This window comes from Chelmon rostratus, chromosome 6 (genome assembly GCF_017976325.1).
Source record: "Chelmon rostratus isolate fCheRos1 chromosome 6, fCheRos1.pri, whole genome shotgun sequence".
In the NCBI taxonomy this organism is placed as follows: domain Eukaryota; kingdom Metazoa; phylum Chordata; class Actinopteri; order Chaetodontiformes; family Chaetodontidae; genus Chelmon; species Chelmon rostratus.
Window position 1 is genome coordinate 14,473,391 of NC_055663.1, and position 56,942 is coordinate 14,530,332.

Sequence of the window (56,942 nt, forward strand, 5' to 3'; positions counted from 1 at the left end):
TTGGGTGTATCTGTAAACTGGTATGTCTCTCATTGTAAATTACGAGCTAGCACGAGTTGCTTCCTGCATTTTTGTCCCCTGCAAGTACCAAACTGCCTCCACCTCAACACTCAGGCCTTGCTTATCAAGAAGACAGAGGTGTGATTTGACCCTTCAATGCTAACTAAATTTCACTGTGCTGCAGTTGCACCCATTGCTTGACATGCAGTATGTGTTAAACATGGGTAAGAATGTGAGTGGGACGGTGAGAGTCAGGTGGAGGGTATCCAGGATAATGCTTGTCACAGATGTGTTTTTCTGTCTGGCAGAACTATCAGTTAACCTGTTAACCTACACTATATCACTCTGACTGCTTTAAATGGCACTATCAGTGACCCATGTGCAACTGTTAATCCATCTGCAGATGTCAGTGAGTTTACGTTTCTTCCCAACTCTGATTAACAACCTTCAAGAGTCTTGTACATCACATTTAGACATATACCAGAGAAACACAAGTAAGCTGATATACTGAATGTGTAGATGTGTATGCACACACAAACACACAAGAATGTGGTAGTCTGGTAGGCAGTATCATAACCTTGGGAAAAAAAAGATAGCCTTAGCATTTTTCCCCAGCTGGGCCAAATGTATTATATCTTAAAGAAATAGTACAACATTTGGGGAAATATGCTTTTTAGCTTTCTTACCAAGCTAGATGAGAAGACTGATACATTATAATATTTGTCCATCATATGTGAAGCTACAGGCAGCAGCTAGTTATCATATTTTGCACCAAGACAAAAGCAGAAATAGCTAGCCTGGCTTTCCAGCTCCAAAGGTCACTTACTGACACATTTCAAATATATTTCGTTTGATTCACACATTGTGAATTGTGGTTTTACAAGGAGTTACGTTCTCCTCATTTCCAGCTGTTGTGTTAAGCCCCGCTAACTAGCTGCTTCATATTTACCATACAATCATTGAGCAACCCTTTCTTCTAGGAATTCTGTTTATATACAGCTAATTTGCATTCACAGTTACGTTGTGCTGACAAACGTAATCACAGGGAGGTGGTCAGGGTGGTTGGCAGTCTTACAAAGTGCAAGACTGTGACACCAAAATCCAGGGTTCATGTCCAGACTGTGGTTAGGTTTAGGCAACAACTTCAGTTAAGGTTAGGAAAATATTGCAATTTCAGTTGGTGTCAGCTTTCTGGATCAGCTGGAGAGTCTTTACGTACAGCCTGAGGCAGCCTGATAATAAAGAATTTAAAAAATTCAGCTTGGAGGTAACAAATGTGAGGTCTAGTTTTTCTGCATTATTTTGAGATAGGATGTGCTTGATTTTTGCAATCATAGGTAGATGAAAAAATTCAGTCATTTAAATTGTTTTATTTAAAGGACATATCCTGCTCAAAGAAGGCTTCAAGATCCCTATGGTGTTGCTGGAGGCAAGAACACTGCCATCCAGAGTAGCTTTATCACCAGATTGTGAGTTTCTAAGGTGTTCAGGGCCAAGTACTGTAACTTCAGTTTTGTCCAAGTTCAGTAACAGAAATTTGCAGGTCATCCAGGTTTTTATGTCCTTAATACAGACTTTGTGTGTATGTGTGTAGCTTAGTAATTGGTTCATCTAGCTTTATGGATAAATATAACTGAGTATCATCTGCATAGCAATGAAGATTTATGGCGTGTTTCTTGATAATATTGCCAAAAGAAAGCAAATACAGGGTGAATAGAATTGGTCCAAGCTCAGAACCTTGTTGAACTCTAACTTTGGCATGCATGGATCATCTTCATTATCTTCATTAACAAGTCATTTGTCTTGTGAAATTAGAAGGTAATTTGTAACTGTTGTCTCTGTGCTATGATGTACGACTTTTTGAGAAGAGTTTTGATTACAGCTAAAGTACTGTGGTACAGCCTGTTGATCAAGACAGATTGATGATATCTAGTAAAGAAATGGCAATTAAAGGCAACACTTCTCTAAGCAGCCTAGTTAGGATGGGGTCTAAGAGACAGGTTGATGGTTTAGATGAAGAAATCATTAAACAGACATAGTCTCCATTGGGTGCTGGGTGGGTAATACTCTAAACTCTAACGCAACAAAGCATGTAGTTCTTCAGCTCTACCTCCTGGTCTCAACTCAGGGTTGTCATGGTTTTGGATCACCAATAAACTCAGATTAAGTGAGATTTCTAGAAATAAGAATGGTTCTGACCAAAGTTGGATGAATGCAGTCTCTCCTAATCAGATCTTCCCCATAAAATCCACCAATTATCTAAAAAGCATCACGTCGACATGTGCCTAAGCATGTTGTCATTGGTCAGATTTGGCAGGAGCCCAGACAAAAACAACAGAATCTGACATTGACTTTGACACTGACACACTGATTCAACATTCATTTCAGTGACCTCCTTGTTACCGCTGATTTGGATAGTAATTTTACTGTATGCTTAAGAAATATGTAGTCAGTAGACATACATTCAGTATCCACATTTTTGCAACTTGCTAAGTGCATTAATTATTTAACACTTCCTAATTATTTTAATACAAAAAGTAATTCAGTTGGCGTGAGTCAAAATCAGATCGCATTTCTTGTTGGTAATTTGTTTTATATAAACATAATGTCAATGAGACAGGGGTCGACATTTCCTGTGATGTTGTACAAGCTAAACCTATTAATGAATTACAGTTTTAGACTGACGTCAATGTGGCTCTGTCCAGAGCAATGCCAGTAAGAGTGGTGTTGGTACTGTCTGATTGTTTCATGCCTCTGTAACCACCACTGCCTTTGTTTGCCAGTTCATGTGTCCATAATTACTGGACTAACAATGCCACAAAAACCATGGCAAGATCCACTTTGAGGGGAACTGGAGGTAAACACTTGGGTTTTCAAAGTCAAAAAACAGTCAACAGTCAAGACTTCATGTCAACTGACAAACACTTTTCCTGGAACAAAACACACTTGTTTTGGGTCATATATTTTGAGCCACCAGTGTGGCTCATCAGCATGGCATCGCACAACCAGCATGAACTGTGAACAGTAGACTATGCGGTGGCGGAGAAAATTTTTCCCTCGACCACTAATTGGATAACGTGGCAACAGCACCAGCCAGATGTGCTATTTTCACATGTTAACCACATGAAAGGGTTAGCCAATGGTTAAATTTAGACAAGAAAACACCTTGAATCTAACACCTGCAGTCAAAGCTTCAATTATCCTGCCATCCTGACAGCTATCAATAAATCAAAATCCTCTGAGAAAAAAAACCCAGTTTCTGAATGTCCAACAGCAAAGCTTTGTAGCCCAGTTAACTATTTTAAAGACTCACAACACCTGTATTTTAAAGACCAGACAAATATGTGTGCAGTGGCATGTCTGCTGTCACTGCATGTCACTATACTTGGGATTAATAAAATCTAAATCTATTAACCTGTCAGTGACATATGTACACATCCTTCTGGTCCTGCAGTGGCCAAAGCAACAGTTTTACTGGTAGTTGTACTGTATCAGTAGCGAGACTGAGCAAGCACACAAGTGTTTTGCATAAAACGTTTGGAATTCATTTGCAGAGTGCTAAAGGAATGAAACTTGAACACTGGCTGTCTTTTATGTACTCCTGTATGTCGCTTTTCCCTTTCCGGCCTGAAAGAAAAGCCTGCTTCAAGGCACTGGAAGCCATAAAGGAAATTATGAAAGTGCATTTCTCATTCTTGACACATTAGTACTGCTTTGTAAGCACATAAAGTTCTGTGTGCAGTAGATTCAGAAATGCAAATGTATGCTGACAAATCTTTGTTTTGCCACAGAATGGTTTTAATTACATCTCGACCGAGATAGCGTAACAGTGTTTTACATGAATGGTAAAGCGTTTGTTTGTGCACATTCTATGTGTGCCGTTCTATTCAATGGCTGAAATGTGTTGACAGAGATGAATTTGGGTGGTGACTGTTTAAGTTTTGTTAAGTCTTTCATTTATCATAAATTACATCAACAATTTTTTCCCATGGAGCATGGGGTCACACAAGGGAGGGAGCAGGAGGTTGGGATTTATTTGTGTATGTTTCCAAATTCTTCCAAACTTTTGGCAATTTTAAAAATTGGATTAAGTTTAGGAAAGTCTTTGCTCATGGTTACATTAACATACAGAACTCAAAGTCAACATTTCTAATACACTTTTGTTAGACTCTGCTTACAAATGCCAATCACTGATTCTTTGTCTTTGTAATATTCAGCAAGCACGTCTGAGCCGGACTGACACAGAGCTAAGCCTTCCACCGCTTGATGTGTTCCAGGACTTCCAGCCAGCCCTCGTTTAAGCAGATCTCAATCAGTTACAGATTACAAGTGTGGAAGGGAGCAGCCAAGCAACAAGTCAGACACACGGCAGGCGACCTAGACACTTTTCTCTGGATAAATTGACCTCTGCTCTTTGCCACACAGACCTTTGACCCATCTCAGTGTTTGCTAAGGTCGAGCCCGAGGCCTCATTCATCCATTGTCTGCTCCTATCTCATCAGCTTCCTTCAGGAACTTTTATGCTTCTGTTTTTCTTAAGCCTTTAGTCTCAGCAGCCTCTATCTGGAAGGCTTGGAGGACAATCAGCCATGTTTTCTTTAATGCCACCTCTCTTTTGTCCAATGACAGACTTTGCCAGAAACATCATAAAATGCATAAACGAAAATCGGAAACTTTTTTTCTTCCAGTGTCTTCAATGCAAACTCATCCACATTGTCCTCCATCCAGCTGACCAGGGCAGATAAACACTCACATTCTCATTCAGATTCACCCAGACTCCCATTCTTGCCAATGCTAATATTGGACTGCTGTACACATACACTGATTTACTGGTCTTATACATCATTGCCACTGGATAAACAATTCAAGGAGCTTACAAACAGACTTTCCAGGATTCATCATTCACAGTGAAGTTTATTCCAATGTAATTTTATGTTTATAAGTGAGTCAAGTGTGAGCTGGTAAAGGTGAAGAAAGAAAAAAAAAACTTTTCTTTTGCTTGCTTGGTCTGTAAGATGTTCAAAAACTGACTGAAGTGTCTGGTTGGAAAAAAAAAAACAATGACAACTGACAGATCATCTGATTAAAAAATAATGTATTTGTGAACTGTTAAAACTGTAGTAGTAACTCTTGAGATGACAGATGAGGGGTTTTAGCCCACAAATTACAGTGTAGTTTTGCTGTTTTTAAGGGAAACCACCACACTCAAGATCATATCCACAGCTATATTGTAAGTGACACTGAAATCATTGTTATATCTCATCATGTCTGGCTTAGTTGCCACAATTTATGTAAGGTTTAGATGTGTTTTGTGTGTGTATGCTCAGTGAATAATAACATGAAAATAATATAGTCAAATATCTGAATAAAAGAAAAAACTCTGAGTAAAACGTAAATAAAGAAGATTGCAGTCATTTGCCAACAAAGTTCATACCCAATCATGATACTATCACCTGTTACCAATGGACCTGTTTACCTGTGGAATGATCCAAACAGGTGTTTTTGGAGCGTTCCACAACTTTCCCAGTCTTTTGTTGTTCCTGTCGCAACTTGTTTAAAATGTGTTGCTGCATCAAATTCAGAATAAGCATACATTTACAAAAATAAGGTCAAACATTAAATATATTGTCTTGTCTACTGTTTTCACTTTAGTGTTTATAAAAAAAAATGATTAACAAAATATCTCATTCTATATATATGTTATATGTTTTGCACAAAGTTCCAGCTGTTTCGGAATTGTGGTTGTGTAAGTTATGATACTGTAGGCTATATTGTCATGTGTAGTGAAATAAATGTGAAGTCTATAATATCAATATGTTTGTTCCATGAGAGTAAGTAGACTATGTGCGTGTGCCCGACAAGAAAAACAGCATTTGAGCGGCTCTTTTCCACATAGGAAATGAGCTAAAGGTCTTGTCATACCACTAGTCTAAACCTCTCATGCCACGCTGTCACTCAAAGCAGAGAGGCACGCGAGGTTCCTGCCAGCTGTACAGCGCACCAGCAGCGCTACCACTGCCAAGCTGCCACAGCTAAATACACTGTCCTCTGCTTTACCCCAGGCGAGGGATGCGCCCCTGCATGCTAACACAACACTAACACGCTACCAAAGTCTGATGGAGAGCAGCACACACACATACACACACACACACACGAACCTGACCACGCTTCAAAGCATTATCCATCCATGATCTAGTGAGCCCCCCCCCGCTTCCAGCAAAATTAAGTTTTCCAGAAAATAACCCTCCTCACGCTCATGCTTGCATACACACACACTTCCACCGCCAGTATTGACTCTGTGACGCAGACAGGGACACTGCCAGAATCCTACAAGCTCTTGATAAGTGACAGCTGGAGGGGGAAAAAAAATAGATCATTACCTCACTCGCAGAGTGCTGTGATAGTGCCGCATTCTGCTATAAAGCTGCAGAACCCAGTTATGACATATGAATGTTATTTCTCGCCTGGCTAATGGGCTGGATGCTGTCAGGGGTCATTCTTCAGTTGAGTAAATGTCAGACATGTTGTGGCTGACTGGCTCGTTTTTGGCTGCTCTGAGGCTCTGAGGGTGATGCAACTCTCTCCACGTCTCCCAGCTGTGCGTGGCCAGTCCTCCTTTGAGAAAACAACTGTTGGGAGTAACCATGTCTGTGGATTGCATTATGATCCAAACATCAACAGCTACGTGGATGTATATGCGAAGAGCTTGGTGCTGAATCTTCTGCTTTTGGAATTTCCATCAGTCTTCCAGATAAACCAACATGTTGTCTCTCGCGGTGACCCAGAACAGACCAGCTGGAATGCACCAGTGATCTGTGCATGTCTGTGCACGTCTCCAGCCGAACCCTACTGGGCCTAGTGAAGCATCGGCAAAGTGTACTGTCACTAGTGTAAAATAAATGTCTGTATCTCTGCTCCATTTCACTTTTTCCAAGCCTCCTGATCGGGTGGGATCTACTGATGTCTCTTCCCCATAGCTGCAGTAAAGGATGCAGCTGCAGTAAAAGATGATGAGTGTCTGAGGGAAGGAGTGTAATGCGCTGTGTGTGTTCACTCAGCTGCGCGCCAGATGACTTCCAATCCACACCTTTCTTGTGAAGAGCCCATACCAGGGCAAGATTCACATTAAGAAACAGACGAGGTGAGTAATCACATGCAAGTTTCTTTGAAAGTCTTTTCCAAATATTTCCTTTTTACATGACATGCAATCTTGTAATTTTCTTTTATCCAACAATTTATTGTGGTGTTCACACATACCCACTGAGTGCACTGAGTCTACTCCAAACTCTTATGTGTTTCTAAGCGTATTATATGTCACAACCATAAACAGAGCTCCAAAAAGAAAGGCCCCTTGAATCAAATTGAAATGAACTGAATTGTAACATGTAATTGGGTAAAGATGTGTCTGTGATGAATGCAAGTCTCACCAAAAAGTCTGACACAAAACTGAAACAGCTTTACTGACTAATACACTCGGTGTGGAATGAAAACGGCGGCAAGGAGTTTCTTAACTTCGCCCTCATCTCTGTATTCTCGCTCCCCTACTCTGCCACTCATGTGTCAGTTTTTCCACTGGGTGTAGTGGTCCTTTGTGTGAGCATCAGGGAGGCCCTTCTCACTCATCCATGGCCTTGGCTAGGAGTCAAAGAGGGAGCTGCTATTTTCCATAAGGCAAAGTGGGATGTTGGAGCTGAACTGCATTGAAAGAGATCCTCCCTAGCCACCAGAGGGCAGTCATGATCTGTGTTACCAGTGTGACTGCTACACCAAAGAGCGATCCTGTCGAGGACCTTTGTGTATGGAGGCAGATGGGCAAAAGCTCTGAAAAGCTTTACTTTGCTCAGACCGTCTGATGACACAATCCAAGTATGTACTGTGTGCTGCTATTTTCCATCCATCCCCACCTCTCTGCTTCTGCTCAAGCAGTCTCTGCATTTGTGGTAGATAGGGCTAAACATTACTACCAAAATCTAATGTAATGTTTATGTATGTAGACCATAGACAAGAGCATCTCATATCTGTGCCACACACACACACACATACGCACAAATGCAGTCAGTCAGCTCACGTATAGTGGTGTGTATTAATAACAACAGCAGCTCCTTTCAAATGTCATTAGAGCCGCTAAAAATCAATATTGTCCTGTGTGTGTGAGAATTCTCTGCGCTCACACTATCAACACTAACCTCTCAGTAATGTTCCCTTTGAAGCGTCTGAGGTGGTTTGGACTGAAACTCATGAGCTCCCACAGCAGCAGTTGAACTGACTGCAGGGGTGAAGGTCAAAGCTCAGGTGAGACATATGCTGACTGACCTTTGACCTTGGGTCAAAGGTGACTAAAGGTGTCAACAGAAGCTCTATTGTGAGTCTGTTGTGTTTTTAACTCCAGCTTCAGGACTGCCATATCTATACCAAGCACCTACACCAATGACTAAATGCTGTACAAAGACACTGAAAAATTTTTCCTCTCCATATACTTTATAGAATTATGTACTTTCCCATAATGACCACTAGAGGGCAGTAGTACAATACAGTTCATATTAAGTTGCAGCAGTGTAGTCCTTTCAAACCCTTGAGAGCTGGTATTTGATTGGAAAGGCAAAGTTATATTGGATCTTCAGCCACCAACTCCTGTTGATATGCAAATACAGCAGCTGGGTTTCAGCGAGAGACTGGAGGGGACCTCATGCATTATTCACATCACATCACACATCAAGGTCTTAATAACAACTTACAGTAATTCCTCTACTGCCTGAGGCGCATCATATTACACAGCTTCACTTTTCAGTACACATTATAAGAGGCACTTGAGCTGATAATCTTAACTAGTTTGATTTTTAATATATTATCAGTTATGGTAATTCAGCTAATTAAATCATTAACTGGCCCATTTCTCTATGTCGGTATACAGTACGTGTCAGGACATGTAATAGACAAGTACTGTATTAAATAAATTCCAATATTAAGGATAAGTCATACAAGTTTATGAAAGTTTTTCTCATTATTATGGAGATACGCAGCAAGGTACTCCAAAATCTAATCTGATCATCTACGCCACAGGAAACTTTTCTTTTCACGAACCACATATCATGATAGCGGCAGGACACGGCACATTAAAAATAGATTTAATGAAACCAGCACTTTATGAAGAGACATTTATTAGATCAGTAGAATACATCACCACCATCACCATCATCATCATCATGCCAAAAAAGCAGCAGCAGCAGCAGCACTTCATTTCCTCACTTTCACTGAATGTCCAAGACCGCTGCAGTGAGGCGCCCCGTTCTCTTTATAGTGATGATCTTATCTCGTGCCCCAACTCTACTGAAAGTTCCACAACTCCGCTGTTCAAATCATCTTGCCTAAGAAATGGCTTTCTCTAGCTGGCCGGCTCCAGCTGTTTCTCATCTTCCTCCATTGTGGCTTCCAAAAGCAGATGAGGTTTGCAAACACTCACTCGACAAGGTTATGTGACATACTGATGTGTTGCAATGCTCAACTGACACTGTTCAGTGTTGTTGTTCATTGTTATTAACTGGTCTGTGGACGTTCAAATCCGCAGTGAGATCCTGTTTAGATCTTGTTTATCTTTTTTTTATTAATACCTACTTCCGGAATTATCAATTATACAGTTTAAAGTCCTAAAGAAATAGTATATACATCTTTGAAATAGTTAATATTGTGTACTGTATAAGCAAACAACAGAATAACGGTGACAACACCAGTATATCATTGCTATAGCAAAACAGGAACACTACAATAGTATTCACATGCACTAGTACACAGTGTCATATCTGTCAAACATAGACCATAGCATTTATATTTACATAATGTTCACAGCTACATTCCAGGTTTGTGTTTGTGTGTGTGCATTGTATAATAAAGGATTGTTATAATCAGAAATCAGAAAGTTTTTTATGTTACATGCATTGAAATGTTTTTACACTGCGCTGCCTGTGGAGAATATGGATATGAGGCAATAAATGTGGAACAAATGTACAGTATGTATACCAGGTCATTGCTCAGTGCATTTGATATGTGGTTCATGTCATATTGACAAATATTATTAGGTAACTTCCAGTCTTACTACAGTATTTGTGATAATACAGTCATTTTTAAGAGATCAGTGATCAAATTAGTTAAACCAAATGATAAAAAAGAAAAGCAAGAAAAAAAAGGCTGCACATCGAAAAAAAGCTTCACAATGTACATAACTGTATGGCAATAAATACACATGTAACGGAAACAAAGCATATACAGATGAAATGAACATGGAAGAACTCGGCGTGGCATTTTCGTGCACTGAGATGATGCAGTTGGCAGACATCCCTATAAAGTGACAGTTTACACTGGAAGGAATCTGATGATTCAAAAAAAAAGATAAACAAAATAGAATAATAAAACCTGACTTTTGTTTGGGAAGCTTATGTAGGGCGTAGACACACAGACACACAATCTCCCTGTTTACAACTGCTTTTGAAAGACTTTTTCTTAAATAAATTTCTATCTGGGGAAACAACATAAAGCAACAAGACAACTGCAAGCCATTCCCTTTAGTACGAGGAGATGTAACAGAATACAGTATTTACACATCTTAGCTACATAATTATATTTGTTGACAAATGGTGACTGTTGCTCCCCGTTTCTTGCAGTGCTCGGGCGTGTTTCTTCCTCGTGTTGACTGATTTAACCATCTATAATACCAAAAATGACCAAATATCCCATCCTGTGCTTTCCATGAGCTTCAATTATTTTGTGCTTGTAATTCCACTGCAAGTCCATTTACACACCCACCTCCTCTTCTTTCATATTTGTGAAGTAGAAAAGAAATTATCAGGTATTTTTAGGTATCTACTTTAGTCTCATACTGATAAAGACACCTAACTAGCATGCCATGAGACAATGCCTTTGATGCAGCCATCTCAACATGGAGGCAGTCATGTCTATAGGGTGGGTATATGTATCCAGTTCCTGTGCTGGTTGACACCGTCCCTCTGCAGTGTCCAGGCCACAGAGGCCAGCTGAGATAATATGCTCCAATGGTCTGGCGTGACACAACATCCTGGTTCCTGCAGTCCTCTGTACTCGCGTATTGTAAACATGGCTGCCCACGCACAGAATGCGCCAGCTGGCCGATCAGGGTAGCATCACCTTTTTTCCAGTTTAACTTTTCTATCCAGTCTTTATGGAAGAAGTCTGTATCTCAGTATGACAGAGAAAAGTGGGTAAGTTAATCAGGGTTACATAATGCGATCTGGGTGTGGTTTCAGGTTCGGGTGTTAAAAGTCACGGTTTATAGGTCAGACACTGCGGGGGGCCCTCTCCAGTTCATGGGTCCTGCGGTTGCGTCCCTTCTGCCTCTCTTGCAGGTGTTTCCACTTGGCTGCCAGCCCTTGAACATGCATGTGGGTGTGAGGGTTCACCACAGCCTTCTGCTGCTGCTGCTGCTGCTGTTGGTGCATTTGTACTTGCTGCACCAGGTGAGCTTTCTGCCTCCTGTGCTTCCTCTCCCTTTTCCAAACCTGCTCACAGAACTCGTCCACACTGTTCAGGGTCGGGTGATTGACCAAAGACAGGAAGTCTCTGTACCACAGCTTTTGATTGGGAGTTTCTTGAGGTGAGGAACGGTCCTGGGCAGGGGCGCTGGCTGTGGCCTCTTCATTGCGATGTAGGAGGTCCTCTAGGCGCTCCGTGTCAATGACCTCCAAGGTCACCTTCAGAAGCGTCTGCATGAAGCCGTGCTCCACCGCCTGGCACAGATAGATCCCAGAATCCTTCTTGTTAAGCGTGCGAATCAGGAGGCCCTGGTCTGTGCGGATGAAACGCTCTTCTGATTTGATCTAGAGCAAATCAGACGCGATAGAGACAGAATGAAGGACACAGAGATAGAGACGGGAGATATGAGACTCGACAGTTCCCAAAAGTATAATCAGCTATGCCTCATGGCTGTTTTGATGACACAAAATGTATTTCACTTGATAAACTATGGCTCTTGATAGTCATAAAACATGATACTGAATTATCTAAGAAGAAATCTTCACTCTGAAGTACCAGATTTCTATTTATGTGCTCTGCAGACAGATCATATCTGAATCTATTTCAACAAAAGAGATGAAGTGTGCGCTGAGGTAGTGCCAACCTCTTGTTTGCGGTCATCAGTAGAGTGCTGATACTGCCAATATGTCATGGCTCTCTGGGACTTGGGACTGCACTCAAGAAAAGTGCTGCTGTTTTCCACACCGTACACAGTTTTATCCAGGAGAGTCGTCTGCCCACTTAGTTCATCTACATTAAAAAAAATAAGAATACATTAGTAGTCACACAAGTTTGTAAAACTAAATTATTTTTCTAGCTTGTTGTCAGATATTACAGTTGTGGTAATAGCTTAATGTGATACCTGATTTATTTTACAGGCTAAAAGTTGAAGACAGCTTTACAGACAGATTTTGTGATTTTCTGCACAAAACTGCTTCTTTCTGACTAAAATGTAAAAAACTTTACAGACCTGGTTTTAGTTAGTTTTTTTTTTTTTAATGGCTGCATTTTACATTATTTTCTTCCATTTTCCCATCTCTTTTCTTATCACACTTAATCATGTGCAGACTAGGCAGCTCCCACCACAGAGACAGCCATTGGTGGAGACAGACTGTAACTAAAATCTGTGTTTTATGCAGTCAAGTATGTGCAGTGTTATTCATTCAAAGCGTTTTGCATTGTAAGGTCAGCGTTCCTCTCACTGATCTCCTAAATCCTGTCGCAAATCTAACAATTCAGACTCCACTAAAGCCTGCTACAGTATATTGTTATTCCCTCTTTTTCCTACAACACTTTTTTTTCTTTAATTATTTTCTTTATAGAGTGCGATGTTTGGCATCTGGGATCTTTGGCTAAAATGTACAATCAAGTGTTGCTGCCTACTGAGTGGGTACCAACAGGTAACCGTAGTTTTTGTGTGTTCCTCCTCCTCAAATCAGCAGCTTTCAATAACGTTTTTTGCTTTTTTCTTTTCAGTGAAATGAACGAAATGTATAATCAAGAGAATGAGAGCAGTATGAGTCCAAAGACCACTAACAGGGCAGTAGAGTGGCGGGCTTGGCGACAGAGAGGAGACTTGGAGGAATCCTGACCATGTTAATTACAAGCTTCACATGGACCGACTCTAATCTTCACACCACCAGAAAAACACATAAAACACACGAGACCCAACGCCACACGCATTCAACCGGGTCAGGAAAGGCCAGCAGCAGCTTTGGGACCATTTTTATGTTCGAATAAGAGATAAATTCTCAAAGCGAAAGCTCTCTGTGTGATGCAGTTGGAAAATTGACAAGCTCAGATTATTATTTGCTTCAATATATCATCTGCAAATTATACGTTATTAGTGAGTGTAATAATGTCTGAACTAAAACCAGCATATATAAAATTGTTTTATCCACATTGCCTTGATTATATGCAGTTTGTAAAATACATTTGTCTCCTTTATGTACCATGGTGTTGCAGATCTGAGCATTGTGTGAGTGGGTCTCCATTCCTGATATCTTGTCTCCTTGTTCTCCTGCAGAAACACAAACATAAACACCTTCATGAGTCAGCAGACACAGGTTTCTTTGTGTGTGTGTGAGAGAGAGAAAGAATATGTGTGTACAGGGAGTATGTGTGTGTAGGTGTGTATTTGAATGTGGTTTGGATGTGCAGCAATAGCGGAGGCCAACACAAATAGATAAACAAACGGCAGGCACCCCATAGCATCGTAGTAAAGCTTTAATTATAGGGTACATATGACAGAGGAATTCAAACCTTAATCAATCATTTCAGTCTGTCATCTCTCCGGGTTGCAGATGCAAAAGAGATGGAGTTTCAAGTACGGTGTCAAACATAAGCTTGAGGATATTTTCTGTAAACAATAATGGAAGAAACTATGGAGACGCCATAGCAAACTGAAAACTTCTCCCCCTCAGCTTCCGATTGTTCCAACCCAGCATTGGTATGCTGGTAATTGGAGGTGAGAGTTTGCTCTGGCTGTCTGGCGTATTTTTGAATGCTGCACTCTGGAGTCCAACTAACAGCAAGAACAGGATACTGTGCAGCTAACAATCAAATCAATAAGCCCCATGGAGCTGTGAGTGGGAGGCTGCACACAGAGCACACATGCATGAACACATACAGATCAGTCCACTACAACAAGCACATTTCCACCGAACCTCTGACACCCACCTCACCCCTGGTTCAACCAGACAGCCTCCAGACATCACTGACATTGGTTCTAATTTACAGTAAACACATTAGGTAGGTTATATTTCGAGGTTTCTTTTAGAAACATGATGCCTATACCTTCAGGGGTTTTTGGCAAATATACAGAGCCTGCACTTTAAGTGTGCCCTAGCTCTAGCCCCCTGAATCATCGGACTGCGTATGTTCTCAATATGTATGAGTGAGTGCACACACACCAAACTCTAAATTCTCTGCTTTTACTTCTGTATAATAAAGTCAATATGTTAAACAAATGTTGTTCTTAAACAAGCATCAGGTTGCCCTTATGCAAAGCACAAATATACCAGCGTGTTTCTGTTCAAGCATGTGTCGATTTATTCATGGCATGCAATCAAATTCCGCCTGCCTCAATAGCACAACACAATGCAGCACAATAACATGCAAGGTATCATGTTGCATTTTATTGTAGTGTAGGCAAACTTCAAAAATTACCAGGTCGATATTGTAAAGCGCTGATGAGTTGCTGTGTACAAATTTCGAGCAGCTTGTAAAACACAATAGCAGGAGTATGAATGTATTTAGTACCTCTTAGCCATTGGAAAGTATCTGGAGCACTCTGTGCCATCCCATGCACAGTAAGGATCCCTTGCGAGGCAGCATTCAGCACAGGCCTTCCCGTAAACCTCGCACCGATGCAAAGGCATCTGGGACACACCAATGTCAGAGCCCAGGTACAGTTGTTGCTGTGCAGGTAAATGAGAGAAAGACTCAAATTTTCTGATATTTTATGTCTCATGAGGTACAGTTTTGGTTTTAAGTCTCAATGGGTTGTGTAACTTATCTGAAGTTTCTCAGTGAAGCAACAATAAAAGTCAGGAATGTGGACAGACCATCCTGCTACAGGTGCTCAGCACCCTCCTACCTGTCAATTAGCTGACTTGTTTTGTCTCTCCCTGCCACTTAAGTTGACGAGCTAACTGACGCTGAGAAGCCAACAATTGAGATCTTTGTGCGATAAAGAGTTTCACCACAAAGTGTTTAAAATGTGCAGACAAGTGCACCTTTGTTCTGCATTTGAGCTGTGCAGCAAGGTGTGCCATCTACAGGAAAAGCTTTCACTCTCTAACTGATGGGTTTTTCAGACACACACAGCCAAAAACAGTAGTTACTTTTTTCATTATGATTATTATCTCCACATGTTCCTGCCAAATACAGTACAGGAGGCTTATCTCCAACCTTCCCAGAACTCATTTACTGAAGTATTCTTTTTCAGAATTATCTTGATATAAGCTTGATGTCTCCTTTGAGGCTACAGTGCCTTGTTCTGCTGTAGTTTCCTTTTACACATGCCATAAAAACGACAATCAGTACCTGTTTAGTTGAAAGCTCCATTGCTGTTATGGCTGTTGGCTCCTGCAAGAAAGAAAAATGATAATAGATCAGATTGATTGAAAAACTCTCTAACCTGTGGAAGTAATATAGGTGAACAGAGAATAACCTACTCTGAAGACAGTCATTTCTTCCAGCAGGACTTCTTCCAGGTCATGCCAGGAGCCTCTGGGGATGGACACCACTTTCAGTATCGTCCCCATGTCTAGCACACAATGAAAGCAAAATGAGTTACTATCTATTCTATTATATATATACTTATCATCTTCTTCAGTTAATCATTTACTCAACAATGTGGCAGTTTACAGTATACAGTATGCAAGCAGATGTATCATATGTATACCTGTGCCAATGAACATGACGTCATACTGGCCATCTTCTGCTTCTACTTTATCCACCACTATCTGCGTGAACTGGTAGTCCACATCTGTTTTGACGATGATTGGTCGATTGTTAATGGGGTAGACGGGGTTGAACATGGCTGGGTGGCTTCTGGCAAAGGTTACCACTTCATCAGGGAGGTCCTTTGTTGTGTCAAATCCCCCGAATGTCTTGCTAGGGCACTACAGAGCAAAATAAAAAATTACATTACCGCACATTAACGAGAAATTACTTCCAGGCTCGGATCATGACGCCATGACATTCCAGTTTAGAGTATGCTGTACTCACTGTGCCAGGACGTGGGTAGGGCACACGTCCCTGGAAGGGCACCCACTGGTAGTTGGGTCCATCTCTATGAGCGTAGGGACCCAGGAACACTCTCCTGATGTCTGTCATGCTGTACATACACACAGCCGAACCTTTGAAGATGTTGCTAATGGGAAGAAATAATGAGTGTGGTAAGGAAAGGGCAACTTCTTTTTATTTAAAAATCTGGGTCATGAAATCAGTGGTTATGAAGTATTTCGATGTCATCCATAGTACCTGGAAGTTGTAAATACGGCATAGATGATTGGGCTCTTAGGATCCTTTGTGCTCATGAGAAAGACATCCTCTGAAAGTGAAGACATTGTATTTACAGACATATTCTCCACTGAAAAGACAGCTTCTTATCTTCAGGATATAATAATGTGTTTTAAGGTGCGGGAGCAATCACTTACGCAGTTCATCAAAGTGTGTGTCTATTCCATTGCTGCCAGGCACTGAGCAAACAAGTCGAGCCTTCAAGAAGGTGGTCCACTTATTTACCAGACTCCTGTGACCTCCCAGGTCATTCTGTTGGACGGATCACATGTGGACATTCAGCAGGGAGGTTCATTTATGTGGTTAAATCAGTGATTTCTTTTCCACAGTTCCCCCCTTTCTTTAGCATGTAACAATATATCATAAACAACTTCCTTTAGTTTTTGCATTCTTTTGCAGCTTTATGTTTTGTAAAATGAAAAGAAAATGCACTCTAGCTATAGCTACAGCTATATAAGATCAATCGAGGCTTTCACTGCCTAATTTCATACTCTGCTGCTGAGCGGAGAGAATATGCCTCATTACTTCTTGGTTGAATGAGGTGAGGCGTTCTCTGGTTGGATATAGAGCATGAGAACGGCCTACCCTATGCCAGAGATGCTGTCATTTCCCCCCTCTTATGTCTTTAAAAGCATATTAAAATCTTATCCTTCATATTACAAAACAGATATGGAAAGAAGTGGAAAAAGCCCTTCAACGCTTGGCCAGTATCCCTTTAGTCATTCAGGAGAACTGGTAAAAAAACTTAAAACATTATGTTAATAAAACTTTGAATGTTGAGACATAGCTTATCAAGGAACCTCCAGATTAGAAGTTATGCAAACGTTCAACTCCTTTACAAAGCTGCAGTAGCTTTTAAGGCTGTTAATGGGTCAGATCATGAGGTAACATCTCTAATATAATACACGGTTTCCATGATAAAAGATGGCATTTGTTGGTCATGCTGGATGATGATGCATTTACCGAAGAAACTTGCCATCTGTTTTCAATAGCCCTTGCACTGACAGATTCTTTCCACTAAATAGATTTGAAGCTTACACACAACACACTGACAGCTCATTTTCGAAAACATACTCCAGAAACCTGATTGAAAACACATTACGCAGACTGTGTGAAACAAACTTTTCATTGACGGCGGTATGAAAATTTTCGTGTGGGATGTGTTTTCTCATAATTATCATACAAGCCTGTCAATCAACAGAACATCCATATTTGCCTCTTTAAAATGCTTTTCCCATGATGAATAATGGATTTTTAGATGTTGTGAAGAAGTACTGTATGTTCCAGTACACACCCTAATGTGTCTGTGTGCCTCACAGTACAGTGTTTGTTTTCGAGAGCATAGCACGCAAACACAGAGGCACAAAATGCTGGCTCATAAAAACGTATCCCACTTGGTATTGATTTATGAATTAGAATGCATCCAAATGTGGATGGGCCCAAATTAACGCATATCTTGCATAATGGATGGCTTGTCCTGCGTTGAGCATGGCAGATTCCTGACATTCTGGGCAATCAGGCTGTTGTGACAGAGGCACGATATGCAGTTAAACGGGAGGCTGAGGCCGGACATCGCTCACTGATCTGCAGTCAGCTGGGTGGATTCCTGCTTAATGAGTAGGAATAGGATTTGGAACGTGAAAGCTGATGCAAGGCCAGCGATTTAACACAATCATTCCCTGCAGCTGGAGGGTGTAGCAGCCCCAATCAGTGCCAAAGCCTGGCATTAAGATAACAGTGGTGCCATTGACGGCGTCTTTGCCTCTCAGGTTCTGGTGACATTTAACATTTCTCTCAGGTTTCTGTCTTCGGGGGCGATTGTACCACACAACAACAAAGCCCGCTCTTCTGCAGGCTAAAAATAATCACAGATAACAGCCCCTGAAACCTGCCATTATGAAAGCCACTCAGACACCCGTCAAGTGTTTTTCCAGATACAGAAGCTATTTCACATAATGTCTGTGTGAAAGAGCGTGTGTCTTTGTCTCTCTCCTTTTTGTTTGTGTCTGAATTTTCCTTTGCGGGAGCCAGCTTGCGTGAGAGTGCCTTTGCATGGATATGTGGCTAAGTGTTAATGTGAGTATGCGTACTTTGCAGAGCTGTCCGATGCGAGCGTGTGTGGCCTTCCCAGCATGCTCTCCATCCATGGCGTTCTCTTTGAAGAACAGATAGATTTTGTCATCTTCTGGGTTGTCGCTCTCCGGAATCAGATGAACGCCCACAAACCTGGGATCTGCAACGCATACACACACACATTGAGATAAAGGAAGACGTGTTAGTGAGTAATTATGTTTTATCTCAGAGTGTTTATTCATTTAGCACTTAAAAAAAAAGGTTACAAAATGCTTCAGAATAAAAGCTTTGAGTACAAAGTATCAAAGAGGCAGCAGAGTAATCTCTTGATTTAAAGAAAAATCCAGTAGATAGAAAGCCAACCAAAGAGATTTGACGAGACTACACAGCGACAGTTGGTAAATGTAGTCAGGGCTACACCATGTAGAGCTTGATACAATAACAAAAGCTTTATATTGAATTCCAAACTCCACTGGCTGCCAATGGAAAGAAGCCAACACTTGAGCAATGTGCTCCTTGCACTTTGTCTTTGTTAGAAGACATAGTGCAACATTATGAGCTATTTCCTGCAGACAAGTCACAGCTCCTAGACTGAAACAGGAGAATAATGAATTCCAATAGTTGTGAAGACACAAAGGCATGGATTCGTTTTCATTTTCAAAAGATACAATGCGTTTCAGGATGATGTGAGTGTCATTATAAGGACTTCAGTTTTATTTTCATAGAAAAGTGAGAAAACAAGTAATGAGAATGTCAAGTCTATAGTCCATACAGTCCTTAAGATTATTTAGTTTGCTGAGATCATCATGCTTGGCATACAAGCACAGCTGAGTGTCATGAGCATAAAACTGGAAAGCTATATATGAAGTCACTAATTTGAAGACATGATGGTAGCATACAGATAGAAAATAAAATGGGGGAATAACAGAACCTTGCGGAAGTCCATAGGTCAGAACAGCAGCATCAGACATGACACTGCCAGCTGCCAATAAGAAATTCTTTACTTGATAAATAGGACATAAACCAACCAAGAGGTGCTTTCCTCTCACCATTTAGCCACCGGGAGTCATGTTGCTCCGTTCTGATTGGGTGATGCTTCCCAAGTGTGCGAAAGATGGCAAAGTCCCGCCCCATGAAGTCGGCTGATGTCCCGGCATACAGTTCACCATCTAGCAGGAAGAGGAATGAAGTGTGTTAGTGGTGTAACACTGGTTGAGGAAACAGTCTGCAGAGGTTTCTCCCCAGTGCTGCAGGTGTAAAGTGTGAGAAAGTCTGAGGAATCGTACAGGAGCTTAGCAGCACAGGTGGACTTGGTGTCTTGAGAAAAAGCAGACAGTGATGGACGTGATGAACATCAGGAGTGTGAAATTGACATTAACAGAGTAGGCAGGGCTGAGAGGGGACACAGGGGAAGGATGCACGGATGGAGGGACAGATGAGGAGGGACAGGACAGAGGTGTGAGACAGGGGGAGTACATAATAATGCTGGTGAGACGGGAGAGAGAAAGGGGAGAGGAGATGAGGGGTGATGGGCTGGAAAATGGCCATCTGCTAGGTTAAACGGTGTGATATAACACAATGTGACTGGCAATAATTGGGGGTAGAGACAAAAGACATGCTCGCATAATCCTGCTTTAGTTGCCAGAGTAGGGATTCGCTGCAAAGAAAATTCAATTAAGTGTCATCTGCCATGCACACCCAGCACTTAAAGGACGTCAATTCAGATTGAAATAGAGTTTACAGTCCCACCAATGAGGGGTTCCCAGTGTGTAAATACAAACTACAGAGCAGATCCACTGGTAATGAATGACAGGAATGCCCCGTACTGTTATTCACGTTTATTTTACACCCTGTATATCTGCTGAAATGAAAGACCAGGGCAGAGGGTGTTTTCAGGACTCCCAGGTTTTTACATGACCTCACTAACACACAGAAGAACAGCACAGTGTATCCGGTCTTAAACTCACCAATTAGCATGGAGGCGGTGAGCAACTTGGGATCATAGGGACTCTTCCCTCGGCCATTTTCTACGTGAGGCTCGAGTCTGAACAGGCTGTCCTGGACATTAAGAGACAGAAAGTCACAGGAGTTGTAGTGAACTATAAAATGCAGGGGTTCACTTTATTTCCTGGCACTGAGGATGCAAATTATACAGGCAAAAAATAGTCAGTATGAGTATTCTCTCTGGGGAACCCATTTTGCTGTCAGCAAATCATGACACCAGAGTGGGGCGAAAACTGTAGTATTTTATGAACATGAGCATTGTAGCAGGATTTTTAGTCCAAAGCATGACGTTTCCAAATGTTTAATAGTGACTCACAGCGAAATAGGTTGCAAAAGTGCAGCCATCAACAAGTCACAATGTGGCTTTAAATATGTACCTTAATATGCAGGATTTTGCTTCAGATAGTTTATTTAACAAGCAGATAAAGAATGCATTATGTCACCTTGCCACACGATGGGGACAACAAAAAGAGAAATCTGTGGAAACTACAATTTTAAACCTTTTTCCTGGCACTGAGAATGAACACAATAAATCTCATCACTCTCTGTGACTTGGTGACCTCAACGCTAGTAGAAAACCCATCAGATGAATTTCTAGGTTATGATCTATATGCAGCAGATGGCTTTTCTCCGAGAAATTTCCTGCCTCTAATTGTCTGTAAATAGCCCTCTAATGAATAGGAAACGCACATTTATAAGTCTGACTCAGTGACATTTGGAGGAGAAGAGAGCAATTTCCTTCGCTCATACTCAAATGAACACACATACACACACACAGCAGTTCCATATTAGAGTGATGAATTGGAAATCCCACAGACTGTGAAACCCTGTGTTTAATTTTCCACCTCATTTTGCTGAATGTAACCATTTTTATGTACTTAGCAAATCATTTATTAGAGAACACATTCACACCCAAACAGACATGATCCTTCACAACTTTAAAAACTTTACTATTGTATGAAACTCGGACAAGCTTTTGTGCATTATGCATTATTGTTTTTAGCAGCAGGTGGAGGCAGTAAAGAAGATGTAACATCCGCCTGTACCTCTGGTTTCTTGCCAACCTCCAGGTAGGAGCACACAGGGTGGAAGGCTCCTGTCCCACACACATAGAGATGGGTCTGGTTGAACGGCTGCAGCACCTTGATGAAATTTGAGCACTCCCTCTGAAGGACCAGACACAGAGAACAGATGAGAAAGGGTTTTAAAGCTGCAGCTTGTTTGTTGGGGTTAGTAAAAAAAAGGGGGTGAAACTGCTGAATGAATACGAAGTTCAGACCTCAGACCTAAGAGCACATGTCACAGAGGAAAATCCAATACTTAAATAGAGAGATCTGTGATGATGAGAGAGCGCACAGCTTACTGTAATCTACTGTAATTCCCCAGAGAAAGGCTTACGAACCCCAGCGCTGTGCTGAGTAATACCTCTGAAAATAATATTATGACCAAACTAATGACATTATCATCCATGACTCTGTGTTTTTTTCGCTCCCTGTACATCCAGTATTCCCCACTCCATATCCACCCAGACCCACGTGAGTCCTTCTGAACTCTGTGACGTCTTTCACCACCCGCCTAGGAGATTTTATGCACATGAGCTGTGTAATTTCCCAGGGAACAATTGTGAAATCCATTCAGGAGGGAATTAGACTGCAGAATAAGAAAAGAAGAAGTCAATAAAAGTCAACCATAATAATCCTGGTCCAATCGGAGTAATGCAGGCCAACCTCATCTTACTGTCATTCTGTCACTAGAGACTAAAAAAGTGATCTTTCTAATTGTGTGTTCTGCTGTGCTCCTAATGTCTTTGTTTTGTGATTATTGTTGCAACATCATAATATATCTTTCTGGACGGAGTAGCTTTTTTTCTGGACTCACTGACTTAAACACATGGCACTTACTTACTGCTTGAAATACTGCAGATGTAATTTATTTAATCATTTCCTTGTGTGTGTCTTTGTGTGTGTGTGTGTGTGTGTGTGGCACAACAGGCATCTGTATTGGTTGTATGCATTGCTCCGTTGCCATATGGCACATTTCCTTGTGCGCTGGCAGCACGTGCCTGAGCAGACCTGACCTCAAATAAAACCGAATGTGTCATCACATATTCAAAAAGAAAAAAAAAGAAAAAAAAGAATAGCGCCACAAATTATGCATGACTAAGTTCATGTGGCTTTACTGGGTCATCAGCAGACAGCAGCCTGTTTGCGTAAGCTTTTGCTGTCATTAAAGCAGCTGTCTGTCTTTCCTTAGATTTATATGGCCTGCGTTTATCTGAGGAATTAACATTTAAGAATGGGCAGGATCTCTTTGCACTGTGGTACCTGCCATACCTCTGAATATCCAGCATGATGATGCAGACAAGTTACAAAAATGTCTCGTATTTGATTTGCTTTAAGGTTTTGTCTCAGATGAGAAAGAGTAAAAGAAAGATTTACACATTTGGAACCACATCTGGAGCAGGAAACACAAATAAATGTTGAACCTTAACAGCTATTCATTTTTCCCTTATGCAGCTTCATCAACAATTTGTTGCAGGATTTTCATATTTGGCATCCACTTTGTGCACATTCGTGTGCACAAGGCTGCGGCCTTCCTTTTTCTCTTGTGGGTGCACTCTAACACCTTTCACAGCCATCTATCTCTTTCTTTCCTCTCTGCTTCATCTCCAGAAGTGTTTGCATACAGTACATCAGGGAGCATCAATGGACTCACTCTCCATCTCACCCCACCTCCCTTTAATTCTCACTCTCCTCCGACTCTATAACGGAAAGACCACCCCTCAGGGCACCTTATTCATCCCTGCCACAATGTTTACAGAAAACACACAAAGGACTTCATGGAGTTTCAAATCAGCCATAGAGAAGGGTAGAAGGGCATGAGAGCTTGCCCTGCTCTGGCCAATGCCCAGGCAGTGAACTGAGGCACAAACAGCATTGCCATGATTTTACATTCCAGCCTATTGCCTCAGGCCCTATTGAAGATAGAATTCGTAACACAGCTCGCAGGGAGCAGAGACAACCTCTCAGCGTGTTTACACAGAGTTTCACCACGGCATACAGGCTGCTTTAAAACTGCACTCGGCCAGTTACAGGGAGATGTGATGCTTGGCTTGTCATGCAAGGGTTGAGTGAGGTAAAGAATCTGAAGAAGCCCTCGAGCATTTTTTTTTTGTTTGTTTTAGATGCAGCCTCAAATTGAGCTAATTTAATTAAATAAATGATTATCCAAAACAATTACAGCTTTAAAATACTCAAATCATTAGACATTTGTGTTTTGTTCTCAAACATATTACTATGGAGCACGGGATAAGAATGATGCTCTTCATGTAGTTTAGGTAAAGCTTGAACTTTATTAGTTAAACTGATGGAGTTTAAGTTCTAATGGGCATGCCAGCCAACCAAGTCATAGCAATTTGTTCAATTCAAAATAAATGAATTCAGTATTTCTGCTTTAAATACTGTAAGTATTCCGTCTGAAAGGATCAGTATTATAGCAACCAATTAAGGCCATGTCCAGTTTTGATGAGCTCCCTGCGGTTAGTCTTAGAATACCTGAAAAGATTTGGACGTATGAAAACACAGAAATGTCAGAGCACAAAGGGAGAAACATGGAAAATTACAGTTTAATAAGACAGGAACACTAATGCCTGTGATCCCTGGATATATGACAGCAGTCATTATTCATGCTGTATTGTTATGCCAGTGGGTCTGGCAGAAAGCGCAGTGATTTCCCGGCCCACACTCTATTAAGTGGAGTGCCCAGAGGCTTGATAAGTGATTAAGGTCAAATGATGGTCTCAATCTTGGCTCTGAGATTATGATGAGATCTATGGTGAGCTTGGCGGTGGGTTGTCCATATGACAGATTGTATATGTCAACACACTGGTATAAACAAGCTGAAAGATAAAAAAAAAAAAAAAAATCTCATATCGTCTATGATTAAAATGCCATATATATGGAGCAATCCCAGTGCAACTGCAAGTGAGGTTTAATTCGAGACCTGCAGAGTTGCACATCTTTCGTAGCACAAGAGAACAAAGACATTTTAAAAACATCTGTGGGAGTGGAGGGGCATGATGCTGACACCCACTTGCAAGATGGATGGTTTTAGCTCTTACCGAGAGATCTTTTCCTGCCCACTTGCATTCATCTCTTCTGGTGGGAGAAGCTGGCCAAGGGATCTGCAAACAAAAACACAGTTCCCATACATGTTAGAAAAGAATCAGCCCCCTCCTAGAATCAATTTTACAGAGTGAGTCGATACAGCATGAGCTTGTGTGCACACATGTGTATATGTGAGGGTTGCCGGGGTCACAACGCGATTTGTTATCCACTTTGTTTCAGTTTACTCCATTATTCATCCAGGTGTGCAGAGAGCAGCTAACATGCCTGGCACAGCGTGTGATCGTGTGCGACAGCCCTGGTCTGAAATATTCATGAGGCACTTTTCTGTAGAAACAGAAAGAAAAGTCCCGAGATACCTGAGCCCCTGACTGGCACTCTGGGTGGAGATGCACACTCAAGGCAGATATTAAGTCGGTCAGCAACGCAAACAGACTTACAGTCGTGATGAATGGACGCTGTAACTGGATGAAACTACCAGAAAGGCTGAGTGAAAATCAAACATCGGGTTCACCTGTGCGTAGTCTCTGCTGACGTTGAGGAGGTTAAAAGAGAAGATGTGGTCCTTGGCTCCCACCACGAGTCTCCCCTTCTCCTCGTCCAACAGGAAGGTGTGGTAAGCCGAGCTGTTGGCCAGACCTTCAAACGTCACAAGGTTGTTGGACTCCAACATGTCTGCAGACAAAAACGGAAAGAAAAGCAATGATCAGCATAATTCGATAATCGCTTTGTGAAAATCACGGTAACTGCGGGCAGCAGGAAAGACGAAGAAAAATCCACCAGGTTGAGATGTCTTTCTGTTATTTTATTAAATTTCCAGAGGCTGTTTGAAAGACATGGCCTTAGTTTTAGAAATCTTTCAACATTTCCAACCACCTAGAATTTGTGTGACCACAGGTTCACCTCTCTATTCACTAGTCTGCCTGCTCAGTTGTAATGTTCCACATACGCTGACAGTTTGAGGATCACTGCTTTATGCCACAAGGGTCCACTGAATACATTAGAAAATGTTTGGCTATATCCCTAATAGACTGGTCAGGGCCTCCTTCTGTGTTTTTTATGTCTTTTTATTTTTGTGTAAATGTTGGTGTTGTAAAAAGCTTCCATTCCCTTTACACAATGATCTCAGGGCTAGAACAGCTTTCCCAAGCAAGGCAATTGACAGATAGTGAAAACCACTGCCAAGCCAAATTGGACTGGGCAGGTAATACCAGCACTGGGAGCCAATGATCAAACTGTCTGCATGGGGAAGTGACCTTGACCAGAGCAGCCAAGCAGAACTTGGTACGCTCACAGTGGAAAACTGGGAGGAATATGTAATGTCATATGACTCTGCTAATATTTCATAGTCCAAACTGCAGGATTACTCTAAACCACATCAGCCATTAGGACACGTTACTATGGGCTACAGCTCACATTTTGCAGTGTAATGCAATGGTCTGCCAAGTCTGGCAAAGAAGCGACATTTGCTTTCACAGCGGAAAGCCAAACTTGTCACAAACAGACTTTGAGGATCTCATTACTGTAACGACCTCTAAAGGTGGCATTATGGCTTTGGCATTATCGCACCTTTTTTGTAACTTGTGCACAGACACGAACACATTCATGCTCTGTCCTTCTCACATTTTGTTCTCACCCGCAAAGTCTAACCACACTATGACCCCCTCCCATTGACCACCCACACAAAAGGGTGGAGAGTTATGGAACAGAGGAAAACTGGTTCCTTTGGTGCTCTCTCTCTCTCTCTCTCTCTCTCTCTCTCGCTCTCTCATTCTCTCTTTCTCTTTCTCTCTCACTCTTTCTCGGGGAGTAAATAACAAAAACGTTCATGAATGTTTTATCAAGGAAAATGCCCCCCCCACACACCCCCCACGAAGTGTGTCAGAACCCGAGAGAATGAGGACACGAGCTGGAGCAAAGCTGCGATAAAAGAAAAGAAAACTGGAGAAGAGAGGGCATCACACTGAATGCTTTTACTCATTCATAAACTCTCAAATTTTAATAAGAATTTCCAGGTTAAAACGTAGGCCATGAAAGTTGTCCAACAAAACTTTGGCAGCTGTAATCTGAGAAAGGTTAAAAATAAAAATATGTTTGTTTGTTTTTTTTAAATAAATTTGATATCCAGCTGTAGGCCAGTTTAGTCTCTTGTAATGACAGGAGAGCGCAGATAAAAAGCTAAATGAGAAATAATTGACGAGATGAGACTCACACTCTATCTATTATTTGGTTTTTAAAATAGCATCAAAATAAAATTAAAAATCACTGGCGGATAAAATAAAATAAATATCAATACATATCAAACTTATTATTGGCTGAATGACAATCAAATCAATATTTTGTATTGAAATGTGGTGCAGTTGTTTTAAATAAAGGGGCTTTGGAGAGACATGTTTTCAAGTATACTCTTTATGGAGCCTATAAGCATTAACATGAAGTGAAAAATAGAAAGGAGGGATAAACGGGAAGAAATCTATGCTGGATTTGAAAAAGTAAAAATGTTAAGAGGTGAGAAAACACAGCTGTGGAAGAGAAAGAAAAAAATAGAGAACCTCTTGGCTCTAGTTACTGACTTCCTCGTCTTCGTGTAACATTTTGGCTCTGGCATTCAGTCAAATACAAACCTTTTTTTTTTCCATAAATACATGGATGCACATGGGAATGCCTCACTCATGCACACTAACTGTACACACAGGGTGGTGAGAAACAATGGGTTGACACCCTGTCTTTATTGTCATTGCCATGGTGATTTAGCTGGTTTCATGTGCATCAGCACTGACGGGCAGAGATTTAATCTGCTAAACATAAACCCCCAGCGCAGTGTGACAGGCTCTCTGTCAAACTGTTCTTGAAGTCGTGAAGAACAGATCTAGTCTGTAACCCCATCAGACACATAAAGCTGGTAAGACATACAATCGCAATTCAAGCCAATTTTGGCCACAATTTTAACGATGAGTCCATCAGTGGCTCCAGATATTTACAGCATCAACTTGTGTGAAGTTTTGCTTGATTTGACACAAGTTACACTAATTTTACCCTGTTTATATTTTCAAGGGTAAATCATCTTCATATATTAGTAATTTAATTCTATTCTAGAGATTATTGGTCTACACATACCACAGCCACTGTCTTCAGAATGGAAGGAAGCTCAAGGTCATAAAAAAGTTGCAGTAAAAGTATTGCTCAGTCCAAAGATGCGCCCTAGATTTATGTTCCTCTGTAGCCTTGGTGATCAATCATTAGTGGATCCACTGTAAGCCCTTCACTGACAGCACAATAACACCCACCTGCTACCTCTGACCCTCTTTCACCTGCACAAAGGCTGCGTCTGTGTGTGGGAGGGAAAGAAGAAGACAGAGCGCAGCCATCCTCCACATGCAATATTTTTTACTTTTGTTCCACAGGACGAGGAAATAGTTATGTTTTTCCACATTGTAGCAAATTCCTTCCTGCTCCAGCACAACCAGTGAGGTAATTATACACACACTCACACAAAAATGCACATTGAGGAATCACCTGGGAAAGCAAAATGAAAGGAGCCCTCCTGATCTTAAGAATAAACCGGCAACAACACAAAAAGCGTGTCTGTCTCATTTGTATATAATCTGTTTATCTAAAGGAAATAAGTAATTGGCCACAGAATGACACGCTTGTTTTATAAACAGCGATGTGTCAAGGAGCTCCTCAAACCACATCCCACCATCACCACATCCACCCACCACACACAAACACACACACACACACACACACACACAGGTCTCTGGTTTGTGAAAACTGTGTATGGGAGTAGTGTCCATGGCAACAGACCATTCAACAGAGACTACTGCTAAGTTATTAAAAGCTATTCATCCAGAGACAGATACTCTGTGGGTATTGTGTGTGGATCTGTGTGTATGTTTACGGAGCATCATGTGATGTGTGTTGGAAACGGGATGTTTCCAAGCCAGAGGTAGTAGCCTACACATGTCTGAACTGTTGTCCCCTCTGGTTAAATATACACTGGGCTGACACCTCACATGTGGATAGAGCAACACTTTTCTCCGGTATAGCCTGGAACTAAAAAAACAAGTTTTTCTGCAAAGCGGTTTTGATACACTGTAAGCTCTGTGATTATTCACAGGAATAATATTGTGCTTCACAGAACAAGCTCGGCTGTATTGAAAGAGATACAGACACTTTCACGTGGACAAACAAACAGGCAGGCAGGCAGACAGAGACGTAAAGACAGGTGGATAGGCAAATGTGTGAGCTGTAACAGGTGTCAGCTGCTGGCCTGTCATAAGTTACAAATTTTCTCTTTTCCCCCTTAACTGTTGAAAGAGGCCTGTCAAGAATCCTGCAAATGTCACTTTTTACCAGCTGTTTTTTACCCACTTTCTGTTTTATACCCTTCCATTTATTTAAGTTAAAGAAAAAAAAAACACTTTTACCAACTTCCTTTCTTTCTATTTCAATCCCTCCTTCTCTCTCACCACCACTATGTTCTGTAACAATGAATCTGTGATTGCAGGACAGAGAGAGCAGAAGAGTGAGAGGGAAAAATGGAAAGTGAGAGAGGAAGAGAGTGAAATAAGGGGGCAGATGGAATGGATGCAAAGAATCAACAGTCCCATGTGAGGCCGATAAAAATAAACTCTTTTAGCCTACATTCTCTCCGTCTTTCTCTCTTTCTCTTTCTCGACTGGAGGGCACAGGGAGTGTTATCTAAGTGCCTCCTAAGAAAGAGCAGAAACACATCTCAACAATAACCCACGTGTGGCCGCACTGTATGTGGGAACATTGTTGTTTGGCCCCGGTTCAGCAGCTTTGCTGATGTTCGCCGTTCTCATGACTGAGTGTGTGATTGCACACTGACAAAACACAATGTATCACTGCGTCGCTTGAAGTGTATTCAGTCTCTGATTCATCCGTGCCTGAGGGAAAACTGCACAAAGCTTCATCAGTCAAGTAATTTGTTCTGTGTCAAGCAGAATTAGCTGCGTATTTACAGCTGGGCAATAATTCAATATAGTAATGTATCATCACCACTGTTAATGTTTTACAAAAGTCTCTGGAGTTGAAATTAATAATTCCATATTAAATGTATTACAAGCCAAAAAAAGTAGTTTGAAGCTTTTATTATATTATGATATTGATTTCAACCATATTGCTCAGCTCTACATGGCCCTATGCCTGTTTGTCAGCCAATAGCCGCGGGCACAGGAGATTATATAAGTATAGACGTATTCAGTGAACAAGTGAATTTATTCTTCATAATATCGTACTTTGCAGCCAGTACAGATAATGACTAAGTCAAATGACTACAAAGATTCCTCTTTGAGCTCCTGGAGAAAGACGTCAAACAAAAACAGAACACTGCTGAACAAATCCCGAACATGCCTGCAGTTGGAGAGGAATCGACCTTCCAGAACCCGAGAAAGCCTCCAGAGTGCACAGGATACCTTCCCATGGCCATTCAGGGCTGACCGGAGTTTATACTGTACACACCATGAGAAACCCAACTCCGCTCCAAAGATTCTTAACGTGCTTACGGATTAAAAGTGTTTGAGAGAACTTCTCCATTCTCAAGCGGTGATGAAAAGTCAATTCAAACCACAATGAAAACAAGAATAACAAAATAAAACCAAAAATATATACATATATATATATATATATAGCTGAACATGCAAGAGGAATTTCTTAAACAAAGCTTAGAAGTTGTTGAGTGTAGTTTCAAATTTTCTTGGCTCTACTTGGTATTCAAGAGTTAGAATTTAGTTGGGCTGCTGTGAATCTATTCGCCTGTATGTGTGTGCGGGTATGTGTGTGCACTTGTGTGCAAGCCCTTGGCTCTGCTCAGGAAAGGGGTGGACAGGTTGAAGAGAAGGAGCACTTTTGGCAGTACACCCACATCCTATAAAACTGAAGTACCCTCTCTTGCCTTCCCTGGACATGTGTTCCACTTCTTGTGGCCCGTAAACTTGCAAACCATATGGATCACTGTTTACTCCCAGGTGGATCCATTTCCTCCGGGGTTTGAATCGATCTCATGTCGGTTTATGTTGAAGGACAACGTATGTGATGTGGCTACGTTTATGGTGCTGTGGTGCACTGTAGCTCTACGGCCTCCCACTGCATCATCATCACCAAGCCACTTAGTTGTTGATACAGTTGGACCTTAGCTCATGTTTAGGTAGCCATGGGGTACCATTGTTATCTTACCCCCTGCTCCATTGCCCCTCTGCCCCTCGAACCCGCTTTTCAAAGATCTTTTGGAATCTCCTGGGGTTCAGGGGGGAGGTTTGGGATGTGTGAGTGTGTGTGTGTGTGTGTGTGGTGGTTGGCCAGAGAAGTTGGTATGTAATGAGTGAGAGAGATCCCAACGGTGTTCATTGAGGATCATACTGTGGGGGAGCAGGCTGCTCGTCAGGTTCACGCTTTCCAGATAAACACCTCCCTGCTGTGTCGTCTTCAGTAAAGTCAAAAACATGTGGAAGTGTGTGGACGCCTGCACCAAGACAGACGCGTTAATTTGGACACACACGGATTTTCCCAGTATTCCCAGTGACCTGTAGGGGTCAGAGTTCCTTCACCTCACAGTCCCCATGCGTCGCACATCAGACCCTCCTTGCTCAGGACAGGGCAACTTCTCAGGCCGTCTAGGCAGGTACCGTTCTGTAACTCACCACAGTGAATCATCTGATTTCTTCCTCTCCATGAGTAAATCTGAGTCTGCTTCACCTATCGCAGGGGTAATAAATAATTTATATGATGATATAAATGATTCATAATGCAGCAATCCCATGTCACTTGCCTAATGGGACTTACAGTGGATAATGTTTGATGAAATTCTACAGTATTATATGAATAATCTTCCTACCTCATTGCAGGCCTGAAAACGATACCTGCCCACTGTCATCTGGCTGGAACTCCTAAGCCAGGGATCGTCCCAGATATTGTCCCCACCAGCATAAATGTGAATGAGATCTAATGGAATTAATGAATGTAGAGATTTCAGGCAGCCAGGCTGCTACCTGAAGGCCTAACATCTAATAGAGATATCACTGCATGGGCGTGTTTCACCAAACTGACAGCATGTTGTTTTAAATGACTGATACTCTCACAGTTATCATTAGCTATCTACAGATGGCCATGTATTTATGTGTGTGTGTGTGTGTGTACGCACAAGTGAGTGAGTGTGTGTGCATGCTTGTGTGTATAATTATGGATCTCCCAGTGCTGAGCGAGAAACATTTCTCTTTGGGAAAGCCATCTGCTGAAACAGACCTGCACCATTCATCCTGAGTGTAATTACCACGCAGGAAAAAACGGAGCGGAAAAATGACATCCAGGAAAAAAAAAAAGGAAGAAAGGGAGAGGGGGATAAATGACGCTCAACTGCCAGGGAGTCTATGTCTGGCACCACTTTTTATTGCAAAACTGACAACAGCAGTTGATCAAAACGGGGACAGGAAGAGAGAGTGCATCAGAGACAGACTGCTGTAAGAAACTGTTAGACATGAGCGCTTCCTCTGATTTGGCAAGCGAGGTGACTTTCCTGAATCCCACTAAACTGCTCTGTTATTGGCATGATGGTGAATTATACATTATTAATTCCTGTTTATTAGCCCCAGCTGATTGTTTTGCTGAACCAGTTTAGCATCTATTTTTTAACACTTCCACAATGTTTCCATGAGAACAGCACATTTTAGCTTTTTCCAGCTAAACCGAGTGCAACAGCACACGGATACTATATTTGGAAGAGTTTTCTGCACGGCTGGCTGAACATTAAATGGGAACCTGCTTTAGAGACATGCAGATGAACACGCACATCACACGTCACACAACCAGAGCATACACCTGATAAGCCATAAAGCTCAACAAGCCTTGTAAAAAATTACCTTCTTTCAACTGTGTTTACTTTGTATTTTTACAGGTGCCTCACAGGGATATGCAAGATCTCACAGCTGCTACAACTCCTGTAGACTCTGCTTTACTAGTAGTCACTTCATCATTACACCACACCACATGTAGTTTGGGGATCTACAAAATCAGGAGGCAGGGCTCGAGGACAAAATAGTAAAGAGGTGAATCATTAAGAGATTTACCATTTGTGACAGACAATTCGAATGCAAGGAGCTCACCTTTATAGGAGAGTTTTAGCCGGGGAACGTTGTTCTTGGTCTGCTGGGCTCTGCCGTCCTCCGTCCTGAGCAGAACCGCCCCACACAGCAGCATAATGCTGCCCCAAAGAGAGCCCATGGTCCCGGGGCAATAGATGCCAGCGAGATCCTTTTAAATACACGCCTCCAGTGCGCTCAGTCTCTGATCTGGTGTAGTAGAAGAAATGCTGGTAGAAGAAATGTTCCTGCTGTCCACTGATTATGAATAAATGCTGGTGGGTCGGTCCAGACTGGTTCTCAGCAGGTCTCGTCCCCTGCCAAATCGAAAAACCCTTTCCTGTTCCAGGGGTCAAAAGCCAAAATTAGAGTCCAACTCCAGAGGAGACAGGACCTGCAAAGCAGAGTTGAGGGGTTATGGGTCAATGTCACTGCAAGCGAGCCTCCGACAGCAGTAAGTCCAAAGTAAACTTGACCAAACTAAGCACAAATAGGACGTCTTAACCATGCTAAATGCTGGGAAGAGCGAGACGGTCTGGGTACGAGTCCCATAGCTTTTCGTCCTTGTGCCTAAGCAGCATGAAGATCTGCATAAGCAGCTATCCACGTTACTGCTGAGTCTCCACCTTTAGCTAAAGAGAGAAAAACAGGTCCAGTTTGTTTCAGCTGTTAATCCCGTCTGCTTTGTAAGCACAATCTGCACTGACTCACTCGCTCTCCTACTTTCTGTCTACCTCTCTCTCTCTGTCTACTTAACACCGCTCTGGACTTGTTCAGCCCCACTCAGCGCAGCTCTGCCCTGTCCCCACAGCACAAGGCACACAGTGCAACTGAGAACAGCTGAGGCAGACAGCACAGTCAGAGTGAGAGAGAGAGAGAGAGAGAGAGAGAGAGAGAGAGAGAGAGAGAGAGGGGGGGGGAAGGATTAAGAAAAGAAGAGAGTGCACTGTAGGTGGGAGAGAGGGTGAGAGAGAGCACAGGAAGCATGGGAGAAAAGAAATCAGTGAAAGGAAAAGTGGTAGGAGTAGTTAAGGTTAGGGCAAGGCGAGTGGTTAGAAAGAGTATGAAAACAAAAAAACACAGCAGAACATGAAAGCAGAGCATTCTGAGGAAACTCATTCTTAGTGTCTAAGATAAGACCCTAAAAGGCAGTACACTATTTTTCAAATCAACCCATTGAAATTACATTACAAAGTCATACATTGATTACCATGTATGACATTTTTGTTGTTTTTTATGCAGGTATTAGGATTAGCTGCTGACTGACTCTCCTCTGTTTAAGACCTGCATAATACTGAAAGGAATCCATTTCATCTATAATCCCAGAAGACCAACTGTAACATGAATTAAGTTATACAACATTTATGATCTCACTTGTGCTCAAGTGTATGCTCCTATATTTCCAAGGAGTCAGTGTGTTATATGGTTAAAAGTCCACTACTTTAGGTTAACCGTTATCAAATGTATCAGGACAGAATATCAAATCTGGAATATCAAAATTCCACTGCAAATTAGATCTGGTTTCTCAAAGCTGGGTGAATAAGGCAGACAGTGAGACTGCAAAGAGACTCTACCAACTGCGTGCTACACAACTGGCTCCTTCACAACATAAAACATCAGCGATCTAGATTACCTGAGTCGGATGGATTAGCGGTGAAGATGACATTACAGTGTTGTGTTCATGGTTTATATGGAATTATCTGGACGATAGACAAAGTCATCTTGTCAGGCCCATCTGTCTGGTGATGGCGCCACATAAGTTTCAACAATCACATGGGTGAACGCAGAAGCTAATGAAGTTATTTCTGAGCTTAAATTAATTTTCAAGATTCACAGTCTGTTTTATGTGTCAAAGTGTGACAAATTTCATTCTGAGAAAAAAACAAGAAGGCTTCTCGTTCCGAGTAAAGAATTCAATTCCCAGGATGAGACACGGAACAGTAAATCTACCAAATTTGGACACGGACATGAACAAATGTAAACACTCTTATAAAATGCATAAATCTCTATTAACAACAATAAATGTCTCTAACGACAGTTTAAGATGGTCTTGGTGAAAATACATGTATGTGTTCCACAAAATAATTCAAAACAATACAGTGTTCCAAAAAAACATTACAAAACCAGATTAATGATTTTAAATAGTTGCTCAGGCATAAACGCGGACTGATTGGGCATTTATTGGCTACTCCATCATAGTCTGAAGGGGAGTTCCCTGCCTTTTCTCTTAAACCATCCCAAATGAGATGTCAATCTCTCCCTAAACAGCGGAGCCTCAGTGAGCTGATTTCTTCTCGTGGTGAATGATAATGACTTTAGTGGCAATGGCGTGGTTAAGACCTCTAACAGGCTGTATCCATCTGGATAAAGAGCCATCAGACAGTGGGAGGAGAGCTGAACTAATCCTGTAGTGAGTGGATGGGCCTCACGGTTATGCTAATGAGGGCTGGCGCTTGGAGGTTCCAGGGAGAACACTGGAGACTATGGGGAACAAGTGTCACGCCACAGTCTCTGCTTCCCAAACAGACTGGATTAGGGACTGGAACAGACAGATCCTTTTCTTTGCTGTTTGGGATTGGCAGTGTTGACGTACCAGTTCATTATTCCAAGGATCATGTAACACAATCTGCCATAACTAAGGCCAGACGGAGCGATTGTTTGAGGTGAATTAGGAGTGAATGGCCCACTTGAGAATGTTACTCCACACTTCTACTGGCTGTACTTCTTGCATGTTGATAACTGCAAAGCAGTTTCACGCAAGATCCAAGTGTTAAGTTCATAATAGCATCAAAACCTTTCTTTGTATTAAATGTCACATCAATAATGCCATCTGAGCTCCTAGTTGAAGTACTGTCACTTCTGATTCGATCTGATTCTTATCAAAAATGCATATGCAGACTTGACAATAATGGCTGTGAAATGTCCTGGCACCTCCTCAAAGAGAAAAAAAGACGATGGTGAGAATGTCCCAGTTCCTGACATTGACGAGGTACTCAGAGCCTCCAACTCAAGAGTCCTCTACTTCTGCACTGAATCCTCTCATCTTGTTCTAACTCATGCATTCTAAGCACTCTCCCTAACGTTTTCTCTTGATCTTTTCCATTTCTCTACTTTATTAACCCTCACAAGTTTAGATGTTTCTGAAGCTTTCTGATGATTCAAGATTTTCTCCAGCTTTTCACAACTGCTGTGTAGATTCCTCAAATATATACCAAATAACAATGGTCCAATTAAAAGAGGGGCACGTCCTTGACTATATGCAGGTTTATACAGAAGCTAAAGGGAGTTGTGTGTTCCTGGAGATGCCTCCTTCTTAAGCACCAATTCAGCCAATTCAATTCACAAGACAGAGTTCATCAGCTCAAATGTGCAAGTGCAGTCAGGGAGGGGGGTTTCTTTAACTCCTTTAGAGGCATGGTATGCTTGGAAGTGGGGCTGATGAGGGCTGTGGAGTAGGAACAGCAGTGAAGGAGATACGTTGATACCCATTGAAAGCTGGAGCCCCCCACCAGAGTTCACTCAGCCCTCCTCCAACAATACTCTCCCCACCTCACCGCAACTCCTGCCCACACAAGTACACCCCCAACCCTCAGATCTCTCCACACACAAGCTGCTCTCCTCTTCTGCGTCTCCCACCTACCCCCAGTCCTCACTAGCACATACATTAACCCCCATCTGCTGCCGTGTGCCTCCATCCCTCTGCATCTACACTCCACATGGACAAACTCTTTCTATGACTTTCTCCATCCCTCCTTTTCTCTGACCTACACCTACTCTCCACAAGCCTGGGAACATAATCCCCTAAATGAGAGGATTTGGCTCAGCAAAATGTACCACGAGCTCAAGACAAGCAAATTAACGACATTTGCCGCCCACCTACCCTGTACAATACCAGCCTGCATAGTTCACCCTTGCATCCACCCACCCAGCTGTAGTTAAGATTAGCTTCACGGCGAGCGGCATTGAGTGATTGGAACGGGCAGCATGCAAAAAAAAACAAAAAAAAAAAAAAACACCTCACATCCAGAAAAAGTGCATGAAAAAAACTCTTAAGAGCAATATTATAGGTTTAAGTGTAGAATAGCCGGCTGAGAATGGTTTTAGAAAATGATTCGTCAAGGCATTCACATTGCATCCTTCTTCAGTTCCTCTGAGCGGAATAAATTACCATAAGAGAATTTAAATACCATTGCATGACATTTTATACCCATAGCCCAGACTAGATGAGCTATACGATACAGTGATGCAGTTTGCCCCACTGCCATGGATGCTGGGTTGTTGCCTATGACGGGACTGACGTATTGGCATTGTGGTTATTATGGGCATAAAAGCCACACACAAACACGCACGCACACACACACTCACCCAAACAAGCGGTGATGGAAGCCAGCTGTGTGAGCCGGCAGGACTTAAAGTGAAGGAAAAAGGTCTTTCTTCACCTTGGGAGCTTCTGGAATCAGCTCAAGTCCTCACTGACTTACCCCAGGGGCATCTGGGAGACAATATACAGGAGAAATATATCAGATCTGACTACTGCTGAATGCTAGTACTACTATTTAAAACACTAGTTGGGACAGAATGAAATCAAGCTTGAGTGCATCTGTCATCGCCGCCATCAAACAAAGTGTGGAAAAACTCTTTTCCACTAAAAATCTTCTATGTAAGCAGACTCATGAGAGTATGGCATAAATAGACAGAGGATGCCGTGCACTATTCATGACTGAATAAACCACATGCTGCTGGTGATTTACTCGTTCTTAATGAAATATTGATGAAAAATACAGCAAAAACCTCGGAGTTATGAATAAATTACTGAGAACAGTGCATCTCAATGCCGAGGCAACCACACCCTTACCGAGGCAACTAGAGGGTCCACTCTGACAAACCTGAGTGTGCATTTCACCAGTTCGTATGATGATGCTGGGAAAACATACAACCTGCGAGCTCATCAAAATTTCAAGAATAGTCCACATTCCTAAATTTCACTAAATTTCATTTCATTCACAACATCGCTGCTCCAGAGGACACTCATCGGTCTGCCACAGACGGGCACTAACACTTGAGATCAGAAGGCACAGCGTCCGTTTGGATGTGCCTCGCTCTTTCACCAGCCACATGAATTTATCATCATCCATCAATATTTCAACCTTCAGGCTACCTGCTTCTCACCTCCACAGGGGACAACAAAAACACAGAGCCTCTCTCTGACTCACATGTAGCACCCAGGGATTACATGAACAAGGACAGGGCTGTGACAGCACCTTTCTCGGTCATGCACTGATAGAAATAAGGTCACGCAGAATGGAAAATAATACTCAGAAATTTCAAGACATCTTAGACATCTTTTGTACCACGAGTGGGTGATGTAGGAACACAATATGACATTTGTGAGCAGAACCTTTGATGACTTTATGAAAAGCCTTAACAGTGTTAATGTGATGCTTTTTGTTTGCCTCACTTCTTGGAGATTAGAGTGCAGGGTCAGCTCCAGTACACAGGCCTGGAGCTGGTAGTGTTTCCGGGTTTTGCTCAGTATTTCAGCAGCGTGGACACACTGTAGGATATCCTCTCTAAGCACCTCAAGATCCAACTTTTTTCATATATTATAATGATATAGATAGGCAGAGTTTTTGTGCAGCACCACTTGGCAGACACATTCAATTTCCTTGACATGCTTCGGCTTCTGGAGGTATTCCCTTTATAGCGATCTGCTATCATGGTGAATCAGCTTCTGTTCTAAACTGCATTTGTCCAAACTGAGCTTTTATGGTTGCGAGATACAAACCAGACATACAGTGCAGCTTAAGTCACGCACCATTTCTGTCTTAGCGATCTATTTATGCATTAACTAGAGAATAATATTATTACTGCTGCTTCCTTAGAAAGAAACCATCACACTTTTTCTATGATCCTGTAAGACTTTTCCAAACACCCTTTCATAAACCGAGTTCGGACACTGTAAACTGTTCCTCTTGCTGAAATGGCTTGCTGATGATTATCTGCACTGATCCTGACGGCGCGCAGGCACGTTTTAGACATGCATGACTTGTGGCTCTGCATCAAAATATTCAGAAATTCAATGTTATCTCACCAAAGCGAGCCCTGTATTTTACCACAAGGAGGAAATTACGGCAAATATGTATTGTGGCCAAGAAGCAATGCAACAGTCAAGCACTACCAAACCTGATATACCGTCTGCACTTTATGGAAGCTCTATTTCAATAAATTGTGTTGTTTAAGCTGTTTTACTCCATCATTAAATCCAACATCTGTCACATAAATTGTATATTTTACAAGGTTTGTAAAGCTGCTGTAGTTTCGCTGATTTACTGTCTAAAAGTAATAAATCACTTGAGAATAAAACACCTACGTTTGTATAGCTGATGTGTCTCGCTCTCCGGGGAGGGGGCAGAGAGTATAATGAGAGAGAAAGATCAGGAGTGTGTGTGTGCGTGAATCACTGATTCTGTGTATTGACTCAGCTCAGAGTGACAGCGGTCTTGACATCACACGGCTCACTTCCTTCACACTATAACAAACAAACCAAAATGATATGACCACATGCTTCACTTTATGTCTCTCTGTCACACTCCTGGTGGTTAATACCGCAAGCACTATGCAGCTTGAGGTGTGACGAGGAAAATGTTTGGAGGAGAGGGAGCGAAGGAACCATAAAGTACTAAGCCATAGCCCAGCATGCAATGGTATACCTTGTGGAAGTAGACATAACAATAACTTCTTCTAAGAAAACATGTGACTGACTCAAACCTCTTTCATCCCCTCATTGCGGGCACTGCCAATGGCAAAGACGTTAGCAAGAACACAGGAGCTACTGTTCCTCCACTTTCAAAAGGTTCAAATGTGCTGACACGCTATTCTAAGGACGGAAGCATCTTCCCCTGCTCACCAACTCATGCAGAGTCTAGAAATAATAATTAATATGTAATATTTCTAATGGCCGTGCTCCACAAGGAACACAAATGCGACTGTTTAAGAGGAACTACTCTCACACAAGGGCTGTCACCGCAGCCAAACTGAAGTTGCCACTCAGTGGCTGCTGTCATGGTAGAGTAGGACTTACTGGGGGTTAAAGGTTAGACTCCATTAAAAACCAACACTGAAGACTGGGATTGACAAGAAAAGAAGGGGGTTAGATATGTCATTCCGGGTTAAGCCGCACCTCTAAGCCTGTAACTCCAGTAGTCTGTAAACAATATCCCCATTCAGTGACGTCAAAACATCAACAGAACTAATGCTGTTACAAACTCTGTCATAATCATGCTGGATCAGCATGACAGTTCCTCCCAGTCAGCAGCACAACAGTGTTCGTCTGTCCCCTCAAAGTCATTCATATGACCAATGCAAATGTGATTCATATGAGCGTTTCTGATATCCAAGGATTTGGTCAAGTTCAGTTTACCACGAACTGCTTGGTCATGGTAAACTGAAACCCTGACACCAAGTGAAAGTCGGATCCTTTTCATGGATTATATCTGTCTAAATGAATACCAGATAAGCTCCGATGCAAGAAAGATCAGTGCAAACTAAATCGTTACGCAAGCAAGTACTTACGCTCTGATGTTTGCTTGCGGTTCTTTTCAAACTCTATACATGTTGAATGCCCTTGTAATGCTTCTTTGTGTATTTTAATCAAATCATTAGCCACCGCTGACCCCTGAACGTGCACATCAGAAGTGTCAGCTGAGCCCATAAACACTGTGTCTTCGGACATTTAACGATGAATTAACTGACCTTGTCGATAGCAGGGGGAGTCTGGGGGAAGGAGGGGCTTGATCGATAGATCTGGGGCGTCTCTTCTAATGGGGCCTGTGGTGTTAAGCTGAGGTCAAACAGAAGGGATCCGTGAGGCTACATCCTTCTACCCAGATTTATGCATTCAATCAGAACCTTGACTCTGACATAAACCCAATAATTCCCATTCAGCCTTGGACCGCTCTGTCCTTATTGAAGACAATCTACCTGCTCTAAATCACTGAGGGCTACAAAAGATGAAGGGAGGGAGAGGAGTAAAGGGAGGGCAAAACATGGACAGCAATGAAAGTAGAGAAAAGAAAAAGTGTGAAAAATGAGACAAAAGGCCATTCAGTTCCTTTGGTAAGAAAGGACCAGAGGACAGGATCTGTCATTACTTTCGTTTGTTACTGAGGAAAGAGAATAATCCATGTGTACAGCTGAACATCAATCAACACAGAGTTCACTGTGCAACAGTATCTCAGGGTAGGGTCTGATCTGCTGCATGGCTCCAAGGCTCCATCAGAAGCATCTTGCTCAGCTCATAATGAGTTGCAGCTTTGACAGTGATGAGCAGTCATGAAAGATTAATTTACTCAAGTACTGTACAGGTACTTGGCCATTACTTGAGTATTGCTGTAGATTAAACTACCCAGCAGTATATAAAAAAGTTAAAATGTGTGGTGTTAGTACCACTACTTGCAACAGATCAGAATACTTCTTCCACCACTAGCGATGAGACCAAAGAAAGGGCTTGAGTTTCAGTCCACACTGCACTAAAACCAATAGACAACAACCTCTGGCTGATGTCTTCTGTCACTCCTTCCATTCTCGTTCACACTTCTCTTTACTGTGTCTGTCTATTCTCGCCCAGACAATTTCCAGCATAGTTCTGTTGCTTCAACTAGAAGCTCACTTCACCACGGCCCCGGGGACGTTGATACAACACCACCAATTCCACACTAATTAGTCAAGAGGAAATTGCACCTTATTTTAGCTTATTGCTGGACACGCAGCAGAAATGTGACACAACATGTCTTTCATCCTGCCCAGTCAGTCCAGGTGTTGACTCAAAATTTATCACCGTACAGTATATTCCCATCTACATTTTTGCAATGAATGTTGTACATTTTTCACTAGAATGAAAATTTTGCATTTTGTCATGTTTGACTACCAACTCCACCCTTCATTCTAACTCTGTCTACATTCTCCCTCATCCACAGGTATGTCTTTACTCACACATGCCTTGACTTCTGCTGCAGTCTGCCAGGTGCAGCTATATAATTTTAACAAGATTTTAACATCCGGTCATAAATTATTCTGTGGCAAGTAGCATTTAGGATTAATGTTCCATTTGTAAAATGCTTCACAACAAGCAGGGCCTTGAGAGCAGTGACCCCTAATTTTTCACTCTTCATGCGAACTTGTTTTTAACGGATCAAATTTCATGTCACATAAAAAGCGTCTATCAAAATGCGTCTCTCACTCTGCAGACAAAACAAGTCATCATGAAAGCACAGTGTGTCTAGTTTCACTTCAAGTAGAAAGCCTGCATTCCTGTAAGTTAATATATACCACTCACTAACTATGAAGAGTTTCTGCTCCATATTAGGTGGGAGGACCCTTACAACCTGCAGGAGGAGAAGGGGGTATTATTGTATGACCCCCTTAGCTAAAGTATCAATAACTGCTGGGCTTGTCACAGTCCAGTGAGAAAGGCTGTTTCCTGGAGGAATGAGACGATCAACACATATCCATGTCTCAATCTCTGATTACAGCACTGACTGCAAGCACTCCACCACTAAGTAATGTCAAGAGAAGAGAGGAGAAGAGAAGGAGGAGCTTGTAGCATTCTCTTTTGTGAAAATATTTGAGGAAACTGGTCCAGCTATCCAATTAAGCAGAAGCTCCAACCCAGAAACTCATGCCCAGGAAGAAACCCTTGGCCCTGCTTTCAGTACCCGGTGTATCACGCCACATTAGTCAGGCACCAGTGTCTGCCAAGGCATCAAACACAACACAGCCACTGCTCTCCAAGTATAAAATCTCATTTATCCACCCTTCCTTTCTGTCCTGTCCCTAATCCCTTTATCTCATCCTCATCCAAGCCTCATGTTCTTCCTGCTTGGGTGCCTCATCATGGTGCTCATAGATGTATAGTCTTAAGTGACCCGTGGGTGAACGGACATGAAGGCAACCGCTGTTACAGTGAGCGGACACATTGGGGTAATGCTGCTGATTGAATACAAACACGAAACAAAGGAACTCAGCAAACCATCCTGACATGCACAGTCCTTCTATTTCTGTCTCTGGCCCCTTGACCTCTATGTTCAATGGCTGCCTGTGATCACACAGGGTGAGAGTGCCCAGCCTGCCATCTCCAATCACACTGCAGCATTCTGCATCTTTCATGTCGCCGTCCAATTGGGAAACATTGTTTAAATGCATCATTTTGTTTTCATTATTATGGTGTATCCATTGAATATGACCACCCTGAGTTTAGTAAACACAAATTTAAATGGTTGGTAATGAGGGCTTACTTTTCTAATCTAGTTCTGTGTGACTTTCACTGTTTAAAGTTCTCACTACATAGTGTAGTTATAAAACCATGCGTATGTGAATAACCACTCTGTAAAACATGGCAGTCTCTCCAGTGATAATGATGTGTTTTCCTTTGGAGATGCTTGACAGACTAGTCCGCTGCCAAAGCTCATACTACTACAGAATATTTTACCTTGTTTGTATAAAACAACCAAATTGAGTGGAAAAAGGACACACTGAACTTCACCACTCTGAATATGTAACAAAGCATAATTGAGAACACAATGTTAGCTACACTGTTAAATTGAGTAATTAACCAAACCCGCAGCAGTGTATTATCATGCTTGGCTCCCTCTCTCTCTCTGGTATGTGGTCTGTCATGCTGCTGCATAATATATTGTGTTGTGTTGGAGTTAGCAGTAAATGAGAAGAAGCAGCTCAAGTCCAACTCAATTTTATCTCGAAAGTATAGCTCATGGGATACATAAGACCATATTACAACCACAGAACAATAATAATGTTATGAACAAACACATCTTATTTATGATTTAGACTTGTGATTTGTAATATATCTTCATGCCACAGCCTTCATATGAGATTTCTATTCTTGTTCCTTTTTCTCTTTGCGAGCACTGACTGGCTTTTATTTGACAGGGCACTGAGGTAATGCAGAGATTTTGGAGACAGAAGTGACCTTTTGACTGCTGTCACTCACACCTGCACAGACACGCTTATCATAATCCGGCCCGCCTCCTCCGTTGGGAGGAAGGTCAGCAATGTAAGGAGGAGGAGCTGGAATTAATGGCACACTTACAGAGTCTTCTCAAAACAAAGTGGAACTCACCTCAGGACATCGGGGTCATTATAACACTCTGCTCGAAAAAGTCTGTCACCTTCCCTTCCTAAACAAGACAGAGTGCAAAGAAATACCCCCCAGGCTCTGTAGTCTGCAGAGTTTACATAAAGCATCCTTACGCTGTCACCCAGGTGGATGGCTGCTACTGTTGTCTTTTTGACAATTAGTCCCACTGCTGTTGTTTTAGGTACTGCTGAAAAGACAAAATACAGGGGATGTATGCTTGCACATATTTCATTAGTCAACACATACATTGCCAAATCGCATGGCATTGTAAAGAAAAGTTGAGCCAGGTGCAACGCCTTTGCTGAAGGCCAAGCATTTTTTGCCAGAGCCATTTGCATAGGACCCCAACGTTGTGCCAATTCAGTAGTCTCAATAAAATGAATAAGACGGCTGTGTTTTTTAGTTTGGCCCTCTTCTGTAATTGCTGAAACTATTAACAGTGCTTGCAAGTTGTAAAAGTGTGGCTGAACCAGCAGTGTTCAGTGCGCCAGGTCATTTAGATACAATCCAAAAAAAAAGGAATAATAAGGGAACAACATTATAACCCCAAATACATGCATGCCAAGGAAAAATGCAGAGCAGAAAATACACGATGCAAAAAGAGGATAAATTCAGGGTCAGTAAGGACAGCTTAGACAGCTATCAAGCTACTTAACAGCTACAGTGATGATAGCAGCTCAGGATACACTCTGACAGGTTCAGTCCCACCCAGCAGCAATATGAGTCCTTTCCAGTTGTCAATACTCACAGTGAAATGTTTATTTATAGTCAGTCTAAATGTCTGTATTAAACTTTCCTTTTATGTAGGCCAATTGCAGTGTTTTCCGCATGACCGTGTGAGATTAGTTGCTTCACACCGACAGCAGTTAGCAAGCTGGTATATCAATCACCTCATGACTTGTGCTCTTTCAGGTCAGTCCTTCTTGAGTGGGTCTTATAAGAGGTTTGGACCGCTCTGATGTGCTCTGGTAACAGCAAGTCCAGACATCCACTTCATGTCTTTCTTAGCAATGCAATGTAGCTAAAGCAGCAAGCTGCGCAGGCCTGCAAGACATTATTACAGAAAAAAAAAAGATGATCATCAGTAAAAGTACTGGCGTAAGCGAAAGAAAACTAACTTCCCTCAAAGTCCCTACTAATGTCAATCTCTAAGATAAAGCACTTGGATGACACTTTGATGTCTAATTTCCAGGAGGTATTCTGCAGTAAAAGCTGATAAGCGTGATAACAGAGTAGCAGCAGATATCATGTTAATGGGTGTAACAGACATGTCGATTCATCATGTCTTAATTAGTCTTACCTTCATTAACTTTATCTTAATAACGCTCCGCTAAAATTAATGACTCATTTAGCTAATTAGGATATATGTGTGTGTGTGTAATTTCTTGCCTTGGAGCAACTTAAGCAAATGGCAAATAATTACTTAAGTTAATTTAATAAGGCTTTGTCCTTCACTGACAAAGGCTGACTTTTATTGAGAGCAGCAGTCTAACCACAGAGGGTTTCACTCACTCTGTTTTCCTGGAATGTTTGGTGAGTGTGTGCGTGAAAGCACGCACAGGCATGTCTACATGTGTGAGTGAATGTGTGCACCATGTGTTGCAATGGGGGTGTGTGGTAATATAGAGGAACATGCCCAGATCCCCTGTTCCTCCACGCTGCCTGCACCTACTGAAAAGGGTAAATCTGATACTTTGCCACAGTTTGCAAACAGAAGCGTCCGGTGGGGCAGAGGGGTTCATCTAATGGGTCAGCTAGCATGAACTAACAGAGCGCCCATCTGTGTCAGCACCGAGAGGGCTTTGGGCGCGGAGGAGGGTGAAGGGCTGAGATGAAAAGAGGTGAGCAGCGCAGAAAGAAATTAGTTGGTGGTGAGTTAATTTTAAAAAGAGCATCCGGATCGAAACAGGGAGCAAATAATCCTAAAAACGAGGGATGTTGGGGATAGATGGAGAAAGCGTAGGAGAAACAGATGGAGGTTGAAAAAATATACACAACAGGAGTTCTGAGCAAACTCCAGATAAGTGAACACAGAAAATAAATACCTTACTGCAAATGGCACAAGCATATGTTTGCATTAAATCAAATTGCAGCTATTTTCAAGATGAAAGGCTACTAAAAATCACTAACTGCACTGTTTTGCAAAGAATTCTAGACCAAAGAGTAGGATCCATATGACTTCTTAAATATGAACGATGCTGACTGATGATGTGATACAATACAGAGTCTTGTTCACGGCACCATGAACGCATAATTTGATTTTTCCTCTCACTTTTTATGGAAAATAGTGCCAACTGTAAATTTTCAGGAAGACTGCCTACAAAAGAGGCCATTTGTTCACTCATAACCTGCTGTATTATCGTTCATCAGAAGAGATGAAGAGAGAGCTTACATAAAGCTGTTATGTAATTCTACATGTATTTATGTCACATTATTTGGAAATCTTTGCTCCTGCATAAGTATATTAAGTGTTCTTTACAATGAAATGTAATGACAATAATATTGGTGTTGTCACTGGCATTATCAGCTGTGATCAAAATAAAATATTCTGGTACCACCATCGTCATTCAGTGGAAGACAAAGGGAAACTTTCCCTATTTTTCTCCCACACAGCAGGAATCAGCAGTGTGTGTGTGTGTATATATATATATATATACACAAAAAATGTATGTCATGTTATGTTTAGTGATCTTTTGTGGCAATTTAAAGTAATGTTATTAACAATATCCTGCATAATCTTTACTGATAAGTTAACTGAAGTTAATGTAAGCTACTGAGCTAGAACAGTGACCATGCGTCAAAAGGCAATACCAGAAATGGGACACACCAAAAAACTTTAGCTCTGCATGAAGTTAATAGGAGAGTCTTTAATTACATACAAATTACCATCAAGAAATAATACCTCAAAATGCACCTTTTGAGTCACCTTCAAATGTCTCCTGTCATATTTTTATTAATTTTTTCAGAGAGCATGTCTGTTAAATATCAGCAGGTTATACATTCCAACCACATGCCACAATCCATGGTAATCAACTACAGAAAGCGCTGGCATAATTTAATAAACCTATATAGAGCTTAAGATACAGTGAAGTACAGTATAAGAAAACCCAAAAGCCTTGAGAATTCCTCTGTCTACCTCCTTTACAAACGACTCAGCAGATTATTGACAGAGGTCTGTTCTGTCTGGATCCTAAACAAAGAGTCTCTGGTGAGAGGCATATTTAACTGGCAGCAAACATTCAAGAGGAATGTCTGTTTTATAATGAAACCACAACAAGCACTCAGCATTTGATTTTCGTTCGTGCCAGTGACAGACTGCGGTGGGAGTAAACGAGTAGCACATTTCTTTTGTGCTATCTTAAGGCTCAATTAGGCCTGTGCATGTTGACCCTAAAGCGGTGTGTGAAAAGGGTGTAATGAGAGGAAATAGCATAAGTGACTCCATGCTTTCTGCCACCTGAGGTGATGACAAAAGACAGTGCGGGAAGCTGCATTTACAGTTGTATTCAACAGACCTGTTGTTGGCAGTCTCACTTTAAGGTGCAGCTACAGTATACTGATATTATTCTAATGTTGTAGGCATTTCACGGTGTGCTCAGAGAAATTTCAAAGAATTTCCAAGCTCGTAAAAGCAAATTCTGTCTTGTCTTGCAGCTGTGTTTTTGCACATTTCATACTCAAACAGCTCATTTTTCGTGGAATCTGGTTGAATTTTACAGGATCTGGTTGAGCAGTAGCAGAAGAGTTATGCTAACCCCTCTTGACCTCACCTCCATGTGGTAACGGTCAGCTACACTTAATGAGAGGTGTTCTGTTGCATTGTGCCCAGAGAAACAAAAACCATGCGCATGGTTCTGGCTTTGCAACAGCTGACCATGTGAGGGGAAAAAAATCTAGACTAAATGTCAGGAGACAATGCATTTTCAGTTCCAGCTGGCCCAAATATAATGCCTCAACAGAGATTCAGCACTTTGTGTATCCCAGAAAGCAGGCTGCAACTTTGCAGGAGCTGGGACACTGATAACAACATTTGATCTGTTCCGACAACATTCATGTGGCTTTGGTTTAATAGCGCAACAGCAAATATGAAAATCTGTCATTCCCTCTTTTTTATTTTTGTCTTTTTTTCATTCTTGCTGTTAGTAAAATTATGTGTAAGATAGGGAGTGGTCTTGTCGAGGAGAGTAGTTCTCCCTCTCTCTCTCCAGAGACAGGGCAGCTGTGCTCTATCTATTTCTCCCTAATGGCGTGTGCATTTGCGTGTGTGTGTGTGTGTGTGTGTGTGTGTTACAGTATCTGGACCAGTATGAGTTACTGTCAGCACCTTTAACTAGTCCCCACAGTGCAGCATGGCAGTAAATAAGCTTTCACACCTTTCAGCCTCTCACTTAAGAGAAAATATTCCTGTACATAGCTTTTAATTAGAGACTTAAAGGATCAGTGTAAACACACAGGCGTACCGAATAACATCCCTGGGAGTATCACACAATTTTATTTCCAGCATTCGGCGGTATGTGTAATTTCTCGGACTAACTTTTGACAGCATACATCATCACAGTGCACCCCAAGGGCTGCTTTTAATCATTTTTATCAATACAGGCCATTCATTCTGTCTGCCATAGATGCAGATATTTGGAAATCTGGGCAACCTATCCCCTCACTGCTGACGGTAGGGCAAAGATAAACTGCACTATGTTGCATGATGATGTAATGCATCATCAGGTTACAGAAGCAGGAAATTTGATTAAAGATCCTCAGTAAATAAAGGTACACATGCAGGGATGCACTTGCAGGTTTGTGTATGTGTGTGGAGGTGATTGAGTTAAGTTTTTTTTTTTAAGTTCTAAAATAAGTACGGCAAAATTGAAATATGGCTCCCCAGAAAACAGCAAAACAAATGAAATGTGAAATGTAAAACAGGTGTCGTACTTAAGAGGTTTCCTTGAGCTTCATGTCTAAATGAATCACAAGAGCTGAGTGTTTCCCTCTGCTGAAAATCAATGTCTAAGTCCAGACCAATATGCTAATTATGAGACTCCACAGACTCCATAAAAGCCTTGAGTTTATTACTGAACACTGAACACTTCATAATTCCATAAACCGGGCTGCCATCATAAATCACACCCAAGCGCGCACACAGAGTCGTTCTCATAGCTACGAAGCGGATGTGATGTACACACTCAGAAAACCACCAGATTGTGTTGTGTGAACACATGGCGTGCCCCTCCGTATCTGTTACTCAGCTCCACAACACCAACAAACTGTAATTGAGACTCATTTTTATAGCGCTGAGAAAGGATGTGATCACTGAACTCCTAACCCTGACAGCATGATATTAGCGATAACAAGACAACAGACGTGGTGATGACAAGACAACAGACGTCGCCATGGGAAACTAACAACAACTGTCCTGTCTCTTACCAACAACGGACGTATCAAATCTCCTGTAATAATAACGGAAGGATGCTGTTTAAACAAACAAAAGGCTGTACACTTACAATTATAAATCCAAGTTGATGTTTGTATAGTCCCATTTATCTGAGAGAGTGTGTGTGCGTAAGGGAGAGGCACTGTGGCTGAGTGTGCATCGAGTCCAGCCTTGTAGTAGTGTTGGGGGTTGGAGCAACAGCAGATGAGTCGAAGTGGGCAGTAATATCAGTCCTCGCTACATCACTCCACCATCTGCCAACCACTGATTGTTAGCATCTCTCTCTCTCTCTCTCTGGCTTTCAAACATAAACACAGGTGTGCTTATGTGTGTCTGCATACACACACAGCTCCTTCCTTAGTTACTGGTCTGAGGCGAAAAATCACACCAGTGTGTGAAAGCGTTGATGTGCCTCACGTGGTCGCCTGGGAGAAGAGCGGTGACATCAGCCACCCTCTGAGGAGGACAGGGGCTGCCAGCGGGCATGCCCGCCTGCTGCCTGCCTCTGCGGGGAACCCGGGAGTATGCAATATTTTTCAGATAGTCAGAGCAAGATAGAGAGAGACAGGCAGGAAGGCAGGTATAGAGAGTGAATGAAGAATGTGGGTGGGGAATCACAGATGTGAATGTCTCCCTACGGAGAAAGGATGTGCCGGGATACAAACATCGTACTACAGTGAAGGAGGAAACACTCATCTGTGACTCATTCATGGAGACTGTGTGACTGACTGTGTGTTCAAGATGCCACAGACACATAAAAAGGCTACAGTATATACAGCCTATGGTTCCCAAATGACAGAGATTTACGACTCTCCAAGCTGCTGTACACAGTAGACCGGCCTGCCTGGTAACCATTCAGAATATTCCGGCAGAGCAATTCTTTCCTTCACGACAGTCCAACATATGACTTCATATGACCTGTTTTATGTATGTCCTCATTCAGAAAACACACACACATACAAACATATCACTGAGCATTAGTTTGGAGACATGTGTCACCACGTTGAAATAATGCAGTTCACTGTCGGAGCCTCTTAATTAGATGTCCACTGAGCCTAGACCACAAACCACTTAGCCTGAGCTCCCATAAAAATACACACGGAGAAATGCAGCCGCATACAGTCTTGGCATTGCATGTGGTTTTCATCGACACACAATGTCACCACCATGCGGCAATGGAACAATCACATAGCCAGCACCTAGAGCGAGCACTTTAAAAATTACACAAGTCCCCACAAGGCCACCTCTGAGGTCCTCCATTCGTGTATTTGCGCATCTGTGACTCTGAATATAGATGGCGTTTTTGCATAATGCTGTATATTAGGAATATTAAAGCAAAACACTTGGACCACACCCTGCACGTTATTTTTTCTGCATTCATATGCATTCTTTTCCATGTATATTTATGTGTTTTTGTGTGTGCGTCTGTCTATAAATGAATCCATGCTGGTGGATGATCTCATATCATTTAGCGGCTCAATGTGCAGATTCCAGTAAATGCAAAGACCAAAAGTATAAATCTCACTCAAGATGCTCCTGCTGGGTTTGGCTACATTTAGGCCCAAAACAGCAGGGCACTGAAACAAACAAATGGCACAGGTGTGTTGCTACAGGTAAAAATACCAATTTAAATGATACATCTATTCATTTGAAGACTTAGCAAATGTCAAATACTACTCAGTGGTTTATAATAGTATAAGACAGGATTTCAGAACTCTTGAAAGCTAACACTACAGCATCTATTCTCTTTGTGTCAAATGAATGTGTCAAAATGAATTAAGTTACAATATGCAGCATATCTTATCTGCAATGTGTACTTGTGAACATATTTGATCACAATGGGTCAACTTTTAAAGCGAACTAGTTCACATTCTTACAAGTACAAATTTGAATTTTGAACTAAGTTCACAGTTTCGTTTTGTTTTAAATTAACTGCAAAGGCTGCTGATCTCCTATAATGTAGTCCAGTAAGTTATTAGTCTAACGACTTGTTGAGAAGCAAGGGTAACTGATCCTTTACAAAATGCTATGATCTTGACGTCGGTGGGGGATCTTTGCAGCTGTTGGCTTGAGGTCTTGTCCTTTTTTAATGATTTCTTGTGATCATCATTCTCTCTGTGATATCTCTCAAGACTGGTTGGATGCTTCAAATCGGTGTCATTTCAAAATCCTTGCTGATGTGGCTGATGTTGTTACTTTTTTTTTTTTTTGACCCAATGCACTATTGCACAATTTGCATAAAAAATTGATTTTTTTTCTGTTCTAATCTGCAGCGACTATACAAATATTCCTAACTGTGTCTGAATTAGCAGTTGCACTAGCCATGCGACTGGCATGTTTTTTTTGTTTTTTTTCCCCAGGATTGCAAAGTCATGACCCATCCTACTCTGCCTCTGATTGGCTAGTACTTATTTATACTATCTCTCCCATTAATTTTCATAATCACCCTCTCTTATTAATTGTCTCTCTTGCCAGTAGCCTCTCTCAAAATCACAATTGAAGCGTAATGTGTATACATATCCTTCAAGTAATACATATTTAAAGTTGGTGCTGAATTGATATGCCCTTTGTGTTTTCATTTATTTAATGCAGGGATATGAATTCCACTTTTAACCAGGTCTCTGATTCTGAACACTTAACCGGACTTATTTAATGTAGAAACTAGTAACACAATTCTTTTTGTTCTGATATTTTAAAGCAAGTGGTTTCCTAGTAGTGGTTTTAGAATCACTGTGTGTACCCTGGTCAACATGTGAGGGGTAAGTGGACAGTGGTAAGGATTGTGGGACAGCCAAGGCCAGGGCGCTGGAAAATTTCAAATCCCAATGTTGACAGGTATGACCAGGTACTGTAAAACACAGCACCTGTGTGTTGTTCACTCTCACAGGAGTCAGTTCACCATTAATCCAAAACATGAGTATGTTTGATGGACGTGCTCTTCTAGCACATTCATGCACAGCACTGGTCGCCACCCCTGCTGGGCCAACAGGGCGGGATCATTGAAATTAATGAGAAATATTAATTAATAAGGAACACGTATTTGATGCATTGCAAATGTTGATGTGAAGACAATTTTACTCCTGACACTACAATGATGTTTAGCTCACACTACCAAGGTCATACAAAGCACAGCCAAATGGCAGTAAGACACCTGACAGCATGTCAATATTGTCAACTCAGGACAGGGTTTAGCCAATCAATAGTAAAGACACCAAGCCAGAAGCTTTCACTGAGCAAAGACACAGGGTGAGATCTGTTTTCATCACTCAACAACTAGTAATGGACGATGGTAATTTGGGACAAGAGATGCTTTTTGAACCATACAATACACACACATGCACTGTGTATGTAAAATACATGTCTGCCTTTCACTCAGAGGATTTGAAGTACACCTAGTAACGGGCAGTCAGTACAATGGGGAAGTCTCACACATTTCACTCATGTGTGGCTGCTGTTGATGTTGTTCAGGAAAGTATTTGGTTCTAAATTAAGCTATTTTTGTCTAAATCTTATATTATCTTATTTTAATTACAGGAAGCATAGCAACCGATGCAGACTTGGCATACTGTCCGTGAGAAATGTTTTTTTCACTTTTGACATCTTTATTATTATCATTATTGTACCACCAGAAATGTTTTCACAACATGATCAATGGCTCCATTATGTGTGTGCATGAATTGCATGTGTGTGCATGAATTGCATGTGTGTGCATGTGTGTGTCTGTGTGCGTGCGCACTTGTTCTATTGCGGGTTGTGGGTTATTTTCATACGATTTTTCTTAAAAGACTGGTGACAGGATGTACAAGTACAGTGACCAACAGTGACTTCATTGTGCACATGGAAGTGTGAGTATCGTTTTAAAACAAAGAAAAAGGGAAGCTTTTTCCTCCCCACTGTAGCCAGTTGCTTGCTCAGGGGGGACACCCGCTCTACATGAAAAATGTCATGAGATTTTAGGGGCATTTTTTTATTTTATTTTTAATTTTTTTGGCTTTTATTACAGACAGTAGAGAGATGTCAGGAAATCAAGTAGTGAGGAAGAGACAAGAAACACGGGTTCTAACGAAACTGAAACCAAAGATGTGAACCCCTTGGTCAAAACCAAAAAGCTCTGCTAAGCCCTAGGCAACAGTGACCCTAGGGTAATATGAGGCACAGATAAAAGTAACATATCTTTGAAAGTTGATAAAGGAGAAGGGCAGTATTCTAGGTAAAAAAAAAAAAAAAAATGCCCAAGAGCATCCTTAAGTGGACAATGTCTCTGTCTGTCTGATACCAGACCAGATATTCTTGGGAATAATGAAAAAGTTAAGCTGGGCAAGTGTGTCCAGACCAGACAGTATTAAATGGATGATCTTCTTAGCAAATGGGATCGAGAGAGAGAAAAGCTGGCCGACTTGTTTAACACAATTTTGTTTTGTGGAAAAGTGCCTCAAGGGACATCAAACAACATTGATTTCAAAAGTGGATGATCAGAAGAGGCTGCCCGGTTCAGTGGCGTCCGGTTCAATCATTCTAAGTGCCTTCTCTGGTGTTTTGAACGCAAGATTAACCAAGGCTTGTCAAGTGCATAAACAGCAGTGGGATTTCATTGAATCTCGCGGTTACTCACAAATTTTGGGAACACTGAAAGGCATTATGAAGCTGAGCAAGCGAGAAAGGAAGCCACTAAGTGTGGTGCTCGTTGACTTTACAAATACCTTAGATTCAGTGTCTCATGAACACATTTTGGAAGTGTTTGCGTGTGTGTGAGTGTTCGTGTGTCCATGTGTGTGGGTATGTGGAGGGGGTTGAAGCTGGAGTGGGTGTCTGTCCTGGTCCCTGTCCCAGGCTGTGCTCACCAGGGTTGTAAAGATATCCAGTGTCACCACAGGACTATTGGATGGCTGTCAGCACGCTAAATTAAAAACCGCAAGCACGCAGTGTTTAATTTCTGTGTTTTTACCCCTAATGGAGTGGGACTGCCTGTCGCCGTGGTGCTGGGAAGTGTGTGTATGCACATGGATGCATGCCTGTGTGTGTGTGTGTGTGTGTGTCTTCCTAGTTACCTTTACAAAGCCCCTCTGTACTCAGAGTTCTACTGTCTCTCCTACCTCTCTTGCTATCGAGAGAGAGTCAGACAGACTGGCCCAATCTAATAGCATTACATAAAATAACATGGATGAATAATTTGTCTATTATGAAAGTGGTTTTAATAGAAGAAAGTCCACGATGAATGATTGAACTAAGGCATGACCCTTTCCATTAGCAAAATCCCATTTAAATCAAATTAGTCCAAATGACAAGATAAAAAGTTGTGAGTCTAATAAAATTCAAGGAACAGAACAGCCAAGAGACAGCAAGAAGTCTTAAGAGATAATTATGTGTCTGTACAGATTAGCATACCGTTGGTGAACTTGGTAAACAACAGTCATTCAAGGCTCCAGTGTGATTAGTAGCTTAACAACAGAAGAGCAGCAGACAAAGTTCTAATGTTTACAAGCTTGAAATTAAACTTAATAGCCTAAATTGGACACTGTTGAGCAATCAAAGTTATATGTACAGTTTTTCTATAAAAGTCAGTGGAGCACAACTGAAGAGAAAAACTCTTGTAAATTCAGCATATCTGATTGAATGAGTGGAGCATTCCATTTAATAAGAGAAGTGAGGGTGTGAATTTGAACTTTATATTCTGTGGTATCTACATTCATGGACCGTACGAAACATTTCACCAGCAATCAAACATATTAGTTTTCAACCATTTCACATCTGTGACACTGTAGAGACCACTCTATGATAGAAATGCTGCAGATTCCCTTCAACATCCTGCAGCACGTCAATGCAGAGGTGACGAGAGAAACGGATGTGACCAGACAGCTATTAAAAAAGAGGTAATAGAGTTCTGATGACAAAACTTCTAGCCTTGTCCCAGATTTATACAAAGTGGAAGGGTGTGTATAATTTAAGGTCATCCTGTTTAAACAGAAGAAAGCCAGGTCCAAAAGGCTTCCACTGCACAGTCTGAAATCTGTGATCTAAAAAGTGTTATAAAGGAAAATCCCAACATTAGATATTTTTATGTTACTGTGACTCTGTGCTGCTGTGCATAACGCTTACAATACCCACCCACGAAAACTTAGGTATGGTTATTAACTTAAGGGTGACAAAATCCACAGTCAATCACAGAGCAAAAATAAATTTCAATATTCAGCTGAGGATAATATGAGACTTCACTCTGAGTTAGAGAAATCAAGTGAGTGTCTTCCATAATGACAGTTGGTATAGTAAATTCCCTTGTTGTGTTACCATGCCTCCACCACAGCTCAGCAAGGCAACACTGTCCAGAGACACAAAAAGTGTGAATTTGGTCCTGAAAAGAATGAATGCGGCAGATCCGTCTTTGATTTGATTAACTCAGACTGCTGAAGCCTCACATTCATTTCAGGGAAACTTTGGAGCGCAGTGGAGTTTCTCCCCCATGCGGAAGGCAAACAATTCTACGCCTATCCTCCACCCTGATGACTACGTTCACTTTTTAGTGAAAGATTTATCATATAACCTATATATCACATGTGATTGCCGCACTCCATGTTGTGTTTCCTGCAAAACAGTGCCTCCCAATCTGTTCGCTGGAACACTTTTAGTGGGACACAAAAAGTATTTGAGGGGTCACAAAATGACTAACTTTTTTTTTCTAATCTTTTTTTTTAATATGATTTTTATTTATTCATTCATTTTTGTTATAAAACTCTGGATAGTTTAACATTATATGGTCATTAAAAACTATATGGAACACATAAAAAAGCCAAGCTCATAATTGAACCAGCAGTTGGAGTTAGGCACTGCTTCACTTTATAGAGGTCACAAAATGGTTCAAACAGCTCAGGAACCACCACCTGAGAACACTAATGTAGACGTTTTGCAGATATTCAGAGGAAACTGAAACTGCTTTTCACCTTTTTGGCCCTTTGACCACTGTAAGATCAAGCAACGTTAAATCAATTTGACTAAAACTACATGTTCTTGCTGTCAGAGCAGTGGCTTCTGTGCTCTTCTTTCAACTCCCCCCTGTTAATGAGAAAGTGAACTCATGACCTACATCTGTATGTATGGAATTTTCAAAGCTGAATTTGATTTTATTCCAAGGTTATCAGTGACATTATCTAAAAGGTGTCAGTTACACTAAAGACTTTTTGTAGTGAAATTCTGTTCCCCATACTCTCTTATGATAGCATCATATTCCTCATCGAGAAATGTTTATATGTTTTTTGTCTACATCAAAAAAAATGCTGAAATGTTTTTAGCCAGCAGCAGCATTCAAAAGGCAAGGTACACCTTACCTCAACCCGGCTCCACGGCCTTGCACAGTGTGGATGTCTTCATTGGAGCTTCTACTGCTATTTAACTTTTTGTTCTCTCATATCACTGTATTTTAGTTATAGGTGTTAGAAATATAAACACCACTACATGCCAAAAGAGGCAGGCTTTTTGAAAACATGTTTCAGGGTGGATTT

At 41.6% G+C, this 56,942-nt stretch overlaps 1 protein-coding gene across 1 annotated transcript; it reads right to left on the minus strand.

Moving 5' to 3' along the window:
- Positions 1-9,153: 9,153 nt before the first annotated feature.
- Positions 9,154-33,632, minus strand: sema3ab (sema domain, immunoglobulin domain (Ig), short basic domain, secreted, (semaphorin) 3Ab). Its single transcript, XM_041938489.1, has 17 exons — positions 32,891-33,632; positions 25,282-25,442; positions 24,764-24,826; positions 21,690-21,809; positions 20,607-20,697; positions 19,689-19,808; positions 18,657-18,799; positions 16,704-16,818; positions 16,528-16,597; positions 16,273-16,417; positions 15,947-16,166; positions 15,717-15,808; positions 15,586-15,627; positions 14,800-14,957; positions 13,491-13,558; positions 12,143-12,288; positions 9,154-11,843 (listed from the first exon to the last, which is right to left on the minus strand). The coding sequence occupies exons 1-17, from the start codon at positions 33,006-33,008 to the stop codon at positions 11,304-11,306; spliced, it is 2,412 nt and encodes an 803-aa protein (XP_041794423.1). The 5' UTR covers positions 33,009-33,632; the 3' UTR covers positions 9,154-11,303.
- Between the last annotated feature and the right edge of the window lie 23,310 nt (positions 33,633-56,942).

What these genes read in the sequence shown, in the direction of transcription:
- sema3ab (XM_041938489.1), bottom strand. Translation starts at nt 33,008, where the DNA reads ATGGGCTCTCTTTGGGGCAGCATTATGCTGCTGTGTGGGGCGGTTCTG. An exon ending in TCAGCAGAGACTACGCACAG is followed by an intron (nt 24,827 to 25,281) that starts GTGAACCCGATG and finishes TTTTGTTTGCAG; the next exon opens with ATCCCTTGGCCAGCTTCTCC. An exon ending in GCATCGGACAGCTCTGCAAA is followed by an intron (nt 16,819 to 18,656) that starts GTACGCATACTC and finishes TCCGTCCAACAG; the next exon opens with AATGACCTGGGAGGTCACAG.